At 41.0% G+C, this 72,089-nt stretch overlaps 1 protein-coding gene across 4 annotated transcripts; it reads left to right on the top strand.

Moving 5' to 3' along the window:
• The first annotated feature begins 13,891 nt into the window (after positions 1-13,891).
• On the top strand, positions 13,892-69,215 carry yps (ypsilon schachtel). 4 transcript variants are annotated; one of them, XM_053772892.2, is made up of 6 exons: positions 13,892-14,059; positions 63,492-63,727; positions 64,943-65,428; positions 65,709-65,750; positions 66,675-66,752; positions 67,992-69,215. In XM_053772892.2, exons 1-6 carry the CDS (start codon positions 13,987-13,989, stop codon positions 68,091-68,093), a joined length of 1,017 nt encoding a protein of 338 aa, XP_053628867.1. In that variant the 5' UTR covers positions 13,892-13,986; the 3' UTR covers positions 68,094-69,215. The 4 variants fall into 4 exon arrangements, with proteins under 4 accessions (XP_053628867.1, XP_053628871.1, XP_053628868.1 ...); XM_053772896.2 differs by lacking the exon at positions 65,709-65,750; XM_053772893.2 differs by lacking the exon at positions 65,709-65,750 and having other exon boundaries at positions 64,904-65,428.
• The last annotated feature ends 2,874 nt before the right edge of the window (positions 69,216-72,089 follow it).

Raw genomic sequence — 72,089 nt, 5'->3', positions numbered from 1 at the left:
AAATGTTGCACAAAATCCATATAACATGGGCAGCAAGTACTAAATAAGTTAATCTCAGAGCCGGCTTCAGGGACACTTACAAAGAATTGTTTGGAACTCTATAGATAATATATATCAGCATCAGCAGTGCATATTATTATTATTATAATCATGGGGGAGCGCTAAACCCAGAGGATTATACAGCGCATGTGGGGCGGGGGATTGGAAGGCATTCAGGCTCAATTCAGGGAACTGGAGCACAGATCCAATTCTCTAGATCACGAGCCCCTCACCAGCATCAAGGAACCTCCCTTGAGAGGCCAGCAGTGCACAGCACCAGTTCTTGTTCAAGCATGTACAACGTTTGACTTTCAATATACTAACTTGTCCGTGAGTTGAGAGGATTGAGCTATGACAAAAGACTAAAGTGACTGACCTTGACTTTAGAAAAGAGAAGGACCAAGGTAGACATCAAGGAGCAGTGCAGTGCTCTCCCTGATAAGTGATTGACGAGACTGTGTAAATATACTTGTAGCTGCAACAAAATTTTTTTGTGAAGCACAAGTCAAAATGATTGTCAAGTTTTACTGAAGATATTACTCTTGAAGCGGGAATATACCTTGATTCAGATAAAGAGCTCCTGATCCAAGTGCTAAGAGATAATCTCCCCTTCTTTGAATCAAACCTGATTACCTCCCTTGAAAACATTGTGAAAGGATGCAAATGTTAAAAAATCTAATTATGAGAAAATGCATCGTAGAGTGGAGAAATAATAAAGAAAATGGAAATGACTTCACTGGAAAAAAAGGAAGAATATGACAGGGAAACACCAGATAATAAGATCTAAGGAAGAAACTGGTATCAGGAGGAACAACGAGGAAATCTGCAATAATGATACTTGCTGTGGACTCACCAACTAGACTATAGAGTGTCAAAGAAAACAGGTAAACTAGCAGAGACATAGATTCCATCTTTAAGACAGAGGAGAAATTAAACTGGATACATGAAATGCAATGGAACCTGGCACCGTTACCATGAGTTTTGAGAGGTATTAGATAGCACTGTGTGAGTTAGTAGCTAAAATCTATTAGATAAAGTCATCAGAAACAAGAAACTTGCCGTAATAGTGTAGTTTCAGCATTACCTTAAATAGTAGGCATTCCTCTGACACCCCTACCGTTTAAGGTAATGGAGATATAATCAGGAGAAAAAAGGTGAAGCATGTGGAAAGAAATAGTTTCATTAAAGACAACCAGACTGAGTTCCCCTGTCTCCTATGGGAAAAATAACATATTATTAGAAGACAGGGAAACTGACGTGTCCCTAATAATAGCAGAAATACAACAGGAAAAAAAGGTTAAATGAGCTACATATCATTGGTCATCGAGATGGGATTGGACACCGTACCGCACAAAAGACGTTTTGCTAGAAGAGCAAGCAAGGGTAACATAAAGGTATTAAATTGTATTAAGGACTAAGGGAAGAAGAGAGTAATGAACAAATGTGACAACTGGGCTTCCACAAGGCTCAGTGCTGAGACCAGTACTCTCAGTGGTGGATGTTAACTACACGCAAGAAGAGAAAAAATTCTATGTATTCCTGAGAGGAAAAAATCTTCAATATAACCTAACAAAATGCAGAGTTAGCCACATAAGTGGTTGATGGAATTTAAACCTAGCAAGTTCAAATTTTAAAAAATAAATAAATAAGAAAATTAGGTTAGGTAGGTTCGTCAGGAAACAGGACAAGTGTTTCCTGACGCGGGTCTTAGTCACGTGATGACCGCAAGTTATTCACACCCTTTAGATGGAACTTTTGGTCATCTGACCGAGACCTTTGCTGGCTTACCGATCCACCCCTTTAAAAATTATGGTTATAATTATAACCATTAGTCTACCTCTAGTAAAAAAAATATATAAAAAAATAAGAAAGGTGATAGAAGACATGAAATGGAGTACAGAGTTAGTGGCTGTGAACCTCATGGAGGATCTAGTGGGGAGTTTCGTAATACCAGAAGAATGCAGCAAGCGAGTCACAAATATACCTCGACAAAGTCATTCATAACTCATATCAGACATGTCAGATGTGTTATAAGATATGAAGGATTGGTATGGAATCCATGTCTGATTAAATGTGTCCACAAACTAGAGTCCTAGTACAAATTTTAGTGATGAGGCTGATCTATGAGCTGGAAAAAATATGACATCAATAATAGAAAGACCAAGAGTTATGTGATTACGATGTAAACTATACTGGTTGAACTTAACTGGAACGCAGCAACAAAAAAAAAAAATGTTCGATAGGTGGGAGAGGGAATGAAGGTGGTGCAGATAGAGACGTAAATAAGACATGACGTAGATGTGTTGAAGACCATCGTAGATGTGTTAAGAAAATTGTAGATGTGTTAAGTTCATCATAGGATTCACTACACGGCTCATCAAAGGCGTCATTGTAGTCACCACTAAGGGTCAAAATTCACTGCTAAAGAATGAATGGTATAGCTTACTCAATATAAATTTGCTGTTTCGCCTTTAAGCGACTAAACAATAGGGAGTAAAATCCAGTGTAAGCGTGCCAGGGTAACTCACTAGTCAGCACATGCAAGGTTACCCTGGCGGCGGCTGCCATAACTTGACACAATTTTCATTTTTTGGTAATATCGTGCCATGGATGATACCAGCGTTTGTTGTTAAGAGTTTTAAACGTGAGTTTTTGGGCCTAGGTTATACGAGGAGTCTCATGTGTGTGCTGGTAAAACAGGTTATAAAGACGGAGACACACCCGTGTGTCGTACGTCTGGAGTCTCTACTGTTAAAATCGATATTGTTGGGGAACTTTCATATTGTGTACTTAAGGAGGTGTCTAAAACCAGGATAAAAAATAGTCAGAATTTATTGATATGAAGTAGATGTTAGTAGGCTTAGAGGATGCGATATTTCTCAAGTAATAACTTATACATACATACATACATACACATATATATATATATATATATATATATATATATATATATATATATATATATATATATATATATATATATATATATATATATATATATATATATATATATATATATATATATATATATATATATATATATATATATATATATATATATATATATGTCGTGCCGAATAGGCAGAACTTGCGATCTTGGCTTAAATAGCAACGTTCATCTTGCCATATAGGACAAGTGAAAATTTGTGTATGCATTAATTTCGCCAAAATCATTCTGAACCTAACGAAAAAAATATATTTCACTGTGTTTGTTTAGTATTAAATTATTGTAAACAAATCTAAAATATGTTTAGTTGGGTTAGGCTAAAATAAATTGCGCTTGTTATAATAAGGTTAGGTAAGTTTTCTAAGTTCCTTTTGGTGCAAAATTATAAATTTTTACAACATTAATGAAAAAAATATATCTATAAACGTATAAGAGAAAATTTTAGAAAGGACTTAATTTTAAATGAGTTCTTGCTAATTGACCAGTTTTACATATTCGGCACGACACACACACACACACACACACACACACACACACACACACACACACACACACACACACACACACACACACACACACACACACACACACACACATATATATATATATATATATATATAGCACAATAAGTACAGTAAAATAAAGTTTATTGCCCATGATGAATAATATTACATTAATTATATACAGGCATTAAACATTGAAAAGCCCATAGTTACATAATGGATTTCGGGCATCTCTGGTCTACTTAACCATGCAGCACTTTATACAAGTGCTAATAGCACATCATTGTTTTCTCCAAAATCTTCTTTAGGCCAATGTTTTTATTTTTTTTTAGAATAATTCTCAGTGGAAATTTTCTGCACCTTTACCAATAACATGGAATTACTGACGTAACTGTTATCTTCACGGTTCTTCCTTCTCATCATTTATCTGTCTCTTAACTGGGAATTAAGTGCATCCAACATTTATTTTGTAGTTAGTTCTCCGCTCTCCTCTTCTAACAGTTTGTTTACACCTTATTCATACATAGTTTCACAGCCTCGCATCTCACAATTGTCAGAACCATAATTTCCTGGGCCAGAGACTCTTTACTTGGGGAACATCAAAGAAATTATTCCTCACAGAAGGCTATAACTGGTCCTCGCTCCATTTTGTTTGCAGCACTTCATTCAGTGACACATGTACGTACGTATGTACAGTTGCAACGTTAAATTTACACTGGAACTCTGACATGAATATTACTGACTCACGAAATAGTGGCTAACGCGACGGTCTGGAGTTTTGAGACTGATCGCGGGTTCTAACCCCGCCCGTAGTATGGTTTATTATGAATGTTACCATTACCTTGCATGGATATTGGCACCTTAATGTTTCAGTAACTATTCAATCCAGTGGCTGTATCAAAGATGTCGTACCGGGTGGTAAAAGCGCAATCTTTTCTTTTTTTTGGGGGGGGGGGAGGAGTTAAGAGACTGAAAGTTTTGTGGATGACTCTGTGAATTTTCAAGAGTGAGGAGACCAATGAATGCAAGATTCGTACTGCCTATGTACACACTGATTAACAGGAACAAAATATTGTTGGAATCAATCAACAGACAGGACTTAAATTGTATATGCTACCTTGTTGAACTGTCAAATAACAGACAAACAGGTTTTGTCTTGACTTTTAAAGCAAAGATAAATCAACATATGGTTACATTTGCAATTACTTTGTTGTATTTGCACAAAGAAGTGATCTAAGTTAGCTGCCTCGGAAAAAGCTGCATTTTTCCCTTGCTCTCTTTATGGCAAACGTTTCCTCAGCCCTGTGTTGTCAGCATAGATCACTTGGTGGGAACCGTAACAGTTCTCAGGAATGATTTGATCCGAGTCATCAAGGAAATTTCCTGCAGCAGTATGATCACCTGATGTTTTCTTTCCACTAAAGTTTATGTTGGGAAGCTAATGTTGTTTGTTAAAGCCTTCAGACAATCAACTACCACATATATACTGCTGTTCCTCATTATCTCAGCACTAAGTGGGGAGAAACCTCTTAAGCTTTCCCTGAAGCAAGTTTATTCTCTTCTCTGAGGCTGTGGGTCCTATGTTAGTTCTAGAGGTGGTACCTTCCTTGATAATGTGAGAAGTCACGAAAGATCCAGCAAGATCCAGCATCAGCGAGGTGAAAAGCTCAGTGCCCCAAGGCACTGTCCTGGCACCTCTGCTGTTCCTCATCCTCATAGCAGATATAAATAAAATCACCCGTCATATTTTTTGTATCATCATTTGCAGATGACACTAAAATAAGCATGAAAGTCACTACGGTAGAGGACACTGAAAAATTACTTGAAGACATAAGCAGGGTATTCCAGTGGGCAGTGGAGAACAACATGACGTTCAGTGGTGATAAGTTCCAGCTGCTTAGGTATGGAAGAATGAAGAACTCAAAAGGAACACTATATATAAAACTCAAGAGGGTCACCAAACAGAACGAAAGGAACATGTAAAAGACCTGGGAATAATTATGTCAGCTGACCTTTCTTTTAAAGACTATAGCAAGACAAAGATCACGACAGCCAGGAAGATGACAAGGTAGGTACTGAGGACTTTCAAAACAAGGGAAATAATGCCAATTTATTTATTTATTTATTTATTTATTTATTTATTTATTAATTTGAACATGATACAGAGAAGTACAAGGAATACAATTTTTAAAGTGCAGCATGCCAAAGGCCCTTGTATGCAGAGCATTATGGGCAGCTTAAAATTAACTTAAGATTAACTAAGCAATGATATATTCAGTGGTACAAAAATTATTGTAAAACAGATAACAATTTAGTACAGGAGAGTATTACAAAGACAGGTCATATGGTCATTACTGTGTTGCTGTGTAATCACTAGAATGGAGTATTATGTTAGGTAATGAAGTTAAATAGTAACAAAGTTTGATTGGGTCACAAGTTGACATTTATGAGATACAATAATGAGATACATATATGAGATACAATTTATGAGATACAATTATTCAGTATTTATTTAGTTGTGGATGAGTAAGTGATTTTTGAGAAGAAACTTGAATTTATAAACAGTGTTTCTTTTATATTCACAGGTAATGAATTCCAGATTTTAGGGCATTTTATGTGACAATGGTGACACTCTTCAAATCGCTAGTGCTCCCTCATTTAGAATATTGCTCAGTGATGACGGCCTAGTTCAAAGCAGGATAAATATCAACTGGAACAAATACAGAGATCGTTTACAGCTCACATTAAGCCAGTAAAGCACCTAAATTACTGGGAACGCCTTCAAGTCTTGAACATGTACTCATTGGAGCGGAGGAGAGAGAGAGATACATGATAATATATACCTGGAAAGTGCTCGAGGGCCTGGTCCCAAATCTGCACACTGCCATAACAACATGCTGGAGTGAGAGATGTGGGAGGAAGTGCAAAATAAACCCAGTGAGGAGCAGAGGTGCTGTGGGGACAATAAGAGAACACTATATCAACATCCGGGGTCCCAGACTATTCAATATCTTACCAGATGATATCAGAAACACGACTGGAACAAGTGTAGAAGCCTTCAAAAGGTAACTGGACAAGTATCCTCACCAGGTGCCAGATCAACCAGGCTGTGATGGATATGTGGGGCAGTGGGACTCCAGCAGCAACAGCCTGGTTAACCAGGCAAGCACCAGACGAGCTTGACCAGACGAGAGTGGTGAAACTCTCGAAACTCTTCAAAGGTAAGGTGTATATATATATATATATATATATATATATATATATATATATATATATATATATATATATGTATATATATATATATATATATATATATATATATATATATATATATATATATATATATATATATATATATATATATATATATATATATATATATATATATTCCTGGAAGGGGTTTCGGGGGTCATCGCCTCGGCGGCCCGATAAGTGACCAGGCTTCGTGGTAGATCAGGGCCTGACGAACCAGGCTGTTACTGCTGGCCGCACGTAAACCGACGTTTGAACAACAGCCCGGCTGGTCAGGAACTGACATTAGGGGCCTGTCTAGCGTCTTCTTGAAGGCAGACAGGGGTCTATTGGTAAGCCCCCTTATGTATGTTGGGAGGCAGTTGAACAATCCTGGGCCCCTGACACTTATTGTGTTGTCTCTTAGCGTACTTATAGCGCCCCTTCTTTTCATTTGGGGGATGTTTCATCTCCTACCAAGTCTTTTGCTTTCGTAGGGAGTGATTTTCGTGTGGAGATTTGGGACTAGTTCCTCTAGGATTTTCAAGGCGTATATTATCATGTATCTTTCTCGCCTGCATTCCAGGGAGTACAAATCAAAGGACTTAACCGTTTCCAGTAAATTAGGTGCTTTATCGTTATTATAAGTTCAGTGAAAGTTCTCTGTATATTCCCCAGGTCTGTAATTTCACCTGCCTTGAAAAGGGACGTTAGTGTACAGTAATATTCCAGCCTAAAGAGAACAAGCGATTTGAAGTGAATCATCATGGGCTTGGCACACCTAGTTTTTAAGGTTCTCATTATCCATCTTGTCTTTTTCCTAGCAGATATGGTAGATACATTGTTGTGATCTTTGAAAGGGAGATCCTCTGACATCATCACTCCCAGGTCCTTCACAGTAGCTTTTCGCTCTATTGTGATTGAAATTTGTTTTGTACTCCGATTTATATCAAAGTCAAACTTATTTTATTTACAAATGATACACTGCATATACAGAAATGGGTGCCACTTAAATGCATGCAGGAAGCCCATAGTTTTGTATAATATCACAGTAAACAGGTGATATCACAATATACAGAATAACCACTGTGAAAAAATAGCGAAATTCCAAGCGCTTTCGTGACTAAAGTCAGTTCCTGATTAGCCGGGCTGTGGCTCGTACGTTGGTTTGCGTGCAGCCAGCAGCAACAGCCTGGTTGATCAGGCGCTGATCCACCAGGAGGCCTGGTCACAGACCGGGCCGCGGGGGCGTTGACCCCCGAAACTCTCTCCAGGTCTCCAGGTAATTATCAAGGAACTATGATAAAGTGAGAAATCACGAAAATGCTTGGAATTTTGCTATTTCTTTCACAGTGTTATATATACATGCATATATATATATATATATATATATATATATATATATATATATATATATATATATATATATATATATATATATATATATATATATATATATATTGTGTGTGTATGTATTACTTATTTGTATTCATTTATTTGTGGTTGTAGTGGGTTGAGTCACAGTTTTTTTGTGTGTGTGTCCTTACCTATTTGTAGTTGCAGGGGTCGATTCACAGCGCCTGGCCCCGCGTGTGTGTGTGTGCGTGTGTGTGCGTGTGCGTATATGTGTACTCACCTAGTTGTACTCACCTAGTTGAGGTTGCGGGGGTCGAGTCCGAGCTCCTGGCCCCGCCTCTTCACTGGTCGCTACTAGGTCACTCTCCCTGAGCCGTGAGCTTTATCATACCTCTGCTTAAAGCTATGTATGGATCCTGCCTCCACTACATCGCTTCCCAAACTATTCCATTTACTGACTACTCTGTGGCTGAAGAAATACTTCCTAACATCCCTGTGATTCATCTGTGTCTTCAGCTTCCAACTGTGTCCCCTTGTTACTGTGTCCAATCTCTGGAACATCCTGTTTTTGTCCACCTTGTCAATTCCTCTCAGTATTTTATATGTCGTTATCATGTCCCCCCTATCTCTCCTGTCCTCCAGTGTCGTCAGGTTGATTTCCCTTAACCTCTCCTCGTAGGACATACCTCTTAGCTCTGGGACTAGTCTTGTTGCAAACCTTTGCACTTTCTCTAGTTTCTTTTTTTTATATTTTATTTAAAACAATACAATACATTAAATAGATAAAAGAACACAGTATCAGTTCTTACACAGAATTATCAATTTCATTGTCAAAAGCATACAGACATTTAACTTTGTGCTGACACAAACTGTCCCTCATCCTCTATGCATTATATCCCATGCACCTATGTTAAGCAAGATTACACAACTACATTACAATATGCATTGTTATTATTATTAACAAAGACGCACCAAGCCTACAATATACTCTAGTTTCTTTACGTGCTTGGCTAGGTGTGGGTTCCAAACTGGTCCCGCATATGCCAATATGGGCCTAACGTACACGGTGTACATGGTCCTGAACGATTCCTTATTAAGATGTCGGAATGCTGTTCTGAGGTTTGCTAGGCGCCCATATGCTGCAGCAGTTATTTGGTTGATGTGCGCTTCAGGAGATGTGCCTGGTGTTATACTCACCCCAAGATATTTTTCCTTGAGTGATGTTTGTAGTCTCAGGCCCCCTAGACTGTACTCCGTCTGCGGTCTTCTTTGCCCTTCCCCAATCCTCATGACTTTGCACTTGGTGGGATTGAACTCCAGGAGCCAATTGCTGGACCAGGTCTGCAGCCTGTCCAGATCCCTTTGCATTTCTGCCTGGTCTTCAATCGAATGAACTCTTCTCATCAACTTCACGTCATCTGCAAACAGGGACACCTCGGAGTTTATTCCTTCCGTCATGTCGTTCACAAATACCAGAAACAGCACTGGTCCTAGGACTGACCCCTGTGGGACCCCGCTGGTCACAGGTGCCCACTCTGACACCTCGCCACGTACCATTACTCGCTGCTGTCTTCCTGACAAGTATTCCCTGATCCATTGCAGTGCCTTCCCTGTTATCCCTGCTTGGTCCTCCAGTTTTTGCACTAATCTCTTGTGTGATACTGTGTCAAACGCCTTCTTGCAGTCCAAGAAAATGCAATCCACCCACCCTTCTCTCTCTTGTCTTACTGCTGTCACCATGTCATAGAACTCCAGTAGGTTTGTGACACAGGATTTCCCGTCTCTGAAACCATGTTGGCTGCTGGTGATGAGATCATTCCTTTCTAGATGTTCCACCATTCTTCTCCTGACAATCTTTTCCATGATTTTGCATGCTATACATGTCAGTGACACTGGTCTGTAGTTTAGTGCTTCATGTCTGTCTCCTTTTTTAAAGATTGGGACCACATTTGCTGTCTTCCATGGCTCGGGCAATCTCCCTGCTTCGATAGATGTATTGAATATTGTTGTTAGGGGTACACATAGCGCCTCTGCTCCCTCTCTCAGGACCCATGGAGAGATGTTATCTGGCCCCATTGCCTTTGAGGTATCTAGCTCACTCAGAAGCCTCTTCACTTCTTCCTCGGTTGTGTGTACTGTGTCCAGCACATTGTGGTGTACCCCACCTCTCCGTCTTTCTGGAGCCCCTTCTGTCTCCTCTGTGAACACTTCTTTGAATCTCTTGTTGAGTTCCTCACATACTTCACGGTCATTTCTCGTTGTCTCTCCTCCTTCCTTCCTTAGCCTGATTACCTGGTCCTTGACGGTTGTTTTCTTCCTGATGTGGCTGTATAAGAGCTTCGGGTCAGATTTGGCTTTTGCTGCTATGTCATTTTCATATTGACGTTGGGCCTCCCTTCTTATCTGTGCATATTCGTTTCTGGCTCTACGACTGCTCTCCTTATTCTCCTGGGTCCTTTGCCTTCTATATTTCTTCCATTCCCTAGCACACTTGGTTTTGCCTCCTTGCATCTTTGGGTGAACCATGGGCTCATCCTGGCTTTTTCATTATTCCTGTTACCCTTGGGTACAAACCTCTCCTCAGCCTCCTTGCACATTGTTGCTACATATTCCATCATCTCATTTACTGACTTCCCTGCCGGTTCTCTGTCCCACTGAACCCCGTTCAAGAAGTTCCTCATTCCCGCATAGCCCCCTTTCTTGTAGTTTGGCTTCATTCACCCGGCCTTTCCTGCTTCCCCCTCCACTTCTAACTCTACTGTGTATTCGAAGCTTAAAACCACATGATCGCTGGCCCCAAGGGGTCTTTCATATGTGATGTCCTCAATATCTGCACTACTCAAGGTGAATACTAGGCCCAGTCTCGCTGGTTCATCCTTTCCTTTCTCTCTGGTAGTGTCCCTCACGTGTTGGTAGATGAAGTTTTCCAGTACCACCTCCATCATCTTAGCCCTCCACGTTTCTTGGCCCTAATGTGGCTCCAAGTTCTCCCAATCGATTTCCTTGTGATTGAAGTCACCCATGATCAGTAGCTTTGCCCTGCTTGCATGAGCCCTTCTGGCCACTGCAGCCAGTGTGTCTATTACTCTCATCTATTACTCTCATCATATGCTTGCCTTGGCCTCCTGCTGTTCTGCAGTGGGTTATACATCACTGCAATTACCACTGTGTATGTGTGTGTGTGTGTGTGTGTGTGTGTGTGTGTGTGTGTGTGTGTGTGTGTGTGTGAGTGTGTGTGTGTGTGTACTCACTTAATTGTACTCACCTAATTGTGGTTGCAAGGATCGAGACTCAGCTCCTGGCCCCGCCTCTTCACTGATCGCTACTGGGTCCTCTCCCTCTCTGCTTCCTGAGCTTTGTCATACCTCTTCTTAAAACTGTGTATGGTTCCTGCCTCCACAACTTCACTTGCTAGGTTATTCCACTTCCTGACGACTCTATGACTGAAGAAATACTTCCTAACGTCCCTGTGACTCGTCTGAGTCTTCAACTTCCAGTTGTGACCCCTTGTTTCTGTGTCCCCTCTCTGGAACATCCTATCTATGTCCACCTTGTCTATTCCCCGCAGCATCTTGTATGTCGTTATCATGTCTCCCCTGACCCTTCTGTCCTCCAGTGTCGTCAGTCCGATTTCTCTCAACCTTTCCTCGTACAACATTCCCCTGAGCTCTGGGACTAGCCTTGTTGCAAACCTTTGTACCTTCTCTAACTTCTTGGCGTGCTTGACCAGGTGTGGGTTCCAGACTGGTGCTGCATACTCCAGTATGGGCCTAACATACACAGTGTACAGTGTCTCGAACGATTCCTCATTAAGGTATCGGAACGCTATTCTCAGGTTTGCCAGGCGCCCATATGCTGCACCAGCTAATTGGTTGATGTGTGCCTCCGGTGACGTGCTCGGTGTTTTGGTCACCCCAAGGTCTTTCTCCCTGAGTGAGGTCTGTAGCCTTTGTCCACCTAGCCCATACTCTGTCTGCGGTCTTCTTTGCCCGTCCCCAATCTTCATGACTTTGCATTTGGCAGGGTTGAATTCGAGAAGGCAGTTTCTCGACCACATGTCCAGCCTGTCCAGGTCTCTTTGCAGTCCTGCCTCATCCTCATCCGATTTAAGTTTTCTCATCAACTTCACATCATTTGCGAATAGGGACACTTCAGAGTCTATTCCTTCCATCATGTCGTTCGCATATATCAAAAATACCACTGGTCCTAGAACTGACCCCTGTGGGACCCTGCTCGTCACAGGCGCCCACTGTGATACCTCTTCACGTACCATGACTCGTTGTTGCCTCCCTGTCAGGTATTCCCTGATCCATTGCAGTGCCCTCCCTGCTATATGTGCCTGATCCTCCAGCTTCTGCACTAATCTCTTGTGGGGAACTGTGTCAAAGGCCTTCCTGCAGTCTAGGAAAACGCAATCAACCCACTCCTCTCTCTCGTGTCTTACTTCTGTTACCTTGTCATAAAACTCCAGAAGGTTTGTGACACAGGCTTTGCCTTCCATGAACCCATGCTGGTTTTCATTTATAATCTTGTTCCGTTCCAGGTGTTCGACCACTCTCCTCCTGATAATCTTCTCCATGACTTTGCACACATTACATGTCAGAGACACAACTCTGTAGTTTAGTGCCTCATTTCTGTTTCCTTTCTTAAATATGGGGACTACATTAGCTGTCTTCCATTTCTCAGGTAGTTGCCCAGTTTCAAGGGATGTGTTGAAGATTGTGGTTAGAGGCACGCACAGCATCTCTGCTCCTTCTCTACGGACCCATGGGGAGATGTCCGGTCCCATCGCCTTTGAAGTGTCAAGGTCACTTAAGAGCTTCTTCACCTCCTCCTCAGTTGTTCGTATGTCATCCAACACTTGTTGGTATATTCCCTCTTGATGTTCCCTTCTGTGCTGTCTTCCCACAGCCCTTCCTGTCTCTACTGTAAAAACTTCCTTAAATCTCATGTTCAGCTCCTCACATACCTCCTGATCATTTCTTGTGAGTTCTCCACCTTCTGTCCTTAATCTGATCACCTGGTCTTTGACTGTTGTCTTCCTCCTGATGTGGCTATACAACAGTTTCGGGTCAGTCTTGATTCTCGATGCTATGTCATTTTCATACTGTCACTGTGTATGTGTGTGTGTGTGTGTGTGTGTGTGTGTGTGTGTGTGTGTGTGTGTGTGTGTGTGTGTGTGTGTAGTGTATGTGTGTGTGTGTGTGTGTGTGTGTGTGTGTGTGTGTGTGTGTAGTGTATGTGTGTTGTGTGTGTGTGTGTGTGTGTGTGTGGTGTGTGTGTGTGTGTGTGTGTGTGTGTGTGTGTGTGTGTGTGTGTGTGTGTGTAGTGTATGTGTGTGTTGTGTGTGTGTAGGGGGAATTTGTGTATGTGTGTTTGTGTGTGTATATGTGTGTGTGTGTATGTGTGTTTGTGCGTGGATAGTGATGTTTAGCTAATCAAATATGTTTTTAAATACAGTAACTAAGACTATTAGTTTTAACATGAACTTCATCTAATAATTCGACTAAGTAAAGTAAGTCTTTTAATGAGAACTAATGAACCATGACGAAAGTAGTTTTTTAACATTATAAAAATATAAAATGAAAACTTGTATTTTTACTTTTCTATTGACGAGTTTTAAAATTCGAAATGAGATCCCGTATAGCATAAAAGTCTAGGAGAAAGCGAATACAGTACAACAACGTTTGGCCAATGAAAACTCATGTAATAATAAAGGTTGAAGGTAAGCCAATAGTGCTTAGCGTTGCATAGCGTGTAGAGTTTCAGCGACCAATCAGCGTGCATCTGTACCGAGGTGTATTTGCGGCTGCCTCGTGCCAGGTTGGCTGGAAGAATAAGAGCCGAGTGAAGGAAACATCAGGGAAGGGGTATCACCCAAATAACCACCCATTTTCCATCTATACCATCATGGCGGACCCGGAGACACAAACACAGCCTGAAGAACAACCCAAGGCACCTGTTAAAGAAAAAGAAGTCCTTGGTAAGTTCATGCATGTGTGAGAATTGTGTAAATACAAATTATGTGGCCTTTGGCTGGCGTACCGGCAGCTATGGCGAGCGTGTGGAGCACGTGGTCTTTAACCCACCTGAGGTGTTATCTTTACTCTTGCTGCGTATATTACTTCTTAAATTAATGATATGATGCCTTTTTGTCCTATTTTGTAAAGTGCTTACAAACCTTTGCGCGTTTATTGTTGGATTGTGTGTATGATATGAGTCAGTCAGCTGATTGGGTGTAGCTACGTGGCGCTGAAACATTTTTGTTGTATTTATTTATTTTACGTGTGGGTATATGTTTATAATATATATGAAACGATATTGTTCATTGCCAAACTTACTGTGGTGTAATTTATTTTTAAATGTTTAGTTATTGCGTTAACGGTTTAAAATGTCAAATTTATGTACATTATGTAACTTCATGTTGCAATCATTACCGAGCTTTTAAAAACTGTCACTACGAACACTTGTACTTTCTAGCATGGTTAATATTGGGGACCTTTGTTCAGATTGTACATACCTTATTTAAAGGTAATAGCAATGTAAGAAAGTTTGACATTGATGTAAGCCCGTCAGTATGATAGCGAAAAAAAAAACTAAAAATTGACCTTGATAGGTTGATGTTATGGTCGGAGAATTGACAGATGCAATAGTTCTTTGTTTTAAATATAGATAAAAAGCTATAGCACCTATAAACTAAACGTAGGTCAGTGTATGAAAGACATTGTGGTTACCATTAATATTATTAAAGCCAAGACAACTGGGTAAGTGTTTCCACTAAAGCTAGCAAAATTTTATGCTTCGTATGAAGGAGCATAAGGGTCCTCAGGTCATACTTTATATCCTTGGTAAAGCTTCATTTAAATTAAGCTGTGCAGTTCTGGTTTCTGTATTAGAATGAACATGGGCTGGCAAACAGAAGGATGAAGTTGATACCATGTATCAAGAATCTTTCCAACAAGGATAGACTGAGGGCACTGAATCTGCACTCTGGAAATGCATAGAATTTAGGGGGATATGATTGGAATATAATTAGAAGATAATCAATAAGGGGGATTTAAATATTGAAAAGTCTAACCAAAACAGTGCTTGCAGCAGCGAGTCTCTCCTAAAAATTGGGTATAATAAAGGAAATTGTATAAAATGCCAACAATTATAAGAGTAGGATTCATGTGCAACAGTAAGGTATCTTATTACTGAAGTGTTTCACCAACGTCTACTTGCCTTGTGTACTATATTATACCTTTCTGACCCAAGAACAGTGGTGTCTTCATACAAAGAACATCTTCCACAACTTCGTTGCATAACCACTAATTATGAGAAAGAAAGAAGATTTGAATTCGAGAGGGACTTGCATTGCTTAGCATGGGCCAGTAGGCTTGCCCTAGGGCTCCTAAATCTTTTCCATGCCTTGCCTTTGGCACTATACAAGACTCCATTATAGTGCTTAAGCTTTGTTCTGGACTATAAAGCTAAACTCTTCTCTGGGCTGAGTGACCACCTCATTTTTACCTTGCTGTTAATGTCTATAATTATTCTGTATTTGGCTGAAAAAGCCTACCATGTAGGTGAAGTTTCAACAGTGGATGAATGAAAAATTTTTAGTATATTGCTGGAATGCTGTGATTTGATAAGAGGCACTGATTGGATGTGCAGTTTCACAATTTTCAAAGGAAGATTGCAAAAGAGGCATAAAAGGAGTCCCCAGGTTGTTCAACTCTATATATCCTTGGTTAGGCCTTGTCTAGATTATGCTGCACAGTTTTGGTCACTATTACAGAATGGGTATAAATGCTCTGGAAAGTGTACAAAGGAAGATGACAAAGTTTATCCCGTGTATCAGAACTCTTCCCTATGATGATAGACTTAGGGCCCTGAGTCTGCACTCCAGAAAGGCATAGAAATGGGAATAAATAAAGGGGATGTAAATAGCATACTAAAAATATCTAGCCAAGATGGGATTTGCAGCATTGGTTTCAAGTTGGAAAAATTCCGATTCGGGAAGGATGTAGGGAACCCCTGGTTTGGTAATAGTTGTGGATGAGTGGAACAAACTCCCCACTATAATTAGAGGCAAAAAAGCGTAGTCTTAAAAATAAGCTGGATAAATACACGAGTGGGTGTGGATGGGTGTGAATTGGACCTGGCTAATTTGTGCTACTAGGTCAGATGCCGTGCTCCTTCCTTGACCCTTCGACTGTTTCAGTCGTATATATACTTCTTATGAGCCACCATTTGACGTATATATACTCATAAATTCTAGCGGCTTCAAGCAGGAGAAAGTTGGTAGGCCCACGTGCAAGAGAATGGGTCTGTGTGGTCAGTGTGCACCATATAAAAAAAATTCTGCAGCACGCAGTGCATAACGAGAAGAAAGTCTACCAGTTTTTTTTGTTAATTAAAATGCCTCTCGTTCTTGTGGTCTCGTGTGATAGAATGGAAAACACATTATAGAAATAGGTGATTTTGATTGGTTTTACTATAAAAAGAACCTGGAAATTAGCTCAAAGTAGGGGAAATGTTTGATTTTTGCCGATGTTCAAAAGTGTAAGTCGTTATCCAATAAATGTCCAAGTAGCCATTCGAATATGCAGTCATGAATGGGTTGACGTTTTTTATACAATTATTACAATGTTGCAGTAGTCTTCATAACAGTAAATCTTCTATTTTTTTGTTTGAATAAAAATTCATAGAAAGCAAGAGTAATATCAGAGGAGCCTGGAGACGTGACTGATGAACAAAAATTTATTTTAGAGCCAGGAATGTCTGCATTATTCCTTCTGAACCCTATTTTAAAATTGTCATATTTTATTTTTGTGAAATTGGCCAAATTGCAAATTTCTGAATGTTATTGGGCAGTTGAAATTGGTAAATAGGCAATTTCTTGTACTCAGTTGATAGAAAAAATGGAATTCTAAAGAAATAGTTTGGTCGACTGGAACAATGGAATTAGCCAAAAATAGGGTTCAAAGTGGGCAAAATCTCGGATTCGTAAATATCGCCGAGGTCGCTAACTTTGCAAGTGTAATTCAGTCAGTCTTCCATCAAATTTCATTCTTTTGGTGTTACCATCGGGGAAAAGATTCTATCATTTCATAAGGAAAGTTTTTTTTTGCGCGACACCAGGAGACTCCTCAGGATTTGGCTAGAATTCTGCAGAGCCATTAAAGTTGACTCGGTTGTTAGAATGCAACATGAAACCATGATGTTCCTGGCCAGTTGCTGCATATGTGCACTTCTCTTATTTGCAGTGCCATTCTTATTGTGATAAATGTAAATTCACCTAAAAAAAAAATTTCGGAATTTTGCAAGCTACAACTGTAGCTTGCAACCAAGCAACTTGGTTGCATTAGTTAGGTCATTAGGTTAGTTTTTTTTTTTCCCCCTCCAATTTGCATAAGTATCTACAGCACTGTCTACTTAATATTGACTGTTGTAAACTATAATTATCACAATATGCAAAAGAGCAACATTAATTACCAAATATAAACTTTTTATTATTTATCACACTGGCCGATTCCCACCAAGGCAGGGTGGCCCGAAAAAGAAAAACTTTCACCATCATTCACTCCATCACTGTCTTGCCAGAAGGGTGCTTTACATCCTGTAAATCCTGGGCACATTCCCTTACACCTGCTGTCCCTGTTCACCAAGCAGTAAGTAGGTATCAGTTTTTTAGATTGGTGTGGGGTCGCATCTTGAGGGACAGACTTAAGGACTCCAATGGAAACAAGTCAGTTCTCGGTGACCTACTGACTTGGGTTATCCTGGGTGGCTTAACCCACTGGGTTAAAAATCCAAAATCTTGTATTGTGGCTAGGCATTTTCACTGTCCCAATTTTAATTTCTACCAATAATCCCCCACCCCCCTTCATCCAGTTGTATGCCTTTTTTTTTTTTTTAATTCTGTAATGTGGAAACCAAATTTTATACAGTTCTGCTGTATATAATTATATTGGGGTATAGCCATGGACCTTGAAATTTAGTGAATTATGGAATGGGGGGCCCAAACTTATTGCAAAACCTCTTGCACTGTTAGCCTTTTAGTTCTGCTAACCAGAGCTAGTTTATATCAATGGTTTAGAAAACCAAGCTGATAATGAAACATTTAGGTGTCTATTTTCAACATTTTTGCCAGCCTGTGGCTGCTTCAGTTCAGTACAGAGAACAGATAATGAATTTGAGGTACTCTAGTCATTCAGCCTGGTGTCTGTTTTCAGTTTGTATATCTTGATAAAAGTAGAGCATATGCATGGAGAAGGGGCTTGTATACAGGAGGGCCGCTCTTATACAACAGGTAAAGTTCCCGCCGAAAAATGGAACATAGCCTTTTTTCCTCTTAAATTGCAAAAGCCTGTTAACGTGGTGTAACTTATAAGTGCACAATAAAGCTATGCCTAAAAAGATAAAAAAAAAAATGCATACAGTACACCTACACACTACTATAAAATATTTTTGTGCTTAGCGAGTGGCTTAAGTTTTAGAAAAAAGTTTAAAATCTTCCATTTAAACTGGTGATAATAAAAAATAAAAATTGAATTTGGCACCATTGTTTTGACTTGCACATTTTGGCACTGCCAGAAGTATTGCATTGCTCATAAAGCAATGATAAATCTATTATATTATCTTTGTAAATACTGTAATATAATTTTTCATCCTCCAAATAAAATTAAGTTGTGGATTAACAAGTGTCAGCTGTCCCCTACAAGTATGAAAATCCTGTTTGAAGAAGTTTCAATCCATTCGTTATTAATTGTAGTGTAGTCTTGGTAAATAGGTAAATAATTTGCTTTAAAGATAGAGGAAAATTCAGCCAAGCATACTGCCTGGAGCAATTTTTTGTTTTTTTGTGATGCTATTTGAGTTAAGGCATGCAAAAATTTTTGTTACCCCAAGTAATACATGGCTTATCTGGTGTTGGACCAGGAAGGACACATAATTGATAGTGGTAAAAGCTTTTATGCTTGGCCACCAACCACTCCACAGTTTTTCTCATTTGGTTGTCTATGTTGTTTTATATATCATGTCTTGTATAATTTTTATAAAATGTGATAAATGGATTGACTGTCAGTGTAAATATACATTTATCACCCTTGAGTGATTCATTGCATGTGTAGCACTGGGAAGACATTACCTGTGATGTTGCATAGTGTTGTAATTCACTGTAGAAATGTTAGAATTTTTTGTTTTGTTTTTTCCAAATTTTCATTTTTCTTGCCCATTTCCCTGCCCCACTTTCTTCTCGCTTAAAGGAACTTAGTGGTTTGATCTTCATTCCACACTAAAGTTCTTCCATGTCACTAATAAGGCTATCAAGTTTTCTTATTTTTCTTATTTAATTTCCTTTGACACTCTTTTTAACCTTTTCAGGGTTGGGACCCCTGCTCTCAAACTTGCTCTCAGGGTTGAAGAATTTTATTTTTGTGGGTGTAATGAAAAACAAACAAAAAAAAAAAACCCATCAGTACTTACCGAGATAGAGGTGTGAAGTTGACAGTAAGTGAACAGCTGACAGCAACATTGGAGACTGCTGCACTACCTTTTTTTTTTTTTCTCTTTGCATTTCTAATTCATTTTCAAGTAACTTTTTTGATCTTAGAGACCAATATAATGTAGTGTGTGTACGGTAGGGCCCTACTTTACGGCATTTTGCCTTGCAGAGTTCTAATACAGCGATTTCAAATGACCCAAAACTTGCTATATGACGAGCAGTCTTTCTAATATGGCACGCCCCACTTGGTGTGTTTAGTTCTCAGTGAGCACATCTCTCTGGAAGTTTTCCAAAATTTCAAGTGTTTTTAAAGTTATTGCATATTTTATATGTACATACTCTGATAATTACACTAGTGTACCCGTACCTAACTATACTTGCATACTGTTCTGGCATGCAGGTACACATTCAACCTTTCAGGGTTGAGAGGCCCTTTCCTAAACTTGTTCTCAGTTGAAAATTTTTTGGAAAATCTTTTCCCAATCATAATGACACCAAAAGTATATTTTATGGAAAACTTACGGAATTATGCTCTTGCAAAGTTAGCGGTCTCTGATATTTACGCATTGACGATTTCGCCCACTTTGAGCCCTGTTTTCGGCCAATTCCAGTGTACTAGTCGACAAAAATCATAACTATTTCGCTAGAACTCCATTTTTTCTATCGAATGAGTACAAGAAACCACCGTTTTACCGATTTCAACTATCCAATAGTGGTCAGAAATTGGCAATTTGGCCAATTTCTCAATTTCAAAAGATGCCGATTTCCAAATAGGGTCCAGAATAAACAAAACTCATTCCTGGCACTAAAATAACATTTTCTGTTCAATAGTAATGCCCCCAGGCCCCTTTTACATTTCTTTTGCTTTCCACTTTGTATTTTTCCTCACAAAAAATAATTATTTACTGTTATGCAGACTACTGCATTAGTATAGAAATGGTATAAATAATATTGGCGCATTTGTGAAAGAAATTACTCGCCAGTTGACTTGTATTGGACGCGTGGCATGATTTTACTTTCGAACTTTGGCAAAAATCTAACATTTCTGCTACTTTAAGCTCAATTTCAAGGTACTTTTCATTGTGAAACCTATCAAAATCATCTCAATTTCTGTAATATGTCTTCCATTCTATAAAATGAGACCAGGAAAATTAGAATACAATCATTAATACCATACAAAAATTCAATGCGAAGTTGCTGTTTTAAACCAAAAACGTGGTCAGCTTTTTTTTTTTTTCTTTATGCACTGTGTGCTGCAGGATTTTTTAATACTGTGCACACTGACCACAGACGCATTCTTTCATATATAGGCCTACCAGCTTTCTTGCTAGATTTGAAGGTGCTAGAATTTACACGTACTAGTACATCAGTAACCCTGGTTCATAAGACGTACTAGTACGTCGGAAACCCTGAAAAGGTTAAAATATCACTACTTGACTCCATGTAATAATCTCTTGGACACGTTAAGTGTCGTATATTACATTAATATGGACATTTCCATTAATCAGTCTTATTTTTTTTTTCAAAATCGTGTAATAAACATGATACATACACCCACAATATAAAAATTGACATGAATGATATTTGTTTACCAAATGGTTTGCAAGAGTGTCGGAAAAATTATGTTCTCTAGTCAAACACCAGTTACTTAACTGTAGAAAAATATTACTTTCGTACACCTTCGCTCTATAGTTGTTCCCGACCTTTGTGGGTTTAGTGCTTTGATTATAATATAAATTCTAAAAATTGTGCTGCATGAGAATGGGAGTGTTGCTGTTTATTCTTTACTAACTTGTCAGAGCATCATTCAAAGTGAGGTAAAAAAATGGTGTTCTGCTTTCCAGCGATGTCAGCTTTGTGGCGGTAGCCTGGAACCTAATCTGCTATGTAAGTGGGGCCCTAACGTGTGTGTATATAATATACATCTGGAGTTTACCTGGAGAGGGTTTCAGGGGTCAACACCCCCACAGCTGAGACCAGGCCTCATGGTGGATCAGGGTCTGATCAACCAGGCTGTTACTGCTGGCCACATGCAAACTCGTGTAGGAACGACAGCCCGGCTAGTCGGGTACCTGTCCATTGCCTTCTTGATGACAGCCAGGAGGTATATTGGTAATCCCCCTTACGTATGCTGGAAGGCAGTTGATCAGTCTTGGGGCCCTGGACAGTTAGTGTACTCGTGGCACCCCTGCTTTTCATTGGCGGATGTTTGCATCTCCTGCCGAGTCTTTTGGTTTCATAGGGAGCGATTTTAGTGTGAAAGTTTAGTACGTACTAATCCCTCTTGGATTTTCCAAGTGTATATTATCGTGTATCTCTCTACCCATTAAATTAGTCTTCACTGGATAAAGTTTGTGCATGGAAAATGTTATTAATGGTATCTACTGCATCAAGTGGCTTTTACTTCAACTTGGTGCTATTACTTTTTTTATTTAACACCTCGGCTGTTTCATAGAGGTGGGGTGACCCAAAAAAAGAAACTTTCATCACTCCATCACTGTTGGTACTGCATTCAAATAATGTTCTGGTTCCAGAGCGCAATAATAATTTCTGTATCTCGCCCAAAATTTTAAAGTTTCTAAAATTCCAATAAATATAATAGTCTTAGTTTGCACAAACTTCCTCCAGATTTAGATACTGTACCTAATTCTTTAAAAGAAAAATCTCTAATTCAAACAAATCATAAATTAAACGGCTCATTTTTAAATTAATGAGATTACACATTGTCATGAACAATTAATTTGAGAAAAGAGGGACTGATATATATTGGTCACTATGAAATACTACAATGAAATGTCATCTACACATTTATGAATAGAAAAATTCAAAACTGTTTCAGGTCATAAAAATTAAACATTCACATCAAATTATGCTACAGTATTGAAAATACTAAACATACACAGTGGACCCTCAACCAGCAATATTAATCCGTTCCTGAGAGCTCATCGTTAATCAAAATAATCGTTAGTGAAGTTAATTTTCCCCATAAGAAATAATGGAAATCAAATTAATCCGTGCAAGACACCCCGAAGTATTGAAGAAAAAATTTTATCACATGAAATATTAATTTTAACACAAACTGAGGAACACGTGCACAGTTACATGACGCTTATCTTTATTGAAGATCTGGTGGTGATTGATGGGATGGGAGGAGGGGAGACCGTTGATCTTCTTAGTGTTTAGAAGGGGAATCCCCTTCCATTAGCACTTGAGTGAGGTAGCAAGTCTTTTTCTGGGGTTACTTCCCTTGTTCTTTTAATGCCACTAGGACCAGCTTCAGTCACTGGACTTCTGTCGCACAACATATCTGTCCATAGATACCTGTACCTTTCGTTCCTTTATGACTTTCCTAAACTGGTTCACAACATTGTCAGTGTACAGGTTGCCAACATGGCTTGCAGTAGCTGTCAGGGTGATTTTCATCAAAAAAAGGTTTGCACTTCTTTAATCTTAGAAGTAGGCAACTTCAATTTCTCTCTCCCCTCCTCTGAAGCAGTTTCCTCAGGTCTGCCCTCTTGATGTTCAAGATGATCTAGCAGCTCATCAGTGGTTAGTTCTTCATTGTCCTCCTCCACCAGCTCTTCCACATCCTCCCCACTAACCTCCAACCCCAAGGACTTCCCCAATGCCACAGTGGATTCCTCAACTGGCATAGGATTCTCAGGGTTAGCCTCAAACCCTTCAGAATCCCTTTTGTCTACACATTCTGGCCAGTTTTTTCCAAGCAGAGTTCAAGGTCCTCTTAGTCACTTCCTCCCAAGCCTTACCTATAATGTTTACACAATTGAGGATGGTAAAATGATCTTTCCAAAACTCTCTTAGTCAGCAGAGTTTCTGAGGTCACTACAAAGCACCTTTCAAACATAGCTTTTGTGTACAGTTTCTTGACGTTGGAAATGACCTGCTGGTCCATGGGCTGCAGGAGAGGAGAGGAGTGGTATTAGGAGGCAAAAACTTCACCTTAATGAAGCTCATGTCCCTAGAAAGTCGCTCTGCCAAGTCTGAAGGATGACCAGGAGTATTGTCTAATACCAGGAGGCACTTAAGGTCTCATTTCTTTTCAATTAGGTAATTTTTTCACATTGGGGGCAAATGCATGGTGTAACCAGTCAGTCCCTAGTGACCCATGCCTTACTGTTTGCCCTCCACAGCACACAAATTAGCCTTGATGACATTGTTTTTCCTGAACACACTGGGAGTTTGTGATACACCAATAAAGGTTTCACTTTGCAATCACCACTAGCATTGGCACACATTAACAGTAAGCCTGTCTTTCATAGGCTTATGTCCTGGGAGTGCCTTTTCCTCCTGAGTAATGTATGTTCTGCTTGGCATTTTCTTCCAAAACAGGCCTGTTTCGTCACAATTAAACACTTGTTCAGGTTTGTCCTTCACTGTCTATGTACTCCTTGAATTCCTGCACATATTTTTCAGCCGCTTTGTGGTGACAGCCTCGCCATGCCTTATCACACTATGAATGCCACTACGCTTCTTAAATCTCTCAAACCAACCTTTGCTGGCCTTAAATTCACTCGCATCACTAGTTGCTGGCATTTTTTTAATTAAATCGTCATGCAACTTCCTAGCCTTTTCACATATGATCGCTTGAGAGATGCTATCTCCTGCGATCTGTTTCTCGTTTATCCACACCAATAAGAGTCTCAACATCATCTACCGCTTGCGATCTGTTTCAAAAACATAGTTGCACCTTTGGCAAGAACAGCTTCCTTGATTGCCGTTTTCTTGCCCACAATAGTAGCGATGGTTGATTGGGGTTTATTATACAACCTGACCAGCTCACACGCACTCCACTTTCATACTTAGCAATGATCTTTCTTCATCTCCATAGAAATTCTTGCCCTTTTTACTGTAGGGTTGGCACTAGCTTTCTTGGGGGCCCATGGTGACTTATTTTGCAGATGCAATCACTACAAAGGCTGTGATAATATGAAATGTTCCAGTTGTATGTTTGGAAGCGACCGCGGTGGCTGGCTTGTAAACACTGGCACCCACGGGACAAGTGAGGCGCGCTCAGGCCAAAGTGGATGCGTCTCGTACGGAATGAATAGCGCTGGTCGGGTTTTTAAGCGCTAGTCGAGGCAAAATTTTTGTTTAAATGTATTGATAGTCAAATTTATCGTTAATCGATGCCATCACTGGTTGAGGGTCCACTGTACTTCTCAATCTTTTAACCCTTAAATGGTCCAAACGTATATATATGTTTTTTCAACATCTGAGAGTATGTAAAAAAAAAAAGTAGATCTTTTTTGTTTTACATTTGAAAACTTGTAAAAAAAAAAAAAAAAATGATCTACTCTTGTAGCACTATGAATTTGAAAGTCTGTCTGTTTGGACCGTTTAAGGGTTAAAATGTCATGCTGTATACATTTCTCAAAGCTGTATTATGTGAAATTCTATTTTTAGAAAGGAACTACTGTACAATGGTCCCTCGTTTTTCATAATCTGTTCCTGGAAGTGTGACTATTATTGAAATTTATGATTTTTGAATGCATTTTCCCCATTAGAAATGTAAATACAATTACACCTACCATCTGGCTTATGACCAAGTTCGGATCCGAGAAACCGGTCGTAAGTTGAAATGGACGCAAGTCGAACTTTACTACTGAATATCAACATCATATTTTTGTAATGACTTTATTTTATTTTGGTATTTCATGTTTTACTTTACTTTTTATGCTGTTAGTACTGTATTTTATACTGTAAGGTTTAGGATAATTACTGTGTACAACACACACACACGGTTGTTTATTTCCCAGAAATTTGGCAAAAAAAAAGTCATAAGTCAAGTGGTCCTAAGTCGAGCAGGTCGTAAGTCGGATGGTAGGTGTAATCAGTTCCAGAAGTATTAAAACAGAAAAAAAATAATTTGCATGAAATAGATATACCACATGCACAATACAATGGGACATGATGAATGAAACATTAGCAGCATAACACTTGCCTTTATTGGCAATTCTTCTTAGTGTATGGAAGACTGAAGGAGGAGACATTGGATTAGTTACTGTTTGCAAGGGGAATCCCCTTCCATCAACACCTCGGGTACCAAGTGCTTTTCTGGGATTACTTCTGTTTCTTAATGCCACTAGGACCAGCTTGTCACTGTACACCTGTGGCACTAAATACTTGTCCAGAGAGCTCTGTTTCTGGCATCTCTCAAACTTCCCTAAAATGGGCTGAGACTGTCCCTGTACAAGTTGCCAATATGGCTTGCAACAGCCTTGTCAAGGTGATGTTTCTCCATAAATCTTTCCATGCTACCCACATTTCAAAAATCTCCTTAATTTCCGAAGAAGGTAACTTCTTCCATCTTTCTCCTCTGCAGCAATATTCTGAGCTGCAGACTGTTGCTGTTCCTGCTGAAGCTCTTGCAGTTCCTCAGTGGTTAGCTCTTCTTTGTGGTCCTCCACCAACTGTTCCACATCCTCCAAACTCACATCCAACCCCATGGAACTCCCCCAATGCCACAATAGATTTCACAATTGTCATAGGCTCATCAGGGTCAGCCCCAAACCCTTCAAACTCCCTCTTGTGGACACAATCTGGCCACAATTTTCTCCAAGCAGAGTTCAAAGTCCTGAAAGTCACTCCCAAGCCTTACCTATAAGGCTTGTGCAATGGAGGACACTGAAGTGATCTTTCCAAAACTCTCTTAGGGTCAAGTGTCTGAGGTCACATTAAAGCACCTTTGAAACATTGCTTTGGTGTAGTTTTAAGTTTGAAATGACCTGCTGGTCCATGGGCTGGAGGAGAGGAGTGGTATTAGGGGGCAAGAACTTTACTGGGATGAACCCAAACTCCTCCAGAATTAGGTCATCCAAGTTTGGAGGATGAACAAAGCATTGTCCATTAGGAGGCACTGGAGATCCAATATCTTTTCCAGGAGGTAATTCTTCACACTAGGGCCAAACACTACATTGAACCACTCGACAAAAATTTCCCTCGTGACCCATGCCTCATTAGCTTTCCAAAACGCACTCAATTTACTCTTCGTAACGTTGTTTTTTCTGAACATGCTGGGATTTTCAGAATGGTACACTAGTAACTGCTTCACTTCGCAATCCCCACTAGCATTAGCACTGAACATGAGCATCAGCCTGTCTTTTCATAGGCTTGTGTCCTGGCAGTCCCTTTTCCTCCTGAGTATTGTAGATCCTCTTTGGCATTTTCTTCCAAAAGAGGCCTGTTTTGTCACAATTGAACACTTGCTCAGGTTTCAGTCCTTCAATCTCCATGTACTCTTGAATTCATTTACGAATTTTGTAGCTGCAATTTTGTCCGAACTGGCAGCCTCGCCATGCCTTATTACACTGTATGCCACTACGGTTCTTAAATCTCTCAAAACAGCCTTTACTGATCTTAAATTCACAAATATTGCTACGCATTGCAGGCAGTTTCTTTACGAGATCGTCATGCAACTGCCTAGCCTTTTCACAAATAATCGACTGCACAAGACTATCTTCTCAAAATCTTCGAGCACTGGTGATCTCATTTTTGTCACCATATTTACCCCCTTTGCAACAACAGCTTCCTTGATTTCCTTTTTCTTGGCCACGATGGAAGCTATGGTTGTATGAGGTTTGTTATACATCCTGGCCAGTTCGGCCATACGTACGCCACTTTCATATTGTTCAATGATGTTTTTCTTTAATTCAGTCGTATTTCTGACCACCTTTACCAAAGGCCTGGCACTAGGAGCTTTCTTTGGAGCCATGATAGCTTATTTAGCAGTTGCAAGCACTAAAATGAATGGAATACAGTGGACCTTCGACCAACGATATTAATCCGTTCCTGAGAGCTCATCGTTAGTTGAAATTATGGTTAGTAGTTAATTTTCCTCGCAAGAAATAATGGAAATCAAATTAATCCGTTCCTGACACCCCAAAGTATTAAAAAAAAAAAAATTTTACCACTTGAAATATTAATTTTAATACGCACAAACTGAAGAAGATAGTACAATTACACGACACTTACCTTTATTGAAGATCTGGTGGTGATTGATGGGATGGGAGGAGGGGAGTGTGTGGATTGTTAGTGTTTAGAAGGGGAATCCCCTTCCATTAGGACTTGGTGTCAAGTCCTTTTCTGGGGTTACTTCCCGTCTTTTAATGCCACTAGGACCAGCTTGAGTCACTGGACCTGTTGCACAACATATGTCCATAGAGGCCTGTACCTCTTGTTCCTTTATGACATTCCTGAAGTGTTTCACAACATTGTCAGTGTAATAGTCACCAGCATGGCTTGCAATAGCTGTGCAAGGGTGATTTTCATCCAGAAAGGTTTACACTTTAAGCCACATTGCACACATTTCCTTAATCTTTGAAGCAGACAACTTCAATTTCTCTATCTCCTCTGGAGCAGTTTCCTCAAGTCTGGCCTCTTGCTGTTGAAGATGATCTGCAGCTCATCAGTGGTTAGTTCTTCATTGTCCTCCTCCACCAACTCTTCCACATCCTCCCCACTAACCTCCAACCCCAAGGACTTCCCCAATGCCACAATTTATTCCACAACTGGCATACGCTTCTCAGGGTTAGCCTCAAATCCTTCAAAATCCCTTTTGTCTACACATTCTGGCCAGTTTCTTCCAAGCAGAGTTCAAGGTCCTCAGTCACTTCCTCCCAACCCTTGCCTGTAAAGTTTACACAATTGAGGATGCTAAAGTGATCTCTCCAAAACTCTCTTAGTCAATTGAGTTTGAGGTCACTACAAAGCACCTTTCAAACAGCTTTTGTGTAGTTTTTTGAAGTTTGCAATGACCTGCTGCTCCATGGGCTGCAGGAGAGGAGTGGTATTAGGAGGCAAAAACTTTACCTCAATGAAGCTCATGTCCCCAGAAAGTTCGTCTGCCACGTCTGAAGGATGACCAGGAGCGTTGTCTAATACCAGGAGGCACTTAAGGTCCAATTTATTTTCCAGGAGGTAATTTTTCAGTGGGGGCAAATGCTTGGTCTAACCAGTCATAGAAAAGGTCTCTAGTGACCCATGCCTTACTGTTTGCCCTCCACATCACACAAATTAGCCTTGAGGACATAGTTTTTCCTGAACACTGGGAGTTTCAGCAAAACACCAATAAAGGCTTCACTTTGCAATCGCCACTAGCATTAGCACACATACAGAGTAAGCCTGTCTTTCATAGGCTTATGTCCTGGGAGTGCCTTTTCCTCCTGAGGAATGTAGGTCCTGCTTGGCATTTTCTTCCAAAACAAGCCTGTTTTGTCACAAACACTTGTTCAGGTTTGAGTTCTTCACTGTCTATGTACTCCTTGAATTCCTGCACATACTTTTCAGCTGCTTTTTGGTTCGAACTGGCAGCCTCACCATGCCTTATCACACTATGTATGCCACTATGATTCTTAAATCTCTCAAACCAACCTTTGCTGGCCTTAAATTAACTCTCATCACCACTAGTTGCAGGCATTTTTCTAATTAAATCGTCATGCAACTTCCTAGCCTTTTCACATATGATCGCTTGAGAGATGCTATCTCCTGCTATGTTTTTCGTTTATCCACACCAATAAGTCTCAACTTCTTCTATAACTTGCGATCTCACTTTTGAAAATAGTAGCACCTTTAGTTGCCGTTTTCTTGGCCACAATAGTAGCGATGGTTGATTGGGGTTTTGTGTACAACCTGGCCAGCTCGGAGACACGCACTCCACTTTCATACTTAGCAATGATCTTTCTTCATATCCATAGTAATTCTCGCCCTTTTTGCTGTAGGGTTGGCATTAGCTTTCTTGGGGCCCATGGTGACTTATTTTGCAGGTGTAATCACTAAAAACACTAATGAAATGTTCCGATTGTATGTTTGGATGGGACCGCGCGGTGGCTGGCTAGCTCGTAAAGACTGGCATCCACGGGACAAGTGAGGCGTGCTCAGGCCACAAGTGGACACATCTCGATCGGAACGAATCGCGTCGGTAGTTTTTTAGCGCTAGTCGAGGCAAAATTTTTGAGTTACAATGTATCGCTAGTTGGATTTAACGTTATACGATGCAATCATTGGTCGAGGGTCCACTGTACGTATTATGAAATATTTCGTATGACCAAGTGAGGGGACCGTCACTCACTGGTAAATATTGGCACACTGGCTGGGAAGGGAGGGCGAGGCGGCTCAACCATGTGTACATGTCCTGGACGAACGACAATTCACGAGCCAATGTTTTGACGAAAATAACGTTAGGATTATCGAAAGTTAAGACTATCGAGCCTTAAGGTTGAGGGACCACTGTATATGATCAGTTCATAGGCAGTTTTGTATTGCAGGTGTTAGTACAGGTTTGCCATCACTAATCCGGCGTCATTGGGACCTGTAGGGTGCCGGATTACCAAGTGTGGTTAGGTTAGAATACACTTCACCCAACAGCAATATTTACACATCGGCGATTTCCACCACTTTGCGCCATATTTTTGGCAGTCTTCCAAACTCGTAGCAATTTCACTAGTATTCTTCTGTCATTTGAGTACAAGAAACCCCCATAAGTAACATTTTTCTGTTCATTAGTCACATCTCCAGGCCCCTCTCATACTTTCTTCCCCTTTTTAAATTTTATTCACACAAGATTTACTGTTACGCATTATTGTAATTGTATAAATGTTAACCCATTTGTGACTGTGTAGTAGACTGACCAGTTACACGTATTGGACAGTGATGTCATTTGTTTACTCTTGAACATTGGTAAAAATCAAACCATTCCACCACTGAGCTTAATTTTAAATTACTTTCCAGCCTGGAAACCAGTGAAAATGATCTTTCTGTAAAATATCTTTCAAATGAGAAAAATACAAATCATACAAAAATACACAGCAAAGTTGCTGTTTTACCCCAAAAGCATTCTCCTATTTTTCTCGTGCAGTGTGTGCTGAAGGATTTTTTTTACATAGTGCACACTTGCCCCACACACCTATTCTCTCATATGTAACTGCAAATTTTCCGGTCCCAGCTTGAGTGAGCCGAGCTCATGGCGACGGTGACTTTAACCCTTTGACTGTTTCCGACGTATAAATACGTCTTACGAGCCAATGTTTCTGACGTATTTATACGCACAAATTCTAGCGGCTTCAAATAAAGCGCCAAAGGCCTGGTAGGCCTACACGAGAGAATGGGTCTCAGTGGTCGGTGTGCACCCTGTGAAAAAAATCTGGGACCCAGCGGTGCATTGTGGGAACGCCATGTTGTTAGTCCATTTTCACCATGCCTTTTGGTGAGAAGTTCCTCACTCCTCGGCGGATTGGAGGTCTTTTGTTCCCAAGTGATAGCTCTAACAGCGATGAAAATGTCAGTGACAGTGAATTCCAGGATTTTGAAGCGAGCGTTACCGGAAAAAGTGCTCAGGATAACGTAATTAGTGATGAAAACCCAGATGACCCACAACCTTCCACCTCTGGTGCTGTGCCGGCTTGTTCACGTTCGCCTGTACCAGGACGAAAGAGGAAACTATTTGGTAGTGTACAACACCCAGATGATAGCAGTGATAGTGATTTCAAGGTCATTGAAAGCAGTTCTAGTGACAGTGAGTGAATATTCCCCAGTGAAGCGGCAGTATGTACGACATAGCATGCGGTCTGGTAGTGTTTCATATGTCGTTCCAAGGGGAAGGAGAAACTCTGGGAGCACATCCCGTGGCCCTACACCACGACCTGATAGTGAAGATGACGATATTGTAACAATGGGTATGAATGGTGACAGTGAGGGAGGAGGCAGTGGTGGTGATATGAGGGTGGCACGGCCCATGTGGCACCATCAGCGGGCCATGCTACTACCCACGCTGCTGACTCAGCACAACAACCAGCCTCGCCCTACCCCACAACCTGCACAACCACAACCACGGTACAATATCCAGACCCCACCAGCAGACTGCATCTGGGATTGGCAGGATGGTGACGAGTTTGTTCCCAGTCCCCATGACTTTGATGAAACAGTGGAATAAAGCCATCTTGTCCACTTGGGAACAATGCCAGTGAACTGGACTGCTTTGAGTTATTCTTCGATGAACCCCTGATGGACATCATTGTCAGGGAAACAAACACATACTGTGATTACACCATGGCAAATAAAATTCTCACCAAAATCACGGCTACACAAGTGGAAGGAGACAACTGTGGCAGAGATGTACCTGTTTTTTGCCACAATAATGCTTATGCCACATGTGTATAAGCACACTGTCACCACATACTGGGCAACAGAATGCCTGATTTCAATTCCAGGTTTTAGTGACATTATAGGTGTCAAGCCCCATACTCGGTGATTTCTTGCGAGTGAACTTGACAGACGTGTGTGGCACAGTGCGTGGTAATCGTAAACATATGCCAAAGTTCGACGTTGGCACTCAGAGGTGAGGTGCAAGCCTTTGCTGCCAATGACATCATGGCATTTCAGTGGCATGACAAACGTGATGTCACATTGTTGACATCAGTTCACAGAAACGAAATGGTACCCAGTGGCAGGGACAACAGACCAATGAACCCATTCTAAAGCCTGCAGCTGTCATGGACTACAACCTCAATATGCGCTTAGTGGACAAATGTGACATGCAGATTGGGTTTGCAGACTGTGTACGCAAGAGTTATAAGTGGTATATAAAACTTTTTTCCATCTTGTTGATATCTCTATGCTAAATGCTTATAACATATACAAGTTGAAGACCAACATAATGCCAAAATATGGGGAATTTTGCCTGTCAGTAATCAGACAAATAATTGCAAAGTACCAAGGAGCAACTCCTGCAGTAGACCAGCGCCCACAGACGTCATCTCGTATGAGACCTGGTGATCACTACCCCATACAACTGCCTCCTACTACTGCCAAGAAAAATGCTCAGAGGTGGTGTTATGTATGTATGCATACCACAAAACGCCCACAAACACGCAGAGACACTTTTATGTGTGAGGAGTGAAGTACCCCTCTGCATATACCCATGTTTCAAAGTTACACAAGCTGCAGCAGTTCTAGGAATGTATTTAGTGACTGTACATATGTATGTATATTATGGAACAATAGTAATAAACATTGTTTTGTATTGTTTGTGTAAACAGTGTATACACAAACTAATAGTGATAGTTTGTTCTGTTATTGTGTTGTAAACAATGAGTGTATATTTGAAGAATGCACCTTACATTGGTCTCACAGGCCACACAAGTTACCTGGAACAGAAAAATATTGAAAAATGCAAGAAACCTTTGAATTAAGAGTAAATAAAAATACCGGGTGGGCAGCAGTCGCCGCTGTTGCCGTACGCGCGTCACTTTCTGCAAACTTTGCGGTTCTATATCTCAGTAAGTACTGATGGCAAAAATTTTTTAGGCTTAAAACACTACTAAAAAATATTCCTAACATTTTCATAAGAAATTTTTTTTTTCGAATATTTGGCGACATAGAATGACTGTTTCAGAGTGGGGCCTGAAACAGTCAAAGGGTTAAAGCCACCTTATCTTTTATGGACAATGTACGGTGTATGTGCTTTACACAACTAGCATTTCTTTTATTCGTTGGAACCATGGCTAGAGCTAAAAGTGAGCAGGTTATAACAATAAATGGAGAGAAAAGAATTGGAATGACTTGAGCAGCAGGTAACGCCACCAAACAGTAGCAGCAGGTTGGTGTTGCAACCCTGGAAATTTGAAATTATTCTAGCCGAAATTAGTGCCGTACTAGTTTAGCGCCTCCTCGGACTTATGACTGGCTCTGACCAGTATGCATGCCTAAATAATGTTCATTTAGAGCTGACTTTCTTCTCTGTTACAGTACACTACCTCTTCAAGGCGGGGCTCCTTGGCGTGGTGAAGAGGCTCTTGGTCTGAGGAATTAGCCCTGTCGGTCTTCTTCCTCAGACCGAACCTAATTACCCCCCATTCTCCCCTCCCCTATCCCATCCTCCCCTTTTTTCCATTCCTCCTCCTCCTCACATCTCCCTTTTGCCCTTCCTCTTTTTGGCCTTTGGGATTTCTCCCACAGGTGCGCTAGTTCCTAGGTAGGGGAAAGGACACCGGGGTCCATCCCATTCCGTTGAGGTTCTTGGCGGTGGCGCAGTTTGCCGTGGAATCTGGATTGCCTGGGGATGTCCCGATCCCTCTCCGGTATCCCGAAGTAGCTTTGGTTGTCTTTCGGGCGACTGGTGTATCTCTGGAAGCCACCTTTCGGATTCCGGGGGTGGTGGCCGAAGGAGGTATGCTTTGTGGCGGATATCCGGCCGCCCTCTCTTGTCCACCGAGGTAGCTCGGCAGATGTGAGGTTGCTATCCCGGATTGCTGGTTTACTGGCATGAAGGGTAGGGTATGGCACGGGTTCCATGCTGCATCTGCGCTACTAGCGGTGCTGAGGTCCTCTTGGGCGCGGAGGGAGATTTCCGGCCCTTTCATTCCTCCTGGGAACTATTCTTCCCCGCTCCCCCCTTTTCTTTTTTTTTTTTTTTTTCTTTTTTTCTTTAAAGCAAAAAGCAAAGGAGTAACCTAACCATGGCAGCCCTAGTCCATGAACCCACTACCCCCGGGCCCCTTCTCGATACCGCACCCCATTCTGACCCTGCCTTGTGTTTAGACCACTCTTCGGACACTCCTGATGCCCCTGTACCTCTTGCTGGTGCTGTTTCCTCACCCGCTTCAGGTACCGGGGCTTCGACTGACTCCTTCGATTTGCCTGAACTCCGCTCTCCTTCGACTATGCTTCCGGCTTCTCCCTCTACGGTACGGCAATTTTCGAATCGCCCACCAATTTCACTCCGGACTAACTCCGGTCCTACTCCTGAACGCCAACGTCAATCTCCTGATGATGCTCCTTCGTTACCTTCCCATTCTACTCGGAAAAGACCGACATGTCAAGCACTCCCTCTCCACGCTCAGTTTCGGACCACACAATGGACTAAATTCTTTACTTTAAGACAGACTTCTTCTGCCTACCTTTCTGACCATAGTATTGGCAAAGCGCTCCTGCGTCATGTTGGTAGAGATATTTCATTTCATGCTCTCAAGAGCGGTATGCGCATCGTCACTGTCCAGAATGCTACCCAAGCTCATGATCTTTCTCTCCTTTCGAATATCGATACTACTCCTATCACTATTGAAAAACATCTTTCTCTCAATTCTTGTAGTGGTACTGTCATTCTGCCCCATACCATAGTCCAACAGAATTTCCAGTCATGTGGCAATGACATTTTTGAACAGCTGGAACTCCAGGATCTCCCAATCCTCAAAGTAGACACTTATGTCCTTCCTGCCTGGGGGCGGAGACATTACCCTTGCAATGTGGCTCGTTTAACTTTTGACAGCCGAGAACTCCCGTCCTCTGTATATGTCGCGGGACATCGGTTACAAGTTCGGAAGGTGATACCTACACCGCAACAATGTAGTAATTGCTGGCGTTTTGGTCACCCAGCGAAATATTGCAGATCTATCGCCGAATGCCCAGTCTGTGGTGCCGACGACTATCCTAATACATCTTGCAGTCAACCTCCATCTTGCCTTAATTGTAACGAAGCTCACCCTTCGTACTCCCGCCGTTGCTAGGTCTACTTAAATGAACGTGAAATCCGTTGCCTCAAAGAGGCAGAAGGTCTCCCTTATGCTATGGCAGTTACTCATCTCTGCCTCCAAGGGAGACTACCCCGTGTTTCTTATTCTCGTGTTTCCAAACATCCCCCCACTTCTGGGGTCCCATCTTCTGCAGCCTCCTCTGGTGTTACCCCTCCCATAGCCACTACGGCATCTAATCCTTTTGCTGTCCTTGGCTCTGACGTCCCGACTACAACTCAGTCTGTTCTCACATCTTCGCGTCCTTCCTTGCAGGCCCCAGTATCGACAAGACCTCGTACGACACCTAATACCAATCGCCCCTATACTCAGAAGCCCAAAAAATCCACATTGCTCAAATCATCTTTGCCCCTTCCTTCCCTTCTTCCACCTCCACACTTGACCTTTCCAGTCTCTGTACCTAGTTCTTCCCCTCTCTCTGGCTCTATTACAAGTGTGGAGATTCACCCTCCTCCTCGTACTATGCCTTCCACCCCCGTCCCCTCTCAAGTTTCTCCCTCTTCTGCCACCTCCCAGGTTTCTGCCTCTTCTCCTCCCCCCCCACACTTCATCTCCAGTCCCTTACACTCTTCCCTCCCCCTCTACTTTGGTACAGTCCATTACTGTCCCAGTCTTTACTCACCCTCCTCCTCTTATCTCCAATATGGTCTCCCATACATCTTTGAATTCAGAAACACTTGAAGCCATTTCAGAATATATTGCAGAGACTAAACCTTCAATGGACACTGATTCACTTCCTGTTCCTTCTCTTCCCTCTCCTCCATCTTCACAACCCCATTCTTCGCAGCACTCCGTTCCTTCGCTACTTGAACGTCTTCCAATGCCACCACACGTTGACTTTTCTAACCCCTCTAGTCCGTAGGTGCCTTTACCTACAGATTCCTGGTATTTTCTTCATCGCCAATCATGGCCTATTTACAGTGGAATATCCGCGGCCTCGGGTAATCGGGGTGAGCTTCAGATGTTGCTTTCCAGGTTTTCCCCTGTTGGTGCTTGCTTACAAGAACCAAAATTACACTCTGCTGTTTTCCAACCTATCTCAGGCTATAATTTATTATATTCTTCGGATCCTTTCTCAGATGGGACCTTTAATGAAAGTGCCCTTCTTCTATGCAATGATATTCCGTACATAAGAACATAAGAAAGGAGGAACACTGCAGGAGGCCTGCTGGCCCATACTAGGCAGGTCCTTTACAATTCATCCCACTAACAAAACATTTGCCCAACCCAATTTTCAATGCCACCCAAGAAATAAGCTCTGATGTGAAAGTCCCACTCAAATCCAACCCCTCCCACTCGTGTACTTATCCAACCTAGATTTGAAACTACCCTAAGTCCCAGCCTCAATAACCCAACTATGTAGACTGTTCCACTCATCAACTACCCTATTTCCAAACCAGTATTTTCCTATGTCCTTTCTAAATCTAAACTTATCCAATTTAAATCCATTACTGCGGGTTCTCTTTTGGAGAGACATCCTCAAGACCTTATTAATATCCCCTTTATTAATACCTATCTTCCACTTGTACACTTCAATCAGGTCTCCCCTCATTCTTCGTCTAACAAGTGAATGTAACTTAAGAGTCTTCAATCTTTCTTCATAAGGAAGATTTCTAATGCTATGTATTAATTTAGTCATCCTACGCTGAATGTTTTCTAACGAATTTGTCCATTTTGTAATGCGGAGACCAGAACTGAGCTGCATAATCTACGCGAGGCCTTACTAATGATGTATAAAGCTGCAGTATGACCTCTGGACTTCTGTTGCTTACACTTCTTGATATAAATCCCAGTAATCTATTTGCCTTATTACGTACGCTTAGGCATTGATGTCTTGGTTTAAGGTTGCTGCTCACCATATCCCCCAAGTCCTTTTCGCAATCTGTATGGCTAAGTTCTACATCATTTAACTTATAAGTACTAGGGTTATGGGCACTCCCAAGCTTCAGAACCTTGCATTTATCTACATTGAACTGCATCTGCCACTTTTCTGACCAAGAATAGTTTGTTTAAATCCTCCTGAAGTTCCATAACATCTAGGTTTGAATCAATTATCCTACCTATCTTTGTGTCATCGGCGAATTTGCTCGTATCACTAGTAATTCCCTCATCAAGATCATTGATATATATTATAAATAACAACAGGCCCAAGACTGATCCCTGTGGAACGCCACTTGTTACAGATCCCCACTCGGATTTAACCCCATTTATGGAGACACTGCTTCCTGTCAGTGAGCCATGACTCGATCCACGAGAGCACTTTTCCCCCAATGCCATGAGCTGCCACTTTCTTTAACAGTCTATGGTGCGGAACTCTATCAAAAGCCTTACTAAAATCTAAGTAAATAATATCAAATTCTTCATTGTGGTCAACAGCCTCAAAAGCTTTACTGAAGAAAGTTAATAAATTAGCTAGACAAGACTGGCCTCTTGTGAATCCATGCTGAGTATCATTAATCAAGCTATGCTTATCGAGATGGCTTCTTATAATCTCGGCTATAATTGACTCTAGTAATTTGCCTACAATTGAGGTCAGGCTTATTGGACGGTAATTTGACGGTAACGACTTGTCCCCTGTTTTAACCCTTTCAGGGTCCAAGGCCCAAATCTGGAGTCACGCACCAGTGTCCAAGAATTTTCAAAAAAAAAATTTATTTTTTCTTATGAAATCGTAGAGAATCTTTTTGTGAAGGTAATAAAACAAAAAGTACGAAATTTGGTGGAAAATTGACGAAATTATGCTCTCGCGAATTTTGATGTGTCAGCGATATTTACGAATCGGCGATTTTGCCGACTGACTCCCATTTTAGGCCAATTACATTATTCCAATCAACCAAATTCTTAGCTATTTCACTAGAATTACTTCTATTCTATCGATTGAGCACAAGAAATCGCCAAGTCAACTGTTTCAACTACAAAATAGTGATCGGAAATTGTTAATTTGGCCAATTTAACACAAAGTTCAAAATATTCTAATTTCAAAATAGGGTCCAGAATGAACAATGTAGGCATTCCTGGCACTAAACTAACATTTCCTCTGTTCATTAGTTATGTTTTGAGGCTTTACAAATAAATTCCATTTTGATTTTTTATTCACATAATGAATTTTTATTCACACCAAAAAATAGATTTACTGTTATGCAATACTGTAATAATTGTATAAATATCATCACCATATTTGAGAATGTATATTAGACCCACCAGCTGACGTGTAATAGACGTGTGAGGTCGTTTGTTTACTCTTGAATATCGGCAAAAATTTAACATTTCTGCTACTTTGAGCTCAGTTTCAAACCATTTCCAGTGCTAAAACCAATCAAAATCATCCATATTTCTGTAATATGTCTTCCATTCTATCAAATGAGACCAAGAAATCGCAAATACAACTATAAAAAACATACGAAAAAACACTGCAAAGTTGCTGTTTTAATCGAAAAATCATGATTTCATTTTTTTTCTCTCATTATACACAGTGTGCTGCAGGATCTGTTTTATGTGGTGCACACATACCACATAGATGTATTCTCTCATATCTAGGCCCAAATGTACCACTCAGTTTATCAGAGTGAGCTGAGCTCATGGCGTAGATCTACGGTTTGGACCCTGAACGTAAAGCCATAGATCTACGGGACGGACCCTGAAAGGGTTAAAAATAGGAATTACATTAGCCATCTTCCACATATCAGACACTACACCTGTTTGAAGAGATAAATTAAAAATATTAGTTAATGGTTCACAGAGTTCCATTTTGCATTCCTTAAGAACCCTTGAAAAAAGCTCATCAGGACCCGGCGACTTATTTTGCTTCAGTCTGTCTATCTGCTTCACAACCATCTCACTAGTGACTGTGATGTTACATAATTTATCTTCTAGCCCACTGTAAAAATTAATTACTGGAATATTGTTTGTGTCTTCCTGTGTAAAAACTGAGAGAAAATAATTATTTAAAATCAAGCACATTTCATTCTCTTTGTCAGTAAGGTGCCCATAGTTATTTTTAAGGGGACCTATCTTATCTCTAACTTTTGTTCTATAGACCTGGAAAAAACTTTTTGGGTTAGTTTTAGGATCCCTAGCAACTTTAATTTCATAGTCCCTTTTAGCTTTTCTTATCCCCTTTTTAATGTCCCTCTTAATGTCAATATACTGATTCATAAGATGACCCTCACCTCTTTTGATACGCCTATAAATTCCTTTCTTATGCCCTAGTAGATATTTGAGCCTATTATTCATCCATTTTGGGTCATTTCTATTTGATCTAATTTCTTTATATGGGATAAACGTGCTTTGAGCAGCATGTATAGTGTTCAGAAAACTGTCATATTGATAGCTCTCTTCGTTATCCCAGTCAACAGATAAGTGTTCTCTAAGCCCATCGTAATCTGCTAAGCGAAAATCTGGGACTGTTACTGAGTTATTGCTACTATCGTACTTCCATTCAATGCTAAATGTAATTGATTTGTGGTCGCTAGCACCCAGTTCCTCTGAAATTTCTAAATTATTAACAAGGGATTCATTGTTTGCCATAACTAAGTCAGGCAGGTTATTTCCCCTTGTAGGTTCTGTCACAAACTGCTTCAAAAAACAATCCTGAAATACTTCTAAGAAGTCGTATGATTCTAAGTTCCCAGTCAAGAAATTCCAATCAACATGACTAAAGTTAGTCTCCTAGAATTACTACATTATCATGCCTTGTGGCCTTAACAATTTCCCCCCATAGTAGTTTCCCTTGGTCCCTATCTAAGTTTGGGGGACGGTATATCACTCCTAAAATCAGTTTTTCATGCCCTCTGAAAATTCTATCCAAACAGACTGTTACTTCAGACTTAATACCCGTTATTATGCAACAGTTCAAGCGATCTCAGACATACAATGCCACCCCACCCCCCCCTCCCAATACTTCTATCTTCTTGGAACAATTTAAAACCCTGAATATGACATTCCACAGGCATGTCCCGACTTTTTGAATTAACACTAGCAACTAATCTCAACTCGTCCATCTTATTCCTAGCACTACGGCAATTAGCATAATAAACATTGAAAGACTCTCCTTTCTCTTTACCCTTCCTGCTCATTTCTATTTTTCTACTAAACCTATTACTGTCCTTATCACCCAAGGTCCCTGGCTTTTCAATATCTATCTCGTTCTTATTATTACTAGTTCCCCTAGAACTCGTAATATTACTACACTGGGACTTCACCGTTTTCCTGCCAAAACCCATACCACTAACTATTCCTAGTTTAAAGTCCTAACTGCTCCCTCCACTGCAGTTGCCAGTGCTCCCACCCCACACCTAGATAAGTGAACCCCATCCCTAGCATACATGTCATTTCTGCCATAGAAGAGGTCCCAGTTGTCAATGAATGTTACCGCATTTTCCTTACAGTATTTGTCCAGCCAGCAATTGACACCAATTGCCCTGGACAACCATTCATTTCCAACTCCCCTCCTTGGCAAAATACCACATATGAGAGGGTTCCCACCCTTACTTCTAATTATTTCTATTGCTGACCTATACCTGCTAATTAGGTCCTCACTCCTACGTCTGCCAACATCGTTGCCTCCAGCACTGAGACAGATAATAGGATTGCTCCCATTACCTCTCATGATGTCATCCAGACGGCTAACAATATCATCCATCCCAGCCCCAGGAAAGCAAACTGTCTCCTACTCCTGTCCTTCAAGCAGAATGCCCTATCCATATACCTAACTTGGCTATCCCCAACAACAACAATATTCTTACCTTCCTTAATGTCTTTCGTTGTGTTATTCCCAGTAGTCGACTCGCATTCGTCGGGTAGCACCGAGAATGTATTGGATGTTTCCACAACAGTTTCCACGGCAGTCTCTTTCTTCTTCATCGTTTCTACCTATCCATTCGTCTTCTTGATCGTCAACTTCTTTCCCTGCTGTCCAGCCACTGACCAGTTTCCCTTCTTGACCTGAGGACTCAAAACAGGAGGACTACTCTCAATCTTTTTGTTTTCCTCGGTCAGTCGCCGAATTTCCATATTTGCCAACCTCAATTCTTCCTTAAGCTGTTGGTAAAGTTGCTCGATGGAGGGCATCTTGCTTCAAATCTAGAGAGCACACAAACAGGTCTTCACAGAGCCAAGTACACGTCAACACTGCGCAAAAGCCAACTCAATCAGGAGCTACTGCGCAGCACGTCCGCACGGCAAAATAGCGATGCGAACACTGTCAACTATTTGTCCATACCTCACTGCAGTCCGTATCCACTTGAATAAGTGGTTTACAATGTTCTTTATCTCTCGCCTTCTCGAGCATTTTCTATCCCAGACTTTGCCTTTCTTGTTTCATCCTTACCACCACCACTTCTGTTACTTAGTGATTTTAATGGCCACCATTTCCTCTGGGGGGGGGGGTCTCATTGTGACTCGCGTGGCATCCAGTTGGAGGCTTTTCTCGCCTCTCACCCCTCCATGTTTTAAATACGGGTACTCCCACCCATTTTGCTCCTCGTACTCATACTCTCTTGCATCGATCTATCAGTCTGCTCTTCCTCCACTGCACTAGACTTAACCTGGTCTGTTCTACCGGACTTGCATGACAGCGATCATTTTCCGATAATTCTTACTTCTCCTTCCTATTCACCACCTTTCCGTAGCCCTCGCTGGCAATTTGATCGGGCAAATTGGGATCTTTACTCACACCTCACTGCTTTTAGTGAGATTCCTTCTTCATCCTCCATTGATGAGCTCCTACACATCTTCTCGACGTCAGTTTATACCGCAGCTTCTCATTCTATACCCCAAACCTCAGGCAGGCATTCTCAGAAGTGCGTGCCTTGGTGGTCTCCTGCTTGTGCTCGTGCAGTACGTTTGAAACGTGCTGCATGGGGCAGGTACTGGTACAGTAGAACCACTGAGAGACTTCTTGATTTTAAGCAGAAGCGTGCGATCGCTCGCCGTGTCATCCGTGAAGCTAAACGCACTTGTTGGCGAGACTTTCCACCGTCACCTCGGCTTCTTCTATGGGTGCAGTCTGGAAAAAAGTGAGGAAATTGAGTGGTAAATACTCTCCTGACCTGGCCCCTGTTCTACGGGTCGCTGGTGTTGATGTAGCAAACCCTCTCGACGTTGCCATTGAACTTGGCACACATCTGGTCCGTATTTCCCGAGTGCTCCATCTATGCCCCTCATTTCTTTCCTCAAAGTCTGCCAGAGTTAGTACCCTTGGACTTTTCTTCTCTCAGAGAAGAACAGTATAATGTGCCTTTTACACTTCAAGAACTGGAGGCAACGCTCTCGGCTTGCCGATCATCGGCAGCTGGGCCTGACGACATTCATATTCGTATGTTACAACATTTACATCGGTCAGCTCTTGTAGTCCTCTTACCTCTTCAATCTCATTAGGGCACAAGGAGTTCTTCCCCAGCTGTGGAAATCTGCCATTGTTCTCCCTTTCCGCAAACCGGGTACTACAGGACATGATGCCTTCCACTATCGCCCCATCGCTCTTACTAGTGCAGTTTGCAAAGTGATGGAACATCTCGTAAATCGACGTTTAATGTTGTATTTAGAGAGACACAACAGTCTCTCCGCTAGTCAATATGGCTTTCGTAAGGGTCGTTCTACCATAGACCCCTTACTACGCTTTGATACGTATGTTCGTAATGCCTTTGCGAATAATCACTCGGTTATTGCCATATTTTTTGACCTTAAGGCATATGACACAACTTGGAGGTATAATATTTTGGCCCAGGCCCATTCCTTAGGCCTCCGAGGCAATCTACCATCCTTCCTTAAGAACTTTTTAACTGAGACATTTCCGTGTTCGAGTCAATAATGTTCTTTCCCAGGACTTCGTCCAAGCTGAAGGTGTCCCTCAGGGATGTGTTCTAAGCACGACACTTTTTCTCCTTACTATAAATGATTTGGCCTCTGTTCTTCCACCCAATATTTGGTCATCACTCTCTGTTGATGACTTCGCTATTGCTTGTGCAGGCGCTGACTGTCATCTTACTGGTTTCTCTCCAGCATGCAGTCGACAGTGTTTCCACTTGGGCCACCACGCATGGGTTTAAATTTTCAAGTACCAAAACTCGCCAAATTACTTTCACTAGACGCTCTGTTATCTCCGATCATCCTTTGTATCTCTGGCTCCTGTATCCCCGAACGTGATAGTCAGGTTTCTAGGCCTTCTCTTTGACCGTCGGTTATCCTGGAAACCTCACATTACCTCTCTGTAGGCAACTTGTCACAGCCGGCTAAACCTTCTTAAAACCCTTGCTCATCTTTCCTGGGGAGCTGATCGTCGAACTCTACTTCGCCTACATTCAGCCCTCGTTTTATCGAAACTTGATTATGGTGACCAGATTTATTCCCCGGCCTCTCCTGCTACTCTCTCTAGCCTTAACTCTATCCATCACCAAGGATTGTTTGTGCCTTGGTGCTTTTCGCTCTTCCCCTGTTGAGAGCCTCTATACAGAAGCGAATGTTCCATCCTTGTCTGATCGCCGTGATGCCCATTGCCTTCGCTACTATGTACGCTCTCACGATCTCCACAATCCTTCCATTTATAGAATGGTCACCGATATTAGTAGACATTCTTTATTCGTTCGCCGCCCCTGTTTGCTCAGTCCCTTTTCTCTTCGCCTACATTCACTCTTGTCTTCCCTTCAGTTACCACCTTTATATGTTCATGTAGCATCTCACTTTTCCCTACCCCCCTGGGAAGTTCCAGCTGTTCGGGTCTGTTCTTTCTCGCTTCCTTGCTCGAAAGCTCAACTGTCTACGGTGGCTTCCCGCTCTCTTTTTCTTGATCACTTCCACTCCCATTCTCATGCCACCGCTGTGTACACAGATGGCTCTAAGTCTTCAGACGGCGTCTGATTCGCAGCAGTGTTTCCGGACAGTGTCGTGTGGGGGCATTTACTATCGTCAGCTAGCATTTTTACTGCTGAACTGTATGCCATTCTTGCAGGACTTGCTTGTATCACATCTATGCCTGTGTCATCATTTGTAGTAGTCTCGGACTCCCTTAGTGCTCTACAGGCTATACGAAAATTTGATACATCTCATCCCCTAGTTCTCCGTATCCAACTTTGGCTACGCCGTATCTCTACCAAACATAAAGATAGTTTTTTGTTGGGTCGCTGGTCATGTCGACGTACAGGGCAATGAACAGGCAGACACTGCTGCGCGGTCAGCAGTACATGACCTACCGATTTCCTATCGAGGTGTTCCATTTCTGGACTATTTTGCTGCAATAGCTACCCACCTTCGCACCCGTTGGCAACAACGTTGGTCAACTCTGCTCGGTAACAAACTTCATTCTATTAAACCGAGCATAGGTTACTGGCCGTCTTCTTGTCATCAGTGTCGAGGTTGGGAGACCACTCTCTCCCGCCTTCGCATTGGCCACACTCGTCTTACTCGTGGGTATCTCACAGAGAGGCACCCTGTTCCTCTCTGTGAGCAGTGTCAAGTTCCAGTATCGATTAGCCACATTCTGTTAGACTGCCCTCTATCAACGAGCACGCAGAATTTACCTCCAACGTCGTCTTCGTTCTACTACTCTCTCTTTACCTTCCCTTCTTGCTGATGGACCCTCCTTTTATCCTGACTCTCTCATTGACTTCTTGACAAGGACTGATTTACTCCACAAACTCTGATACTTTTCGCACTCCCCTCAGCTCTTTCTAGTTCAGTCTCTTGCTGCCCTTTACCCTTTCACCATCCACTACCCCGCTGTTATCCGTAACCTATTACTCATCCATCTCCCTTTTGCCACCTGATGCCCTCGCTTCCTTCCTGCCCTGCAGCGCTGTATAGTCCCTGTGGCTTAGCGCTTCTTTTTGATTATAATAATACAGTACACTACTGCATAAACATTTAAAAATGTTATAAATGGTGCAAAAGTGACACTAAAACAATATCAAAGATGACACAAACCCATTACCATTATAGTATGCTCCTCACTTGGCAACGAATTTTGTTTGCAGACGTGATCTTAGGAATGGAACTCGGTCTTTAAGTGAGGAGAGGCTATTCTGTATTTCTGACTACAAATGCCATTAAACACACATTTCAAAAGAGCAGGGTCTCGCCTATAATGTAACTTGTGAAGTAGAACACTTCCTCAGAAGTTATGAAATATATACTGCCCACAAAAATCCAAACAAATATTATGTATAAATTCTGTACAGAACAAATTCCAGGTATGATAGCCAAATTAAAAACTACTGTTTCAGTAAAACTGATTTGTCAAAATGTGTAATTGATTCCTCTTTAAACAAATTTTAAGTACAGTGGACCCTCTTGTTATCGGATGTAATATGTTCCAGAAGGTCAGCCGAGAAACTAAATATTTTCTGTAAGAGTTAATGTAAATCCATTTAATCAGTTTGACACCCAAAAATATTGACCAAAAAAATGCATGTTTTACACAAAACGGTGAAAACTAAAATGACTAATGAAATGGATAAATGAACATTTAAATCATTTACCTTCATTGAAATCTTGTTGGCGTATGCAAAGTGGCAAGGAGCGGAGAGGGAGGCAAGTTTTTGGAAACAGGACAAAATGCTTAAATATGATGCTATTATGAACTCTACAGCTTTCATCTACTGTGACAATAAACAATAACAGAAACATGATATATACTCTAGGATGAATAACATGTCATTACATATGTGGTGGTGGGTTTATGAGGGCCACTGAGAGCATAATTCACACACATTAGTGGTAGTGGAGGCAGCAGCAGAGGTCGCCTCCACTATTCACACAAACAATATATGTAATTTATAAATTATTTACAATTTAATTTATAAATGAGAAATATTTCCACTTGGAAGAGATGCTGGCATTGGTGTAGGGTGGTGGAAGATATGCAACTCGGCATATATTGTCGGAGGAGACAATGACATCATTTGTTTACTTTTGAACATTGGCAAAAATCAAACATTTACCCTACTTTGAGCTCCATTTCCTGGTTCTTTTTATAGTAAAATCAATCAAAATCACCTATTTTTATAATGTTTTCCATTCTATCAAATGAGCCCAAGAAAACGAGAATACAACCATAAATACTACACGAAAATAGACCACAAAGTCTGCATTTTAATTAAAAAAAAAAACGGTCTGAGTTTTTTTTCTCATTATGCACTGCGTGCTCCAGGATCTTTTTATATGGTGCACACTGACCACACAGACCCATTCTCTCACATGTGGGCCTACCAGCTTTCTCCTTCTTGATTTGAAGCCACTAGAATTTGAGTATACATACATCAAACACGGTACCTCGTAAGACATATATACGGCCGCGACAGTCAAAGGGTTAAGTATGAGACAGGGAGCCAGGGCTACCTACACCTGACTTCTTACAAATAAGTGCTACTCGCCCCTCCCCCTATATTAAGGTTACAAATACAGTGGTCCCTCGATTATCGACGGTAATCCGTTCCTGGAAGCCGGTCGATTATCGAAATGGTCGATTTACGAATCAATTTTCCCCATAAGGAATAATGTAAATTCAATTAATCCGTTCCTGACACCCAGAAGTATTAAAACAAAAATATTTTTTACATGAAATATTCATGTAGTACATAAACAATACAATGGGAAATGATGAATGAAACATTAACAGCATAACACTTACCTTTATTGGAGATTCTTCTTAGTGTATGGGAGACTGGAGGAGGAGGAGAGAGTGGATTGTTTATAGTTTGGAAGGGGAATCCCCTCCCAGCAACACCTCAGGTACCATTTGCTTTTCTGGGGTTGCTTCTTTTCTCTGTTTCTTAATGCCACTAGGACCAGCTTGAGTCACTGGAGTCCTGTCTCGCAAAATAACTGTGCAGAGAGCTCTGTTTCTGGCGTCTCTTTAAAACTTCCCTAAAATGGGCCAAGACTCTGTCACTGTACAAGTTGCCGATATGGCTTGCAACATCCTTCTCTGGGTGATGTTTCTCCATAAATCTTTCCATCTTACCCCACATAGTAAAAATCTTAATTTCTGAAGAAGGCACCTTCTTCCATCTCTTCCTCCTCCTCTGCAGCAAGATTCTGAGCTGCGATCTGTTGCTCTTCCTGCTGAAGCTCTTGTAGCTCCTCAGTGGTTAGCTCTTCGTTGTGGTCCTCCACCAACTCTTCCACATCATCCAAACTCACATCCAACCCCATGGAACTCCCCAGTGCCACAATAGAGTTCAAAACTGACATAGGCTCATCAGGGTCAGCCCCAAACCCTTCCAAATCCCTCTTGTCGACACAATCTGGCCACAATTTTCTCCAAGCAGAGTTCAAAGTCCTGGTAGACACTCCCTCCCAAGCCTTACCTATAAGGCTTACACAATGGAAAATACTGAAATGTTCTTTCCAAAAATCTCGTAGGGTCAAGCGAGTGTCTGAGGTCACATTGAAGCACCTTTCAAACATTGCTTTGGTGTACCGTTTTTTAAAAGTTTGCAATGACCTGCTGGTCCATGGGTTGGAGGAGAGGAGTGGTATTCGGGGGCAAGAACTTTACTGAGATGAACCCAAACTCCTTCAGAATTAGGTCATCCAAGTTTGGTGGATGAGCAGGTGCATTGTCGATTACTAGCAGGCACTTTAGATCCAATTTCTTCTCCAGGAGGTAATTCTTCACACTAGGGCCAAACACTTCGTTGAACCACTCTACAAAAATTTCCCTCGTGACCCATGCCTTATTAGATTTCCAAAACACACAATTTACTCTTCATAACATTATTTTTCTTAAATGCTCTGGGATTTTCAGAATGGTACACTAGTAACGGCTTCACTTTGAAATCCCCACTAGCATTAGCACAGAACATTAGCGTCAGCCTGTCTTTCATAGGCTTGTGTCCTGGCATTGCCTTTTCCTCTTGTGTAATGAAGGTCCTCTTTGGCATTTTCTTCCAGAAGAGGCCTGTTTCGTCACAATTGAACACTTGTTCAGGTTTCAGTCCTTCAGCCTCTATGTACTCCTGGAATTCATGCACATATTTTTCAGCCGCCTTGTGGTCCGAACTGGCAGCCTCACCATGCCTTACCACACTGTGTATGCCAGTACGCTTCTTAAATCTCTCAAACCAGCCTTTGCTGGCCTTAAAATCACTCATTCACCACTATTTGCAGGCAATTTATTTACCAAATCTTCATGCAACTGCCTAGCCTTTTCACAAATAATCGAGGTCATAAGACTGTCTCCTGCTAATTGTTTCTCATTTATCCACACCAATAATAACTTCTCAACCTCTTCCAGTACTGGTGATCTCATTTTTGTCAGCATATTTACCCCCTTTGCAACAACAGCGTCCTTGATTTCCTTTCTCATGGCTATGATGGAAGATATGGTTGAATGAGTTTTGTTATACATCCTCGCCAGTTCGCCCACACGTACGCCACTATCATATTGTTCAATGATGTTTTTCTTAAATTTAATGGTATTTCTCACCTTCTTTACCAAAGGTTTGGCACTAGGAGCTTTCTTTGGAGCCATGGTAGCTTATTTAGCACTTAAATAACTTGCAAGCACTAAAATAAATGAAATATTATGAAATATTTCACTGGAGCACGTGAGAGGACCGCCGCTAACTGGTAAACAATGGCACACTGGCTGGGAAGGAAGGCTGAGGCAGGTCGAGGCCCGCTTACCTCGTGCATACGCGTCTGGGACGACGGGTCGAGACGGGTCGATAAACGAATTTCGGTCAATTTCCGAGTCAATATTTTGTCGAAAAAAACGGTTGATTTCCGAAATGGTCGACTTTCAGGCTGGTCGATTATTGAGGGACCACTGTACTTTAAGATATGGAATGAATTTATTGTGAATGTATTTTAATTTGTGTGCTTTTAATGCCTAGTTCTATTACAAACTTAATATAATTTAGTGTTAACTTGTTGTCTGACATTTATATGCATTTACAAATGAAAAAAAATGGCGTTCTGCCTTCCAGCGATGTCTGCTTTTCAGCAACAGCCTGGAACCTAACCCGCCGTATAAGTGGGGCCCTACTGTGTGTGTGTGTGTGTGTGTGTGTGTGTGTGTGTGTAAAATATATAATTATATATATTTTATTTTATTTATAGTAGGGCCCCGCTTTACGGCATTCCGCTAATACGGTCATTTCAAATTATGACCGCTATACGGCTCCCCCCCCACCTGACTTTAATATGGTCACCGCACCCCACCTGGTTTGTTTACATTCTCTGTGAGATCTGTAAGCACCAAGTCTCTCCATTATGTCTGGAAACTCCAAAATTTTAAGTGTTTTTGAAAGTTATTTCATATATACTCTGCTAATTATACTTGTGTATACCTGTACTTAAATAAACTTACTGTGCTGGCGTGCAGGTACACATTAAAATTGGTAAGTGTTTGACGTCTCCAGACGTCATTAGTAATGATATTAATCACCGAGTCTCGCTTGAATGTAGTATATTACGTTAATATACGCATTTTCATTAATCCATCTACGATATTTTTTCAAAATTATATAATAAACACGATGCACAACATATTTATATAAATACACCCCACGGTAGGATAAACATAAATATGAGATGTGGTAGCAGACGACTTGCACAAGTGACACCATATTAGAAATAATCACCACCAAGTCTCATTAACCCTTTGACTGTCGCGGCCGTATATATACGTCTTACGAGGTACCGTGTTTGACGTATATATACTCATAAATTCTAGCGGCTTCAAATCAAGCAGGAGGAAGCTGGTAGGCCTACATGTGAGAGAATGGGTCTGTGTGGTCAGTGTGCACCATATAAAAAAAATCCTGGAGCACGCAGTGCATAATGAGAAAAAAAAACTCCGACCGTTTTTTTTTTTTAATTAAAATGCCGACTTTGTGGTCTATTTTCGTATAGTATTTATGGTTGTATTCTCGTTTTGTTGGTCTCATTTGATAGAATGGAAGACATATTATAGAAATAGATAATTTTGATTGATTTTACTATAAAAAGAACCTAGAAATGGAGCTCAAAGTAGGGGAAATGTTTGATTTTTGCCAATGTTCAAAAGTAAGCAAATGATGCCATTTTCCAGTAAATGTCCAACTAGCCATTCTAATATGCAGTCATGAATGGGTTGATGTTATTTATACAATTATTACAGTATTGCAGTAGTCTGCATAATAGTAAGTCTTCAATTTTTTGTTTGAATAAAAATTCAAAATAGAAAGCAAGAGTAATATCAGAGGGGCCTGGAAACACGACTGATGAGCAAAGAAAATGTTATTTTAGAGCCAGGAATGTCTGCATTGTTCATTCTGGACCTTATTTTGAAATTGTCATATTTTTTAGTTTTCGTGAAATTGGCCAAATTGCAAATTTCTGACCACATTATTACGTAGTTGAAATCGGTAAATGGGCAGTTTCTTGTACTCAGTCGATAGAAAAAATGGAGTTCTAAAGAAATAGCTATGAGTTTGGGCGACTGGAACAATGGAATTAGCCAAAAATAGGGCTCAAAGTGGGCGAAATCGCCGATTTGTAAATGGCGCCGAGGTCGCTAACTTCGCGAGAGCATAATTCCGTCAGTTTTCCATCAAATTTCGTTTTTTTTGGTGTCATTACAATCGGGAAAAGATTCTCTATCATTTCATAAGAAATTTTTTTTTTTTTTTTTTTTTTAAATTTTGCGACACCAGGACGTAAGACGTATATATACGGCCGCGACAGTCAAAGGGTTAAATGTCGTATATTACGTTAATATACACATTTTCATTAATCCATCCATATTTTTTTTCAACATATAATAAACATGATACATAACATATAAAGATGGTAAATACACCCCACAGTAGAATAAATACATAAATATGAGATGTGGTAGCCAGGTAACTTGTACAAGTGATGCCAAGAATAACATTTTCTCTAATCTAACATAAGAGAAAATGTTACTGGGGGTAACTGTAGAAAATTATTCCTTTCGTATGTAAGTAATTTTATTCAGGTATACACAAATAGTTACATAATTATCATACATAACAGCATTTGTGTAGAGAATGCAGGATAGCCCAAAAAAGTCAGTGACTTATTTCCATTGCCTTCACTCAGTGTCATTTCTTCTCAAAATGATGTTACATGAGAATGGGAGTTTTCTTCTATATTTATTCTACCATATCAATGTAGAGACAACCTGTACACATTGTGGCCTGGTGGCTAAAGCTCCCGCTTCACACACGGAGGGCCCGGGTTCGATTCCCGGCGGGTGGAAATTCCGTCAAGTTTCCTTAAACCTGTTGTCCTGTTCACCTAGCAGCAAATGGGTACCTGGGTGTTAGTCGACTGGTGTGGGTCGCATCCTGGGGGACAAGATTAAGGACCCCAATGGAAATAAGTTAGTCCTCGATGACGCACTGACTTTCTTGGGTTATCCTGGGTGGCTAACCCTCCGGGGTTAAAAATCCGAACGAAATCTTATCTTGTACACCAGAAGTGTACACTTTGTTTACAAAACTTACCTTCCCCTGGTTTGTTTACATAACTGTGCCTGTCCTCTCTCATGCACTCATTCTTTCTCTCATTTACTTACTCCAGACCCTACATTAAGACTGCAAATATTTCAAGTTAAGTAATGAGAACTGTATATTTTATCGCTCTGGGATGCTTAACCCCTTCAGGGTCCAAGGCCCAAATCTGAAGTGGTGTCCAAGAATTTTCAAAAAATTATTTTTTCTTATGAAATGGTAGAGAATCTTTTTGTGAAGGTAATAAAACAAAGTACGAAATTTGATGGAAAATTGACTAAATTATGCTCTCGCGAATTTTGATGTCAGCGATATTTATGAATCGGCGATTTTGACTCCCATTTTATGCCAATTACATTGTTCCAGTCAACCAAATTCTTAGTTATTTCACTAGTATTACTTCTATCAATTGAGCACAAGAAATCGCCAAGTCAACTGTTTCAACTTCAAATTAAAGTGATCGGAAATTGTTAATTTGGCCAATTTCAAAATAGGGTCCAGAATAAACAATGTAGGTATTCCTGGAACTAAACTAACATTTCCTCTGTTCATTAGTTACATTTTGAGGCTTCGCAAATAAATTTCATATTGATTTTTTATTCACATAATGAATTTTTATTCACACCAAAAAAATAGAAGATTTACTGTTATGCAATACTGTAATAATTGTATAAATATCACCATATTTGTGAATGCATATTAGACCCACCAGCTGGCGTGTATTAGACGTATGAGGTCGTTTGTTTACTCTTGAATATCGGCAAAAATTTAACATTTCTGCTACTTTGAGCTCAGTTTCAAGCCATTTCCAGTGCTAAAACCAATCAAAATCATCTCTATTTCTGTAATAAGTTTTCCTGTATGGAAGGGTTAAATATCATAGAATAGTATGTGTGAGTGGGTTGTCATGGTATGGTAGCCCGGCTGACTACCATACATACCACACTTGATTTCTTACAATAAATACTACTTGTCTCACCCTAGATTAACCCTTTCAGGGTCCGTCCCGTAGATCTACGGCTTTACGTTCAGGGTCCAAACCGTAGATCTACGCCATGAGCTCGGCTCACTCTGATAAACTGTGAGTGGTACATTTGGGCCTAGATATGAGAGAATACATCTGTGGTATATGTGCACCACATAAAACAGATCCTGCAGCACACTGTGTATAATGAGAGAAAAAAAATGAAATCATGATTTTTCGATTAAAACAGCAACTTTGCAGTGTTTTTTCGTAAGTTTTTTTATAGTTGTATTTGCGATTTCTTGGTCTCATTTGATAGAATGGAAGACATATTACAGAAATAGAGATGATTTTGATTGGTTTTAGCACTGGAAATGGCTTGAAACTGAGCTCAAAGTAGCAGAAATGTTAAATTTTTGCCGATATTCAAGAGCAAACAAACGACCTCACACGTCTAATACACATCGGCTGGTGGGTCTAATATACATTCACAAATATGGTGATGATATTTATACAATTATTACAGTATTGCATAACAGTAAATCTTCTATTTTTTGGTGTGAATAAAAATTTATTATGTGAATAAGAAATCAAAATGGAATTTATTTGTAAAGCCTCAAAACATAACTAATGAACAGAGGAAATGTTAGTTTAGTTCCAGGAATACCTACATTGTTCATTCTGGACCCTATTTTGAAATTGGAATATTTTGAACTTTGTGTTAAATTGGCCAAATTAACAATTTCCGATCACTTTATTTTGTAGTTGAAACAGTTGACTTGGCGATTTCTTGTGCTCAATCGATAGAATAGAAGTAATACTGGTGAAATAGCTAAGAATTTGGTTGATTGGAATAATGTAATTGGCCTAAAATGGGAGTCGGTCGGCAAAATCGCCGATTCGTAAATATCGCTGACACATCAAAATTCGCGAGAGCATAATTTCGTCAGTTTTCCACCAAATTTCGTACTTTTTGTTTTATTACCTTCACAAAAAGATTCTCTACGATTTCATAAGAAAAAATAACAAATTTTTTTTTTTTAAATTCTTGGGCACTGGTGCGTGACTCCAGATTTGGGCCTTGGACCCTGAAAGGGTTAAAAGTTATAACAAATTAGTATTACAAGTTATTAATCATAATAAAAAGCACTAAGCCCACAAGGGTTGTGAATTGCTATATATAGTGAAGGCATACAAAAGGAACATTTATCTAGTTATGCCCCAGTGTTTGACTGGAGAAAAGATAATTCTTCCGACACTCCTACAGAGCTGCTTTATAAACAGATCTTGTCAATTTTTATTCTGTGGGTGTATGTATAATGTTTATATGCTATGTAACCGGTTTCTTGCATAATTTTGAAGAAAATATCATTGATTACTGAAAATGTCTTTATTAACATAAGACATTTAACCCTTTCAGGGTTTCGGCCGTACTAGTACAGCTTACGCACCAGGGTTTTTGACGTACTAGTACGCCTAAATTCTAGCGCCCTCGAATCTAGTCAGAAAGCTGGTAGGCCTACATATCAAAGAATGGGTCTGTGGTCAGTGTTTACCTGGAGAGAGTTCCGGGGGTCAACGCCCCCGCGGCCCGGTCTGTGACCAGACCTCCTGGTGGATCAGAGCCTGATCAACCAGGCTGTTACTGTTGGCTGCACGCAAACCAACGTACGAGCCACAGCCTGGCTGGTCAGGAACAGACTTAAGGTGCTTGTCCGGTACCAGCTTGAAGACTGCCAGGGGTCTGTTGGTAATCCCCCTTATGTATGCTGGGAGGCAGTTGAACAGCCTCGGGCCCCTGACACTTATTGTATGGTCTCTTAACGTGCTAGTGACACCCCTGCTTTTCATTGGGGGGATGTTGCATCGTCTGCCAAGTCTTTTGCTTTCGTAGTGAGTGATTCTCGTGTGCAAGTTCGGTACTAGTCCCTCTAGGATTTTCCAGGTGTATATAATCATGTCTCTCTCCCGCCTGCATTCCAGGGAATACAGGTTTAGGAACCTCAAGCGCTCCCAGTAATTGAGGTGTTTTATCTCCGTTATGCGCGCCGTGAAGGTTCTCTGTACATTTTCTAGGTCAGCAATTTCACCTGTCTTGAAAGGTGCTGTTAGTGTGCAGCAGTATTCCACCCTAGATAGAACAAGTGACCTGAAGAGTGTTAAGGGCTTGGCCTCCCTAGTTTTGAAGGTTCTCATTATCCATCCTGTCATTTTTCTAGCAGATGCGATTGATACAATGTTATGGTCCTTGAAGGTGAGATCCTCCGACATGATCACTCCCAGGTCTTTGACGTTGGTGTTTCGCTCTATTTTGTGGCCAGAATTTGTTTTGTACTCTGATGAAGATTTAATTTCCTCGTGTTTACCATATCTGAGTAATTGAAATTTCTCATCGTTGAACTTCATATTGTTTTCTGCAGCCCACTGAAAGATTCGGTTGATGTCCGCCTGGAGCTGTAGTGTCTGCAATGGAAGACACTGTCATGCAGATTCGGGTGTCATCTGCAAAGGAAGACACGGTGCTGTGGCTGACGTCCTTGTCTGTCGGATATGAGGATGAGGAACAAGATGGGAGCGAGTACTGTGCCTTGTGGAACAGAGCTTTTCACCGTAGCTGCCTCGGACTTTACTCTGTTGACGACTACTCTGTGTTCTGTTAGTGAGGAAATTATAGATCCATTGACTGACTTTTCCTGTTATCCCTTTAGCACGCATTTTGTGCGCTATTACGCCATGGTCACACTTGTCGAAGGCTTTTGCAAAGTCTGTATATATTACATCTGCATTCTTTTCATCTTCTAGTGCATTTAGGACCTTGTCGTAGTGATCCAATAGTTGAGACAGACAGGAGCGACCCGTTCTAAACCCATGTTGCCCTGGGTTGTGTAACTGATGGGTTTCTAGATGGGTGGTGATCTTGCTTCTTAGGACCCTTTCAAAGATTTTTATGATATGGGATGTTAGTGCAATCGGTCTGTAGTTCTTTGCTGTTGCTTTACTGCCCCCTTTGTGGAGTGGGGCTATGTCTGTTGATTTTAGTAACTGTGGGACGACCCCCGTGTCCATGCTCCCTCTCCATAGGATGGAAAAGGCTCGTGATAGGGGCTTCTTGCAGTTCTTGATGAACACCGAGTTCCATGAGTCTGGCCCTGGGGCAGAGTGCATGGGCATGTCATTTATCGCCTGTTTGAAGTCATTTGGCGTCAGGATAACATCGGATAGGCTTGTGTTAAGTGTGCGCAGTATAAAAAAAAAAAAAAATCCTGCAACACTTAGTGCGTAATGAGAAAAAAAGAACTTTGACCATGTTTTTGGATTAAAACAGTGACTTTGCACTGTATTTTCGTATGGTATTTATTAATTGAGATGATTTTGAGTGATTTGACAATGAAAAGTACCTTGAAATTGAGCTCAAAGTAGCAGAAATGTTAGATTTTTACCAATGTTCAAAAGTAAACAAATCGTGCCAAGCGTCCAATACACGTCAACTGGCGAGTCTAATATTCTTTAACAAGTGCGCCGATATTATTTACACAATTTTTTACACTAATGCAGTAGTCTGCATAACAGTAAATCTTCTATTTTTTGTGAGAATAAAAATTCAAAGTGGAAAGCAAAAGTATGTAAGAGGGGCATTGGAACGTGACTAATGAACAGAGGAAATGTCATTTTAGTGCCAGGAATGTCTGTTTATTCTGGACCCTATTTGGAAATTGGCATCTTTTGAAAATTGTGAAATTGGCACAATTCTGACCACTGTATTGGATAGTTGAAATTGGTATATTGTTAGATTCTTGCACTCATTCCATAGAAAAAAATGGAGTTCTAGTGAAATAGTTATGATTTTTGTCGACTAGTACAGTGGAATTGGCCAAACATAGGGCTCAAGTTAGGCAAAATCGCCGCTGCATAAACATCGTCGAGAGAGCTAACTTCGCGAGAGCATAATTCCGTAAGTTTTCCATCAACTTTCATACTTTTGGTGTCATTATGATCAGAAAGATTTTTATTTTCATAAGTTTTTTTTTTTTTTAATTTGGGCAGCCCTGAATAAAAGTCTGAGAGGGTCTGTCGACCCTGAAAGGGTTAATGTGCCCAAGAGATTATTATTACATATTACTACGGCGTCATGGGTAAAGACTTGGTGATTTTAATGTGTACCTACACGCCAGCACATGTGAAAGTATACGTATTCAGGTACAGGTACACATGAGCATAATTATCAGAGTACATAAATACACTAACTTTAACCCTTTGACTATTTGGTCGTACATATGTCTTACGAGCCACCGTTTTTTGACGTATATATGCTCAAATTCTAGTGGCTTCAACTCAAGCAGGAGAAAGCTGGTAGGCCCACATGTAAGAGAATGGGTCTGTGGTCAGTGTTCACCATATAAAAAAAAAAAATCCTGCAGCACGCAGTGTATGAGAAACTTTTTTATTAAAATGCCGACTGTGTGTATTTTTGTATAGTATTTATGGTTGTATTCTCATTTTCTTGGTCTCATTTGATAGAAAGGCAAACATATAGAAATAGAGGTGATTTTGATTGGTTTAACTATGGAAAGAACCTTGAAATAGAGCTCAATGTAGGGGAAATGTTTGATTTTTTGCCGATGTTGAAAAGTAAACAAATGTCATTGTCCAATAAATGTCCAAGTAGCCATTCTAATATGCAGTCATGAATGGGTTGACATTATACAATTATTACAATATTGCAGTAGTCTGCATAACAGTAAATCTTATTTTTTGTTTGAATAAAAATTCAAAATGGAAAGCAAGAGTAATATCAGAGGGGCCTGGAGATTTGACTGATGAACAAAGAAAATGTTATTTTAGAGCCAGGAATGTCTGCATTGTTCATTCTGAACCCTATTTTGAAATTGTCATATTTTAATTTTTGTGAAATTGGCCAAATTACAAATTTGACATTATTGGGCAGTTGAAATTGGTAGACAGGCAGTTTCTTGTACTCAGTCGATAGAAAAAATGAGTTCTAAGGAAATATCTGTTTGGTCAACTGGAACAGTAGAATTAGCCGAAAATAGGGCTCAAAGTGGGTGAAATCGCCGCTTCATAAATATTGCCAAGGTCGAATTTCGCGAGAGCATAATTCCGTCAATTTTCCATCTTTTTTTTTTTTTTTTTTTTTTTTTTTTTTTTTTTTTTTTTTTTTTTGTCATTACAATCAGGAAAATATTTTCTATAAATTCATAAGATTTTTTTTTGGGGGGGGAGGGGTAGGATTTTGCAACACAAGAAGACACCTCAGAATTTGGGATTGCAACGTCAAGGGGTTAAAATACTTGAAATTTTGGGAAGTTTCCAGACATAATAGATGCGCTCACGGATGATGTAAACAAATCGGGTGGGGCGCACCATACATATTTGATAGACCACTTGCCATATAGCAGATTTTGGTCATAATTTGAAATCACCATATTGGCGGAACGCTGTAAAGAGGGGCCCTACTGTATATACTCTAGAATTAATAAAATGTCAATGTATGAGAGGAGTAAATGGTGTAAGTGTTGTTGGGTTTATAAGGGCCACTGAGAGAAGCAGTACATGGTGGTGGAGGCACCAGCAAAACCCACCACCACTGTTACACTTAGTGTGTGTAATTTATAAATAAGAAATATTTTAAATTTTAATTAAACACCTAATTCCAAGGGAATCAATTTATTAATTTTAAGTTTATTCAGGTATACACAAAGTTATAGATTATCATAGCAGCATGTGTAAAGTACCCAGGATAACCCCAAAAGTCAGTGACTTGCATATTTCCATTGGGGTTCTTTCGTATTTACACTTAGCTTCGAGATGTTAGTTTAATAATTAGTTTGATGGAGATGCTGGGAGAGGTTTATGGTGGTGGAAGATAGCAGGACGGCGTATGTTCAGCGGCCCTACACATTCAACAGCATTGGAGAGTTACTTTCATGTCGTTTTTCTATCGCTTACTTGCTACACTGTTAATTATACTTTATCGCTGGCTGGCACTATAGCCTTGAGTGATACCTGCTACTTTAGCATTGTACATATCGTAGAATCACTGCAGAAGGCACACTCCCCTCTTTCTCCTCCACTTTGGTACTTTGCTATTGAGTTTTTTCTTGAATTTTGTTTTTCCTTCATCACAGGGCCATGGTGGCTTATTTAGCAGTTACAAGCATTAAAAATAATGGAATAATGCTAAACATATAGCTTGTATGCAAGGAATAGTCCTCCTTGGCTTGTAAGCAATGGCACACTAGCTGTACACGGAGTCGTGTAGTGGGCAGGCCTGCTCAGGCTGTGCGGACACGTCCAGGACAAAATCCCTTAGCCAAGTCAATATTTTTACACCAAAGCGAGCCGTTCGCCAATTTTGGCGTTGCCCAAAGCCGCCATTGCCAGAGGATCCACTGTATTACCATTATGCAGTAGTCTGAATAGCGGTGAATCTTGTATTTTTGTGAATAACACTTAAAAATAAAAAAAGCACAATGTAAGAGGGACCTGGATACATGACTAATGAACAGAAAATGTTATTTTAGTGCCAGACATGTCATTATTTATTTTGGACCCTATTTTCAAAATGGCCTTTGAATTTTGTGTGAAATTTACCATATTAGTAATTTCTGATCACTTCGAGAAGTTGAAATACATAAATGGGCAGTTTCTTGTACTCGATCGATAGAATAAAAGAGCTCTGGCTAAACGGCTATGAATTTGGTCAGCTGGATCAATGACAGTGAACGAAATTGCCAATGCATAAATATCGCAGAGACCACTAACTTCTCGAGTTTAACCCTTAAACGGTCCAAACGTATGTATACGTTCACTCGCATAGCACACCAACTTTTTTAGAGTAAAAAAAAATCTTTTCTTTTAACCCCTTCAGGGTACAAGGCCCAAATCTGAAGTGGTGCCCCAGTGTCCAAGAATTTAAAAAAAAAAATTATTTTTTTCTTTTGAAATGGTACAGAATCTTTGTGAAGGTAATAAAACAAAAAGTATGAAATTTGATGAAAAATTGACGAAATTATGCTCTCGCGAATTTTGATGTCAGTGATATTTACGAATTGGCGATTTTGCCGACTTTGACTCCCATTTTAGGCAAATTACATTATTCCAGTCAACCAAATTCTTAGCTATTTCACTAGTATTACTTCTATTCTATCGATTGAGCACAAGAAATCGCCAAGTCAACTGTTTCAACTACAAATTAAAGTGATTGTGTTAAATTGGCCAAATTAACAATTTCCAAAGTTCAAAATATTCCAATTTCAAAATAGGATCCAGAATAAACAATGTAGGTATTCCTGGAACTAAACTAACATTTCCTATGTTCATTAGTTACGTTTTGAGGCTTTACAAATAAATTCCATTTTGAATTTTTATTCACAATGAATTTTTATTCACACCAAAAAAAAAATAGAAGATTTACTGTTATGCAATACTGTTATAATTGTATAAATATCATCACCATATTTGTGAATGCATATTAGACCCACCAGCTGGCGTGTATTAGACGTGTGAGGTCGTTTGTTTACTCTTGAATATCGGCAAAAATTTAACATTTCTGCTACTTTGAGCTCAGTTTCAAGCTATTTCCAGTGCTAAAACCAATCAAAATCATCTGTATTTCTGTAATGTCTTCCATTCTATCGAATGAGACCAAGGAATCGCAAATACAACTATAAAAAACATACGAAAAACCACTGCAGAGTCGCTGTTTTAATCAAAAAATCATGATTTCAGTTTTTTTTTTTATTCTCATTATACACAGTGTGCTGCAGGATCTGTTTTATGTGGTGCACGCATACCACATAGATGTATTCTCTCATATCTAGGCCCAAATGTACCACTCAGTTTATCAGAGTGAGCCGAGCTCATGACGTAGATCTACGGTTTGGACCCTGAACGTAAAGCTGTAGATCTACGGGACGGACCCTGAAAGGGTTAAAAGGAAAAAAGAGCATATGGTACCCAGGCATCCCCAATTATTTTAACCCTTTCAGGGTCCAAGGCCCAAATCTGGAGTCACGCACCAGTGTCCAAGAATTTAAAAAAAAAAAAATTGTTATTGTTTCTTATGAAATCGTAGAGAATCTTTTTGTGAAGGTAATAAAACAAAAAGTACGAAATTTGGTGGAAAATTGACGAAATTATGCTCTCGCGAATTTTGATGTGTCAGCGATATTTACGAATCGGCGATTTTGCCGACTTTGACTCCCATTTTAGGCCAATTACATTATTCCAGTCAACCAAATTCTTAGCTATTTCACTAGTATTACTTCTATCGATTGAACACAAGAAATCGCCAAGTCAACTGTTTCAACTACAAATTAAAGTGATTGTGTTAAATTGGCCAAATTAACAATTTCCAAAGTTCAAAATATTCCAATTTCAAAATAGGATCCAGAATAAACAATGTAGGTATTCCTTGAAATAAACTAACATTTCCTCTGTTCATTAGTTACGTTTTGAGGCTTTACAAATAAATTCCATTTTGATTTTTCACAATGAATTTTTATTCACCAAAAAATAGAAGATTTACTGTTATGCAATACTGTAATAATTGTATAAATATCATCATATTTGTGAATGCATATTAGACCCACCAGCTGATGTGTATTAGTGTGAGGTCGTTTGTTTACTCTTGAATATCGGCAAAAATTTAACATTTCCACTACTTTGAGCTCAGTTTCAAGCCATTTCCAGTGCTAAAACCAATCAAAATCATCTCTATTTCTGTAATATGTCTTCCATTCTATCAAATGAGACCAAGAAATCGCAAATATAAAAAACATACGAAAAAACACTGCAAAGTTGCTGTTTTAATCGAAAAATCATTTCATTTTTTTTCTCTCATTATACACAGTGTGCTGCAGGATCTGTTTTATGTGGTGCACACATACCACATAGATGTATTCTCTCATATCTAGGCCCAAATGTACCACTCACAGTTTATCAGAGTGAGCTGAGCTCATGGCGTAGATCTACGGTTTGGACCCTGAACGTAAAGCCGTAGATCTACGGGACGGACCCTGAAAGGGTTAATATGGCCCACAGTGAGTGCGCACACCCATTCTCTCGTGTCTAGGTGACTCAGGCTTAATGTGGCAATGCTGAATGAATGACAAAGGAAACGTATATAAACGTTTGGGGCGCTATGCGCGTGGACGTATGAAAGTTTGGGGGGCTACGCGTGTGGACGTATGTAAACGTTTGGGGGGCTACGCGCGTGGACGTATGTGAACGTTTGGGGGGCTACGCGCGTGGACGTATGTGAACGTTTGGGGGGCTACGCGCGTGGACGTATGTAAACGTTTCGGGGGGGGGGGGGCTACGCGTGTGGACGTATGTAAACGTTTGGGGGGGGGGGGGGGGGCTACGCGCGTGGACGTATGTGAACGTATTGGGGGGGCTACGCGCGTGGACGTATGTAAACGTTTGGGGGGCTACGCGCGTGGACGTATGTGAACGTTTGGGGGGCTACGCGCGTGGACGTATGTGAACGTTTGGGGGGCTACGCGCGTGGACGTATGTGAACGTTTGGGGGGCTACGCGCGTGGACGTATGTTAACGCTACGCGCGTGGACGTATGTGAACGTTTGGGGGGGCTACGCGCGTGGACGTATGTGAACGTTTGGGGGGCTACGCGCGTGGACGTATGTGAACGTTTGGGGGGCTACGCGCGTGGACGTATGTGAACGTTTGGGGGGCTACGCGCGTGGACGTATGTGAACGTTTGGGGGGCTACGCGCGTGGACGTATGTGAACGTTTGGGGGGCTACGCGCGTGGACGTATGTGAACGTTTGGGGGGCTACGCGCGTGGACGTATATGAACGTTTGGGGGGGGCTACGCACGTGGATGTATGTGAACGTTTGGGGGGGGGGGGCTACGCGCATGGACGTATGTGAACGTTTGGGGGGCTACGGGGGACGTATGCGGCGGGGCTACGCGCGTGGACGTATGTAAACGCTTGGGGGGGGGGGGGGGGGGGGGGGCTACGCGCGTGAACGTATGTAAACGCTTGGGGGGGGGGGGGCTACGCGCGTGAACGTATGTAAACGCTTGGGGGGGGGGGGGGGGGCTACGCGCGTGGACGTATGTAAACGCTTGGGGGGGCTACGCGCGTGGACGTATGTAAACGCTTGGGGGGGCTACGCGCGTGGACGTATGTAAACGCTTGGGGGGCTACGCGCGTGGACGTATGTAAACGCTTGGGGGGGCTACGCGTGTGGACGTATGTAAACGCTTGGGGGGGGGGGCTACGCGCGTGGACGTATGTAAACGCTTGGGGGGCTACGCGCGTGGACGTATGTAAACGTTTGGGGCGCTACGCGCCCCAAAATTTCAAATAACTGTATCCTGAAACCTCTTTCTGTACCTTCCATTCTATCAAATGATAGCGAATGCAACCATAAAAACCATCTGAAAATACACCGCAAAGTTATTTTAAACCAAAAAGCCGGTTTTACCCTCCCATTATGAATTGCACGAGGCAGGAATTTTTTTTTTTATGGTGCACTCTTATCAAGGCTCAAATTTACTGCTCGCTGCTTTTAAGTGAGCAGAGCTCATCAGTTACATGGCACTGACCCTGAGCAGAGACATAGTACTACAGCATGGACTTTGAAAGGGATAACTACTTGAAGGTCCTTTTACCCGAGGGTTTACTGTACATGGAAAATTTAGATTACTGACTTAGGAAAGTGCACAAGATACTTCAGACCACTAAAATTCCCCACTTCTGATGTAAACCAACCCACACTTGGATACAGTAAATAATTCATATACTCCGGGCACGGTAATTAATGTTCGAGTTTGAGGGGAGGTGTGGGTGGCATTTGTATATGTACTGTTTGACAATCTGATTAACGTTCTATAGTATGGTTTAAATGTGATTCAACACGAATTCTGTTCGAGGAAATAAAAGTAAAAAAAAAAATTTTTAATTTGCAGCCACCAAGGTAACCGGCACTGTTAAATGGTTCAACGTTAAGAGTGGCTATGGCTTCATCAACCGGCATGACACAAAGGAGGATGTATTTGTCCACCAGTCAGCAATCATCAAAAATAATCCAAGGAAATATGTGCGGTCAGTAGGTGACGGCGAAGAAGTGGAGTTTGACGTCGTAGTTGGTGAAAAAGGCAATGAGGCTGCCAATGTTACTGGTCCTGGTGGAGAGGCAGTTAAGGTTAGATTTGCTTCCTTTTGTATGCTTACAAACTTTTATGGCTTTCTTTTATTGTCTTAAGCTTTTGATAGGCATCTTTTCACACCTGTAGTCTGCAGTTGCTGGGAGGTAATGTAGTACCCCCCTCCCTTTCTTTCTCCTCTCCCAGTAGCTAAAATTTATTAGTAAATTTAAGTACTAAATGTTTTTTATGCTTTAAGCTGCCATGGAAAAAATGCCATTCATTAGATTTACTTAACTTTTAGTTGTACCTAAGTTACCAGTTTTACTTGGAAAGTTATAGGCAGTCAACTTTTTTCTTTTTATTTATATAAATTTTGTGCTGTATTAGCTTTCTCTGCTTTAATATTTTCATGTTGATGTTTCTGAGAATTGCACTGGCAAATACTCTAGCATTATTAATAGTTTATCATTTTAAGCTGTGTTAATTGTTGGAATTTTCTTTTCAGTAGAAAGCATGATACTGTTCTCCTTGATCTGCTTTGTACAGTTGTGATGTGTTCTTATGGTTTAATAATACTTCGACATATTATAATTGCCTCTCTTCCCTGCTACTAATTATCTGTACTCATCATTTCTGCTTGGCTATTCTTTTGCCAAGTTCCACCAGACTCTAACCAGTCTGTTTTCCTCTGCCACTATCATCCTCTTGTCTACAAAAGTTTAAAGTGTATGCAGAGTTGTTTAATAAACTACAAATGTTATTTTTGAATTGTTACTTTTTTAAACCATTTAAACAATTTCTATTGATGCTTTTTTTTTTTCAGTGGTAAGGTTAAGAATTTACAACACCTTGGTTTTTAGCTGCCTGCAATCCCTTTTCATTGCATACTTTCTATACTCATTTTACTAAATAGTTGTGTATAGTACTTAGATTTTTCACACATTTACATGTTAGACAATTAAGCTTTTTAGGTGGTAATGGCTGTTTACTCAATGCATGCCCCAGTTGGTTATCTGCTGCACCAACATCTGCTACAGGTATTTTGTGTAAGCTTGATAATATATTCAATAGTTCAGTTAACCTTTGGGAGAAATAAAAGGGAGTTTGCACTCTGTCGAAGCTTTGTAAAAAGAAAAAAAAAAATCCTCCATAATTTTTGGCCAAATCTGCAATAAAACTTATCCTAAATTACATAACTTCCCCCAGAGTTATAGCATAATGTACTTCCACAGGGGTCGCCTTTTGCTCATGACCGTGATGTTCCCCTGCAGGGGTCGCCCTACGCAGCAGATCGTCGCCGTGGCTACCGCCGCAGATACTACCGCCGTGCTCTACCAGGCGAGGAGGGAGAGATGGAGGAGGAGGGAGGAGATTTTCCACCACCGATGAGGGGTCGTGGCCGAGGTGGATTCCGTGGCCGTGGACCTCGTAGGTTCTACCGTGGTCGCTTCTTTGGGCGTGGACGTGGCCGTGGGGCAGGACGTGGTGGCTTTTATCAAAGCTACAATGATTATGAGGGAGGGGAAGTAACTGAAGGTGAGGGCATGCAGATTAGGGGACGTGGAAGAGGCCGTGGACGTGGAAGGGGTAGGGGTGGTCGTGGTCCACGTGGCTACTTCCGGCGCTATTATGGTGGCTCCCGTCCCCAATATGGAGAAATGATGGCAACCCCAGATGATGTTCCTCGTCGCAGATTCCGCCGTGGAGGTCGTGGACGTGTACGTGGTGGCAGATACAGTGGCACCCCTGAAACGAGGGTGAGTCTTAAATGTTTGTTTTCCACTACAATACTGTATTTGGGGTGAAAGCTAGAAAGAAGAAATATTCCTCCACTTGTGTAATAACTACATCCTTTCTTGTAGTGGAAATGTAGGATAGGTAGAATGTGGATGGAAGATCTCTCCTTTCTTTGGGCAGAAGTAGCTGCACTTCCCACACTCACTGTGTAGATTATGTAGATATTAACACTAGCATGTTATATCTGGAGTCCATCCCCTAGACTAAAGCATGTCCTCATACTGCATGTTTGCCTTACAGACATCGGAAACGCAGACACAGGTAGCGGCTGAGGGACAGAAGGCAAGTTTATCCTTCAACCTTTCCCTTACAGCTGGGCAGCCATGTTGCATGGCTAGCCAGTGCAGAGTTAATGGTGCCCCTAATTATCCTTAGTTCCTCTTTGTGCCTTGGAATTTGTGTGATGTGTTTTGTGTTCCAGCTTTTGAAAACTTTTATTAATGAATTCTTGATTTCCAGATTATTAGTATAATTTATCACCTTTGAAACTGCTTATCCTGATTTTTTTTTCTCTCCCCTCCCCTTGTCTGGAGTCTTAGAAATCAGATACCTTGCATACTAAATGTGCATTATTTGTGTGTAACATTTTTGGTAATTGCCTTGTATTTTGCATTTTTGTATGTCATGTAGCCTAACTGAATAATTTTATTATGGTTGTAGTGGGAAATGCTTTATGTAACTTGATCTGAACAAAATTTCCACTTGTAAAAAAAAATCATATTATACAACAAGTTTTACCATGTGGATTACGGTAAAGCTGATTGATAGTATGAAAGTAAGGATCTACATTTTCTGGCTTGCAGCCATTGTAATGGGAAGCCTTGTCACTGTTCATATTTTGTAGTCTAAACTAGTCTGATTCAGTGTTTTATATAAGCTGCACTTCATTGAATTTTTTCTTGTCAGTACTACTGCCTGCACTTAACAATTTACTGTGTTGCTAATTTTTTCTTACTTTCCATAATGAGTAACCACTTAATAGGAGCTTTATATACTTATTAATTGTAAAAATAATTTTAATGCATTTGCCAATCATTATAGTTTTACTAGTTAAAATGTGTGCATATGTTAGTGTGCATATGCAGGTATCAAGAGCTGGAACACTGTTTGGACTATCCATTGTCTAGTATTTTGTGCTTGTAAAGTTTGAAATGCTCTGTGGTAATAATGCTTAATAGAACAAGGCTTTTTGCATGTGCTTTTCAGCCTGAAGTGTCAGCAGAAGAACCAAAAGAAATTGCTGAAGCTGAAGGAGAGCAGCATGAGGCTCAAACTGAAGTGGTGGTAAGCTTAGGCTTCCTAGCTTCATGACCTAAGTCCTTTTTAATATTGGAATTTTTGCTACTTTAAAAGCAGCATTGATCATATTTAAATGGCTTACATTAATGCTTGGTTTACCATTTAAACCCCCTTTTGAGTGTTTATGGTTATGTGACCTTTAAATGTGTACTGCCCATATAAATCTTTGTAATGAAGCTTCTCAAAAAAAAAATCTACATATTAAGTAAATTAAAGAAAAATTAAGCTCCTGGCATGAAATTTGTCACATGCTCAAAAAACTGCATGTCATGCTAATGCAAAAATGTCACTTGATGTCCAAACACTTGATTACTGCCATCCATTTGTTACATGCATGTACCCTATAGCTGGCATAATGTCAGTAGCAAACTTTTGATTGCTAGACTATTTAAGAAATTGCAAATTACTGCACACGGTACAGTGGAAATAGTCGCTACCATGGCTGGATCAAAACAAATAATCTGCACTTTGGAGAGGGTGTCTACCTTGTACCACTGATACATCATGGTGTGATGTGTCGATGGTCAAGTTGGACCAAAATGTCACTCTTAACCTGTTTAAGTGTCGATTTTGTGATTAATGAATATCCTAAATTAGAATTGTCTGCCACATGGTGCAGATTGTTACCTCAGTTTTTAATAGCTTATTTTGTATTGCCCTATCCACGATTTGCATGCAAAGCATTATACTTTTCTTTCTGACCTGGAACATTCCACAAGTTTTTATCCTCTCATACTGATAAAAGCATTTTATAAATATTGAATTTATACTATTAAAATTATGCTGCCAAATAGAATCTGGGTGAATTTCTGTACAAAGCAATCCTCGATCCTCCTTAATAGCAGAATAAGCTGCACCTGCTTGCTTCACACCTTGTTCAAGGGTTGTCCTAATACACAAGCTTTTTCTAACTGTAAAGCAAGTCTTAAGACATTTCAGCTGCTTATATGTATGATGGCATGGGTATTGACATTTTGCTAAATCATGGAAAGTAATGGTTAAAAGCTTGCAGAAGCTGTAATTAACATTACTTATGAAAAAAAATTAACTTGGGGGGGGTTTTTTTTTTTTTTTTACTAGAATGAAAATGATGCACTGATTGCTTGTTAATTATTTTAGCAATGCATTTGATTATTTTTAGAAGGGGAATGAGATTTATCTTGACTAACATTTTACTGGAGAATGCATTCATAATGTTGTGAAACATTTAAGCTTAAATTTCAGGGAGAAGGTCAGCAGTCTGGACAGGAAAACCAAGCTGCTGCTGCTGCTACATCCCAACCTCAGCAGCCAGTAGAAAATACAACTGCTGAAAGTTCTGCGTAAATCTACACCCTCTCCTTCCCTCAAGTCATGCCACCAAAGCTAAGAAGTCCTATTTTAGAAGTAGCTATAATCATATTGTGCACTTGCTTCGTGTTCAGCAGTAGGATTAAAGCTACTTTAGAGATGGGTCTAAATGTAAGGGTAGGTAGGGCTGCTGTTGAGCCACGCCCCAGCCCCAAACTGCCCATCAGGAGCCTTACCTACTGCCCGGGACCCCCAGCGGCAAACAAACCACCGAGACGGAAGAAAGGGACAGAGTAATGCAGAGTAGTGGCTATAACAAACATGCTGCTGCTCCCGGTTACCAGAAAGTCGGCTCTAACCACACAATGAAGGAAATACTCGCGTGTCCTCACTCCGGGTCCGGTAATGAAGAGGTCACACTTTGTAGAAAGAACAGACAAACCCACGGTCAAGGGTTGGAGTCACCGAAATGATGGCCCTTTCTTTGTCACGCAACACCACTGATGACGCCATGCAACAAATACTAAGACACATTTTAGTCTGTGGGTGGGGAATGAAGTACAGTTAACATAAAATTCCAGTAAGACTACAATGGGTGGTAAAAAAAAAAAAATATTAAGACAGCTGATTCCTCATGAAATATTTTTTGGTTCCATGTCCATGGTGCTGAGGTGTGTTTGTTGCTGGTTGGGTTCCACCAAAAAAAGTGTAAAATCACAAGAATTAAACCTCATGCACATGTTTAATCATGAACTCACCCCCTTGGTAGGCCCTGTGACAAGCCTAGGATGCTGCAACTTTTGGATTGTGCAGGTTTCACTTTTTTTTTTTTTTTCCATTGGCATTGGTCTAGACATACCAGAAGAATAGGTATTCTTGTCTGTACTGTTAGTGTCCTAAGGTCAACGTTAGGGGTGCATAAGATGAATTTTAACAAATGGTTTTAAAGTTTCGACTACCAGCTGCAAATAGCTAGGTACAGGCAATAGTGAATGGAAGTTTAGTTTTCTTGTTTTGTCATTGTCATTGAATATTTAAACATTGGCAGTTATTTTTGAAAGACCCTATTTTGACACTTTTTCTACATAAATTTTGTAGGAAATTATTGTGCCACAAAACATGTGCATTTGCAATAAACCAATAAAATCCATAAAAATGTGTTGGCTGCTTTATAATTATCCTTCTCTCTTCCCCCCCCCCACATTAAAGTGTAACAGTATGGCTGTTTTAATTAGACTGCAGACACAATGGTGCATTTAAGATGTAAAATTTGAGTGGTAAGCCATATTGTGCTAGTGGGTCCATAGTGTATAAAGTAGGGATAGGTGTAAACAAAAAAAAAAATAATAATGAAGTTGTACCTCTTCAAGGTGGGCTCCTTGGCGTGGTGAAGAGGCTCTTGGTCTGAGGAATTAGCCCTGTCAGTCTTCCTCAGACCGAACCTAATTACCCCCCATTCTCCCCTCCCCTATCCCATCACCCCCTTTTTCCATTCCTCCTCCTCCTCACCCCTCCCTTTTACCCTTCCTCTTCCTCTTCAAGGGGGGCTCCTTGGTGTGGTGAAGAGGCTCTTGGTCTGAGGAATTAGCCCTGTCGGTCTTCTTCCTCAGACCGAACCTAATTACCCCCCATTCTCCCCTCCCCTATCCCATCCTCCCCTTTTTCCATTCCTCCTCCTCACCCTTCCCTTTTGCCCTTCCTCTTTTTGGCCTTCGGGATTTCTCCCACAGGCGCGCTAGGGGTCCATCCCATTCCGTTGAGGTTCTTAGCGGTGGCGTAGTTTGCCGTGGAATCTGGATTGCCTGGGGATGTCCCGATCCCTCTCCGGTATCCCGGAGTAGCTTTGGGTGTCTTTTGGGCGACGGGTGTGTCTCTGGAAGCCACCTTTCGGATTCCGGGGGTGGTGGCCGAAGGAGGTATGCTTTGTGGCGGATATCCGGCCGCCCTCTCTTTTGTCCACCGAGGTAGCTCGGCAGATGTGAGGTTGGTATCCCGGATTGCTGGTTTACTGGCATGAAGGGTAGGGTATAGCACGGGTTCCATGCTGCATCTGCGCTACTAGCGGTGTTGAGGTCCTCTTGGGCGCGGAGGGAGATTTCCGGCCCTTTCATTCCTCCTGGGAACTATTCCTCCCCGCTCCCCCCTTTTTTTTTTATTCTTTTTTTTATTTTTATTTTCTTTTCTTTCTTTTTTTTTCTTAAAAACAAAAAGCAAAGGAGTAACCTAACCATGGCAGCCCTAGTCCATGAAACCACTACCCCCGGGCCCCTTCTTGATACCGCACCCCATTCTGACCCTGCTTTGTGTTTAGACCACTCTTCGGACACTCCTGATGCCCCTGTACCTCTTGCTGGTGCTGTTTCCTCACCCGCTTCAGGTACCGGGGCTTCAACTGACTCCTTCGATTTGTCTGAACTCCGCTCTCCTTTGACTATGCTTCCGGCTTCTTCCTCTACGGTACGGCAATTTTCAAATCGCCCGCCCATTTCATGCCGGACCAACTCCGGTCCTACTCCTAAACGCCAACATCAATCTCCTGATGATGCTCCTTCGTTACCTTCCCATTCTACTCGGAAAAGACTGACACGTCAAGCACTCCCTCTCCACGCTCGGTTTCGGACCACACAATGGACTAAATTCTTTACTTTAAGACCAACTTCTTCTTCTGCCTACCTTTCTGACCATAGTATTGGCAAAGCGCTCCTGCGTCATGTTGGCAGAGATATTTCATTTCACGCTCTCAAGAGCGGTACGCACATCGTCACTGTCCAGAATGCTACCCAAGCTCATGATCTTTCTCACCTTTCGAATATCGATACTACTACTATCACTATTGAAAAACAACTCTCAATTCTTGTAGTGGTACTGTCATTCTGCCCCATACCATAGTCCAACAGAATTTCCAGTCATGTGGCAATGACATTTTTGAACAGCTGGAACTCCAGGATCTCCCAATCCTCAAAGTAGACACTTATGTCCTTCCTGCCCGGGGGCGGAGAAGTTACCCTTGCAATGTGGCTCGTTTAACTTTTGACAGCCGAGAACTCCCGTCCTCTGTATATGTCGCGGGACATAGGTTACAAGTTCGAAAGGTGATACCTACACCGCAACAATGTAGAAATTGCTGGCGTTTTGGTCACCCAGCGAAATATTGCAGATCTATGGCCGAATGCCCAGTCTGTGGTGCCGACGACCATTCTAATACATCTTGCAGTCAACCTCCATCTTGCCTTAGTTGTAATGAAGCTCGCCCTTCGTACTCCCGCCGTTGCCAGGTCTACTTAAATGAACGTGAAATCCGTTGCCTCAAAAGAGGCAGAAGGTCTCCCTTATGCTATGGCAGTTACTCGTCTCCGCCTCCAAGGGAGACTACCCCGTGTTTCTTATTCTCGTGTTTCCAAACGTCCCCCCACTTCTGGGGTCCCATCTTCTGCAGCCTCCTCTGTTGTTACCCCTCCCATAGCCACTACGGCATCTAATCCTTTTGCTGTCCTTGGCTCTGACGTCCTGACTACAACTCGGTCTGTTCTCACATCTTCGCGTCCTTCCTCACAAGCCCCAGTATCGACAAGACCTCGTATGACACCTAATACCAATCGCCCCTCTACTCAGAAGTCCAAAAAATCCACATTGCTCGAATCTTCTTTGCCCCTTCCTTCCCTTCTTCCACCTCCACACTTTACCTTTCCAGTCTCTGTACCTAGTTCTTCCCCTCTCTCTCTGGCTCTATTGCAAGTGTGGAGATTCACCCTCCTCCTCGTACTATGCCTTCCACCCCCGTTCCCTCCCAAGTTTCTCCCTCTTCTGCCACCTCCCAGGTTTCTGCCTCTTCTGTCCCCCCCCCCCCCACACTTCATCTCCAGTCCCTTACACTTTTCCCTCCCCCTCTACTTTGGTACAGTCCATTACTGTCCCAATCTTTACTCACCCTCCTCCTCCTATCTCCAATATGGTCTCCCATACATCTTTGAATTCAGAAACACTTGAAGCCATTTCAGAATATATTGCAGAGACTAAACCTTCAATGGACAC

This window comes from Cherax quadricarinatus, chromosome 9 (genome assembly GCF_038502225.1).
Source record: "Cherax quadricarinatus isolate ZL_2023a chromosome 9, ASM3850222v1, whole genome shotgun sequence".
NCBI lineage: Eukaryota > Metazoa > Arthropoda > Malacostraca > Decapoda > Parastacidae > Cherax > Cherax quadricarinatus.
Note: the sequence above shows the minus strand (reverse complement) of the source record. Positions and strands in the feature narration are given on the sequence as shown.

Excerpts from the sequence above, each read along its gene's own strand:
- yps (XM_053772892.2), top strand. The coding sequence starts at position 13,987 with ATGGCGGACCCGGAGACACAAACACAGCCTGAAGAACAACCCAAGGCA. Across the intron at positions 65,751-66,674 it reads TAGCGGCTGAGGGACAGAAG|CCTGAAGTGTCAGCAGAAGA; the intron begins GCAAGTTTATCC and ends TGTGCTTTTCAG. Across the intron at positions 66,753-67,991 it reads AGGCTCAAACTGAAGTGGTG|GGAGAAGGTCAGCAGTCTGG; the intron begins GTAAGCTTAGGC and ends CTTAAATTTCAG.